We start from the raw sequence: 68,956 nt of genomic DNA on the forward strand, positions 1-68,956 counted from the left end.
CCTCACAGCAGGGGTGGGGCTGGGTGACCCGGGCGTCCCGGCGGGGCCTGGTTTGCGGTGGGCAGGGGCAGGGGCAGGGGCAGGGGCAGGGGCAGGGGCCTGCTTGGGCGCTTCCTCGGTGGGCGTTGGCCGGGCCTGGGCCTGCGCAGTCCTGGGCGCAGGGCGTGGGGAGCATGGGGCGCAGGGAGCGGAGCTGGGGGTCAGGTCAGGCACCGCCCTGGGCAATGGCACGCCCATCTGTGTCCACAGAAGGAAAAGGGAGGGTCCCCGAGTCATTCTCCGCACCCCGTTTCCATCTATGCAGAGGGCGTGGCGGTGCTGACCTGGGGGTGCGAGGGCCGGGGAGACGCAGCTGCCGGCGGAGCTGAGGGTGCAGACCAGCTGCCCTGACCCACGTCGCTCTCGCTGTCACCGTCACCCCCCGGAACATGGGGCCAGGGCTGCCTGCACCGCCTCTGCGGGAAGCCCCGGAGGGCCGTGGGGGCGGCGGCAGCAGCAGCACCCGAACTTGAGGCGTTGTGGGGAGAACCCTGGGGGCTGGGAGTGCGGGTGCCCTCTCCGGGCGGCCACCCCTGGAGGGCAGCGGAGGACCACCCCTGGGTGCCCACAGCCTCCCGCGGCCGGAAGCCAGCTCCGCTGACTCTGCGAGGCCTGGGCGTCCCTCCAGACGGATCCACGCTGAACGACCCCTCTGCTCCCTCCCCCACCGCCCCCACCCCGAGCCCCCTGGGCAGTCCTCATCGCCACAGCCCCTCCAAGCCTCGAGCCAGCACCACGCAGGGGCTGGGAGGAAGTGGACGCTCTGAGTGGTCAGGGGACTTGGCCGAGGCCTCGCAGCGAGGATGGGGGGCTGAGCCTCAGGCCGGAAGGAGTCTCCCCTCTGTTGCAGGGGCACTGGGGCTCCTCACCCCGCCCCCCACCCAGCACCAGGCCTGCACCCCCGCCCGCCAGCCCGGCCGGGACTCGTGCCTTTACAGGAGGGAGGTAGGAAGAGGAGAGAACCCCAATTCTGGCTCTCGCCTCCTGCGCTCTGACCTCTGGGCCCCCGGGGCCTGCACCCAGCCACGTGGTGGGGTGGAGGTTCTGGAAGGTTCTGGCAGTCTCTCCCCCGACTGCCAGCACGCAGTTCTCACCCCTTTTCACCAAACCATGCGGCTCGGGGGGGTCGGCCCCAAGGAGCAGGGGGCCCTGGTCCTGTCTCCCCGCTCCCCTGGAACCCACCCTCCCCGGTGCATGTTCTGGCTCGCGGGCCTGCACCCCATGGAGGCAGGCCGTGCACCCAATGTCCAGAGACCCAGCCAGGAGGGAGCGGGGAGAGAGGCAGGGGCCCCAGGAGAAGCAGTAGGTGGGGGGTGGGGGGCGAGGAGAGGAGGGCAGGGCAGGAGGGAGGTGGGGCCAGAAGGCGAGAGCCCGGAGAGGCAGCGGGCGAGGCCCGGCAGCCGGAGCTGGGCCCAGCCGATTCTCGATTCTCGCTCTCGGGCCAGGGCTCCGGGCCTCCGGCAAGCCCTCTCCTCGTCAGGCCTGGGAACAAAGGCCTCCCGTGTGCGCCTCCGAGGTGTGGGACCCGGTGACTCAGGACCTCACATTCAGACGGTTGTGAAACCCGAATACCTGATGAGGGCCTCTCGGGCGGGAGCGGGTGACAGTGGGATGCCGCGTTCCGAGCCTGAGTCATCGCGCTCTGCCTCGGAAAATACCCAAGTCACCCCAATTACAGCATTATCAATCGCCGCATCGCGCCGTAACCCAACCCAATGAAACTGGAGAAAGTGCCAGCTGGGCCGGGCCGGGTGGAATCAGCCCTTGGCGGAGGCTGCCTTCCTGGCAGCGGCCTCCCGGGTCAGGCCAAGCCACAAGCCCTGTGTGGTCCAGGCGTGCGGAGGTGCGGCCCGTCACAGTCATGGAAACTCGGGCCCACCGGGCCAAGGCGCTCCTGCCCGGGAGGCCGGGCCAGGGCCCGGGCAGGAGGGCTGCCTGGAGGAGGCGGGGGGGCCGGCCGCTGCAGGTCAACACGCACACGACGTCCACCCCGAGGGCGCGTGGCAACGGCTGCCCTCGCCGACCTCACCGCCTCGACTGCGCCGGGGCCACCGTCCCCGTTTCACGGATGACGAAACCCCAGGGCCGGCCCTGTCCGAGGCCTCCTGGCGGGTAAGTGGCCTCCGCGTCCTACCTGGCTCCGCCTCGCCGCTGCACGCGCTCTGCCTCCCGCCGAGCAGACCCACACGCGGAGGGCGGCCCGTGGGGGCTCGGCGCCTGCTCTAAGGCCCAGCCCGGCCCGCCGCGCCCCTGCAGGGAAGCCCACGGTGGGCCGAGCCCCGTCCTGTACCCTGGCGGCCGCCCGGCCTGGAGGGAGGCAGCGCAGCGGCCCACCCACGAGCCGGTAGCTCGCCATGCTCTTAATCAGTAAGATATGTTTCTGGAATAAAAACCGCATCAGCATTTTTATTTTCAAGTTCAGACAAGGTTTTTTTTTTTTTCTTCTCGATTTTCCTTCTTATGGGCGAGGCTAATCTGCCCTGACTGACAGGGCCGGGCCCGCAGCGGCCCCTCCCGCCCGTCAGGTGTCAGCAGGGCCGCGGCCACGATGACCCACCAGAGGGCTTCGACGTGGGCCCGGACCTGAGGCCGGGCCGGTCCCGGCCTGCGTCTGGCGGGTGCGGATGGACGGGCGGAGGGAGGACTTGGTGCGGACACCCCGCCCCGCCGAGGTCCGTCCGGGGGCGCAGGGAGCCAGGGTCTGGGCAGGAAGGGGGAGGCCGGCCGGAGCAGAGGCGAATGGGGAGCAGGAAGGGGGAGCGGGGCGGGGCCAGGTGCGCGGGGAGCCCCAGCACCCGGGAGGGGACAGGGAAACCTCCCTGCAGGGCGGGAGGGCTCTCCATGGCGACAGGGTAAACACTGCTGCTTCCTCTTCCCCTTCTTGGTACTTTTCCGAGCACGTTCAAATTAAAAGTCTCTGTCCCACGGAGAAACGGGGGCCGGGGCCGGCCGGGACAATGGAGCAGCCGCTACCCCGAGCCCGCCGGAGGCCCTGGCCAGCGGGGCCCGCAGGACCGCGAGGCCGGGCCGGGGAGGCCGGGGCGGGGGGGCCAGAGCCAGGGCGGAGGGGGAGACACACCAAGAAAACAAAATGAAAAATACTAAAATTTCGCAAACACCCCAAGATTCAAAGTTCCCGCCCTGGAGCTGGGCTTGTATTTCATATAGGGGGCGCGGGGGAGGGGCGAGTCCCACGCAGGGATCCCCAAGGGGCAGTTCCTCAAGGTGGGGCCTGCCGCACCCAGGAAGCCCAGGGCATTCCGGAGCCCGCCGGCCTCCCGCGCGGCCGCGCGTGCCCCCTGGTGGGCGCCGGGGGTACTGCCACCGCGCCGGGGCAGAAGTGGGGGCATGCGTGTGTGTCCCCATGTCTGCATGTGAGTGTGTGCGTGTGTGTGCATGTGCGTGCGTGTGTGTGTGCATGTGTGTGCGTGTATGTGTGCATGTGCGTGCACACAGGTAAGCTGGCCACTGGGGCCAGCGCTCAGGGGCAACGAGCCCAGGGGTGAGCCGCTTCCATGTCACAGGGGGAGGCCGCGGGGCGGGCAGCTCCGGCTGCGGTCGGCACCGAGACAGGGAGCGGCCGGGGCCGCGGTGGGCAGCGGGGCAGCGGCCCCGGGGACATGAGCCAGGGGCTTCCCCCACTCCCTGTGTCCTTCTCGATCACGCCTGTCTCTTCTCCCAGCCTCAGGGCGCAGGCGTTCCCCGCGCACGCCCTGGCCAGGGGCAGCCGCTGCGTCCAGCGAGCCCGGGGTCTGCTTAGCGGCCTTCCCGGAGTCAGTCGCTTGGTGACCCTGCCAGAGCCAGCTTTGGGGTGCGCCCTGGGGTGCGCTGGGGCCTCTCTCGCTTGCCCACTTTCTATTCCAGCGACTTCAGCTTTTCTTGGCGTGTCCCCCCACCCCCCAGCACCCGGCGCTTGCTCTCCGTCTGCCGCCCCGTCAGGGAGACTCAGATCCTTAAATTTAAATCTCCCTTTTCTACCAAGTTCTAGACTCGCCTTGAGCACGGCTCGAACGGCATTTCAAGCATTATCGCGTACGCGAACATGCCTTACAACTTCTCCTCTGACCCACGAGCTATTTGTAAATTTAAAGACATTTCTAAACAGCTATTTCTCGGGTATTTTGTTACAGATTTTAATTTAATTCTGTTACGGTCAGAGTTAGACGTGTACGTGAAATCACACACATCCCATCTGATTTGAAGCGCAAAAATTTCGCACCAGGATAAAACCCTGGGCGTGGACAGGGGCCGCGAGGCCGAGGAGGAAGCGGGTCACGGGGACGCGGGCGCCCGGCCGCTGCGCCTTGAAGCTACTGAAATTGTCAGGGATGATGTGCTAGCTCCGTTTTGAGGTGCGGGGCCTACTAGCCGCTGCAGTTTAGACTATGTGCAGCTATAAAGAGTTAAGATGAAGAAGGTTAGACCTCAGCTCTGCATGCGGGCAGAGTTTTCCCAAAGTCCTGTTACCGGGAGGCGACGTGGGAGACTGAGCTGGAGGAGGGCTGGGGTGAGCCCCGCAGGCAGCCTCCTCCAGGAAGCCTTCCCTGAGCGCCTCTGCTCCCGGGACAGCCCGCGGAGCCGCTTCTTGGCTTACCGGCCTGCCCTGCCCTCCCGGCGGCCCCACCCCGATCTCACCTGCAGCACGGCCTTGGCTGTGTCCTCCCGCGGCTGGGCCATGCCAGCCAAGACCCACAGGCAGAGGCCCCTCCTTCCCCGGCCTGGAGCCTGAGGTCTGAGCAAGGGGCCGCCTTAGCAGCCCCATGTGTCCTTGTCCCCTCTCCAAGGCGGTCGGTCAGCCCGCGGGCTGGTGCGCCTGGGCGCAGGGTCCCCGGTCACGCTCCGTGAGGAACCTCAAACTCGGAGGCGGCCGCCGTTTCTGCCCCCCTGGCGTGAGGGCCGGCCCAGCCCACACCCTGGCCCCTGGGATCCACTCGCGCGGTGGCCGGGCTGGTCCTGGCTGAGCTGCTTCCTCGGTCCCCCTGTGCGACCTGCCGCCTCCCTGGCCTTCCTGCTGCCGCAGGCGAGCCCTCTGCCGGCTCTCAGGGCCTCCCCAGCAGCCTTTGCAGCCCATCAGGGCGACCTTGTCAAGAAACTTAAGAATCTCGCGCTTAGGCCGGGGCCGCTGTCTCCAAATGCTTTAGCCGTGAGCTTTCCGCGCCCAGACCTGCAGTCCCCGGAACGGACACCTGGGTGGGGGCAGCTACAGCCGTTCCCCGGCCCCCACGGTGTGGCTGATGCCTGCCCTGGCCCTCGCTCCCGCCTGTCTGGGCCCCCAGCGAGGCCCCAGGCCTCGGGGCGCGGCTCTGTCCTCACGCTGTCTTGCTCCCAGCAGTGCTGGCGTGGCTCTGCCCGCGCCTGGGCTCTGCGCTTCCGGATGCCCTGCAGGCACGGGCTGTGCTTCCCGACCCCCGTGGCGGCCGAGCACACGGTCACGGAGCTCTGCAGGCCGCCCGGGCGCGGTGCCGCGCTCGCCCCTCCGTCCGCCCAGACTCGCCATCTGTCCCGCCCAGGGTGGGGGTGACCGGAAGCTGCCCCTCGCCCGCCCCCCTCCCCGGGTCCTGGGGGGCTGCAGAGGCGCTCTCAGCAAGGCGCTCCCTGCTCCTGGCTTGCTGGGTTTTGTCGCCTCCGGATGTTCATCAGCTTTTTTGAGCGTGAGTTTTTGCTTTGCTAATGTGGGGACGCTCCTCAGCTGAGTTTACAAACAGGCCACGCGGACCGTGCGTCTCCGAAATGGCAGTGACGGGAGGTCAGGCCTGCCTGGCCCGTCTCGGTGACACAGCGGCCGAGTCCCTACGAGGCAGGCGGGGGCCGGGGGCGGGGTGGCGAATCTTTCTGCTCTCCCTGGGCTCTCCAGCCTCAGGAGTGCCCACCTGGTGCGCCCACTCCTGCCCCAGATGTCCTGTCCACCCTCGGCCCGGTGCCCGCCTGCGTCAGCACCGTCAGGGCTGCGGGTGACGGCCAAGGAGGCCAGCGGTGCAGAAGCCTGATGAACCCATTTCCCTCCACGAGGTCTGCCGCCCCGGGTTCCTGGGCGAGGGCGTCGGGTGTGGGCTTGGAACGCGCCTCTCCCCGCGGCCCACAGGGTCCGATGACCTCGTCCCCACACAGGGACCACGCGATCATTCCTGCCGGAGCTCTCCCACCTGGGTGCACACGGCCCCCAAGGCCTCAGGCGGAAGCCCTGTGCCCGCGCTCTCCCGGGCCCCGTGGCCGACTCAGCCCCTTCCCGCGGATTCTGCCTCCAGCGAGTTCCTCACACCCAAGCTGTTCTGTGTCCCGCAGCCGCAGGCTTGCCAACCCCGCCCAAGCGCTTCTCCCTTGCTTCTCCCTCTTCAGTCCGTTCCCACGTGGCAGGCGGGCCTGAAGAGCCTCGCGTGGGTGTCCCCTCCTCTGCCCCAGCACGTGCGGCCAGGACACCGCCGGCTCCCCTGCACCCCGGTCAGCGCGCTCTGTCCGTGCTCCTGCTCCGTGCCCCGCGCCAGGCCCCGGGCCTGGGTCCTGGCTGACCCTCCATTGTAAGTGTCCGACTTACCACTCTGTCAGCACCGTGTGCGTCTTCCTCACAGCATCACCCCAGCCGCGGGGCTCTCGTTCCATCTCCTGGCTTGCTGGTGCCTTTTCTGGCATCCTCCTCAGGACACGAGCTCCACGGTAGAACTCGGGGTGCAGTTGCTGTGGGGCCGGGGGGCTGCGGAGGCCGAACTGTCTCAACACAGCCTGGCACACAGAACGCGGCCTGTAGGTGCCGTTTCCACCTGGGGGGCAGGAGACACGTCCGTCAGACGCCCTCGGGGGCCAGAGCTGAACACGGGCCCCACAGGCCCGGTCACGGGACCCCAGCACTCGGAGCGCTCGCTTCCTCTCGTTCGTTGCGCTCCAGGCGGTGGCGGTGTTGGGCCCGTTTCGGAGGAAACTGAGGGCACAGAAGCCGCACGCGGTGGCCCAGGCACGGGCGGCCCGGCGTGGCCGTGGGGCTCGGCTGACGTCAGGAGCGTGAGGGAGGGAGGCAGTCACGTGTCCAGGAAAAAGAAACGCGTTTCGTGTTTCTGATTTAAGCCCGAGGAAACATCAGGCCCTTCGGAGTCCGTTCCGTGGGCACATCCGCCTCCGGTGAAAGTCTGCTGAGCGGGCGGGGACCACCATTCTGTTTACAGGAGAAGTTATTTTTAAAATTCACCTATTTTGTAGGCGGTCAGTCAGACGCACGGCGTCAACCATCACCGAGGTGAGGTGTGACTTGAGAGAGCCGAAGGACACGTAAAGACGCGTGGGGAAGAAGAAAACGCATCCGCATCCCGCAAGCGCGAGGGGCGAGTCTGAGCTCCGGCCCCGGCCCCGGCCCCGGCCCCGGCCCCGGCCCCGGCCCCGGCCCCGGGCGTCAGGACCTTGGACAGCGCCCGCCAGGCGCGCGGAGACCTGGCCCGGCAGGTCCTTGCTGGACTTCTCTGCCTTTTAGAATCCACCTTCACTCTACGCCTCTCCAGACAGGCCGCCTCCTCCGCATGCAGGTGTCAACAATGATGAGATTCGTATGTTTGCAAGTTTCCCTCCTGCAAAGACTGGCGCTTTTGTCCCCGCACCTCTGTTCATTCATTCAAGAATAGAAGTTGAGGGGTAGTAGAAAGTCATTTAAATAATATGGAAGTCTCCGGTGTTACAGGAGAAGCGTATCAACCCCTGCAGAAGAGGGTGGACACCAGACACACTAGATGCTGCCCTGACTGAAAGCTTGCTATCCGATAGCCCCAAATACTTCAATTATTTCTCTATGCCCCATGTTGCAAAGTGAACGTATTTTACTAGTCCCCAAAGCCCTACAGTTAGATCTAGAAGTTACTGCACAAAAAAGTACCTTGTTGGTAGTTTCTGAACCCCGGCGAGGTGCACTGCGTGGTACCTGTGCGTGAGCACGCGCCAGACACATCCCGACAGTGTATCGTCAAGACTGTGCAAGTAAGTATTCTGACTCTTAACGCCCACTGTCAAAGCAACATTCTGCAAATATTTGGATTCAGTGTCAAGCAAGAAAGTGCCTTTCTCTGCTCTTGCAGAATGAAGAGGCTTCAAGATGGAGCTGCTTTGCCCCATTTGCTCTTGAAGGCGACAATAGACTCATAAAACTCGCTGTGATCTGTCTCCACAGAGCCTGCAGGGCCCGGCTTCTTCTGAATGGCTGACTGGGAGGACAAGGAAGCTGTTGTGCCGGAGGGAATCACCCGAAGGCACCGGCAGCCACGACAAGGCCCCCAGCTCTTCTCCCAGGCCAGCCACACCCCTGTTCAGAACGCACAGCCCACCTCCCGCAGGCACAGCCTCCCTCCTGTCAGGGTGTCCGCTGCAGACTCACACCACCCGCTCCTGGGCCCCGGGGTGTGTGCATCCACCAAGGGGAGAGCAGGGTCTGTTGCAGACTTGTTGAAAGGAAGAAAGGGACCCCCCCATGCCCCCCACCCCCCCAGGTCAAGCTTCTATTTAGAGAACCGGGTGTTAACTCTTTGTGCTCTAGGCAGAATGGCTTCTCTGTGTGTTTACAACCCCGCATAGCTCCTCTGCTGGTGGAGTTTCATTGGCAAGAGAAAAATGTTACTCGGTGACGACAGTCCTGAAGTCGAGGGCGCCTCCGTCACAGAGCACACAGGGAGCCAGCGGGGAAACCGCCTCCACTACCAGGCCAGGCCACGCGGGCGTGACCCCAGAGACTCACAGCGCTCTACTGCGGAGCGGCCCGCATTTCTGCAGGACTTCGGCGGTGTCTGTCTGCTTTGTTTAGGAGCTCGAGGTGCCCCATGCAAACCCCTCACTACTGGAGTTCGGTGAGGCGGTGGCCCAGGGCTGGGTGGCTCAGCATTCCCAGCACCCTCCCCACGAGAGGCTCTGCCCGTCCTGAACATCTGGATGCTTCCAAGGCTTCAGGACTCCTGCCACTGGCCCTGCCCCTGATGTGAGTGGGCGTGGAGAGAGAGAGGCGCCCGCAGACACACTGGTCACTCCCGCCCCAGAGCCCCGTGTGGCTCCGGGCCCCTCCAGCCGCACCGCACGCGGGGCCCAGCGCACAGAGCCGACCTCGGGGCACCCCTTCACGTGGCAGGAGGGAGGGGAGATGCGGGTCTGGAAGGAGAAGAGTTAACGGCCAGTCCCTCCCCAGCCCCAGCCGCATTCCAGAGGGAGGGCCCAGCCCCACACAGGCCCCGAAGAGGGAGCTGCTGCTCTCAGCCTCTCTCCAATTAATTAACTGGAAGTGAGTCTTGTCAATGTTTGGGAAAGGCAGAAAGGGTGAAAAGAGACTTAGAATTAATCAGTGAGAAACCACTTCAGCGCCCGCCAGGGCTCAGAAAACCTGCCGAGAGAGGAAAATGAAAGGGCGAGGCAGGAACGGAGCCCGAGGTCTTCCCGAGCCGGGAGGCGCCCTCAGTGAGGCGAGTTTATTATTTGCCGCCACAGGTCAGCACAAGAAACCACTCAGGTGCACACGAGCCCTCAGGGACAAAGGCAAACCCGACGGCTACACTTTTAAAGCAAAAAACAAAAACGAAAAAGCCGGGACGCTCATGTACGGGCACATTTAAGCTTCTACACGCGCGGTCATCTATCATCTAAGAGATTCACATGTTCCCGAATCCGACTGGGGACTCTCCGGACACGGGCGACGTCACGGCCACAGAAGGACAAACTCCGCAGGCAGGAGGCGAAGATCCGGTGTCTGGAGAGCTCACTCCTGAGGAGAAAAGGGAGGCGGGCTGCAGGTCTGACAGTCTCTCCGTGAGACTCGTCCACCAGAGAACAAGGACAGTCCAGGGGCCGGACGCGGGGAGACCTGCTCCCGCTCCCGCTCCCGCCTCGCCCCGCAGCCGCATCTGCTCCCTTTCAGGAGACCCTAACTCCGGCTAGAACCTTCTGGACCATGTGAAAACGGTGGACTTTTTATTCTCTCCCCTAGGAGGAGTTTGAAATTTTAACTCTTCGAAGGAAACGGCAGCGCAGAGGCCGGCCTTCTCCGCAGGCCGGACGGGCCCACCGCGTGTCACGGAAGCCGGCGTGACCGGGGCTGGGGCGCCCTGGGGACACGAGGCTCAGGACTCACCTGCGGAGGCTTGTCGCTGGTGGATCTCAGAATCAGCTTGTCACCCCTCTTCTCCACTTCAAACCCCATCTTTTTAAGCAGGGATGTGTCTGCCAGGCCCTGCTCCTCCATCTTGGCGATCAAGTCCTGGTTGCGGCTGTTGTCTTCCGTCAGGTTCCGGATGGCGTACACCACCCACTGGGTCAGAACTGGGCAGAGTGAAGGAATCTCCCGGCACAGCGTCCGCTCCAGCCCCTCCGCGGGCACCCCACCCAGCACCCGCTTTCTGGGGACTGTGCTCAGGATGGGCACCCAAGTGGGAGGAGCTGGAGATGCAGCACAGGCATGTGCACACATGTCTGTGTGTGAGCGTGGGACACCCACGACAAGCGCACGCAGGCACAGTACCTACTTGTTGAAAGAAGGAACGAGAAGCAGGGACTCAGAACAGCCACCTCTGCTGTTGATGGACACGCACACACACACATGCACATGCACACGCACACGCACACACTCACTTTTCCAGTGAAGGGCCCACCCACCCTCCCTGCCACAAAAGGGATCAGGAAAAACAAAGTCCTCCCCACCAGCAGGTGTTTCCCACTGGGGCATTTCTCACACCAGAAATGGGTGTCTGGCCCCTAAGGTATCAGCCTTTGGGTAGTCAGGACCCCTGAAGCTGACCTAGTCCCCCACCTATGGCGAGGCGGGTTCTCAGACTGTGTGAGCTCCAACCACATGACGGGGGGGGGGCCTCCCACCCAGATGACCCCCCCCCGCCGCAGAGGAAACAGAGTGAGCCCCCCACAGACACCGGCGCTGCGCTGAGCTTCAGAGAGAGCTCACGGGTCCCGTGGCTGCTGACGGGAGGCGCCAGGCTGGCGCCCGGTACTGCCCGGGGACTCCCCGGTGAGGGGAGGACCAGCGGTGTCCTGGCACGGGAGGGCGGCGGCGGGGGAGACTCCAGGTGGGGCGACAGCGCGACCCGGAAAGCCCTTTCACGACAAGGAAGGATCCTGCTAAGGTGACAGGTCACCTCCGAGTCAGGTGAGCTAAGGCCGAACTGAAGGGAAGATGCCCCCGCCAGGAAAGGCGCCCGCGCCCCGAGGCGGGTGGGGCTGGCCCCGGCCATGCTGAGTGGCCCGCTGGGGAGGCCGCTGGCTGAGGCGGTCTTACATTTTCAACAGCTGGGAAAATGCAGAATAGCACCTTGTGACACATGAAGATTATCTGAAATTTAAATTGCGTCTCCATAATAAAACTTGACTGGCGCCCAGCCCGGCCCGTTTGCTTGGACCCCCTGAGGCTGCTTCCAGGCTGAGCCGCGGCAGAGAAAATGCAGCCGCAGAGCCAAAAATATTTACTGGATTTAGATCTTTACACTCCGGGTCTGCCAACCTCGGCCATGGAAGGCACCAGCAAGTATCTGCTGAATGAATACATGAGCTTTTAAACGTTCTGGCACTGAAAACGTGACTTTATTTGAATAAAAACGAGTTAAATATGCTCAAAAGAGCTCACTGCTCTGCGGGGTCGGGGTCTGCACGCCACGCAGCTCGAGCGCGGAGGCGGCCACAGGCGTCTGCAGGGGACGCGGCTCCTGCCGCTCACACCAGCACAGCGCGGGCCGCGCCTGCATCCTGCTCCAGGATATGGCCCTCAGGTTTATTTTTATACAAAAGGCCCACATACGGCCACAAACCCGTGGATGACGCGGCCGACTCCACAGAGCACTGCCCCGGGTGGGGGCAGGAGCACCCCCGAAAGAAGGCGTCTGGGGGCTGTCTGAGAGCAGGGCCGGGCACACCCGCTTCACGGGGTGAAAAGCTACGACAAGGTTCCCCAAAACAAAGGTGCTTAAGGAGCAGCTTTCCCATCTCAAATAGTCTCCTCAGACTATGCAGAAGCACCTGCACAGATTTTTCAGGGTGCAAAGAAGCAGTCCAGCTTCTAGACTGTTCTGGAAGCGCTTCTGGCGCCAAGGCCCGGAACACTGGCAAACGCGCCCTGCCCACCAGGCAGAGCACCGGCCCGGCGCCCTGCTTCCTGCTGAAGGGGCGATTCTCGCCTGGCCCCTAGTCATGGGTCAACCCTGCCAGGGCGCGGGCAGGGGGAGCAAAGCGGGAGGCAATTGCCAAAGCGTTGCCCCAGGACCCCGTGAGGTGCTCGCAGGTGCTCACAGCCGCAGGTGCTGGTGGCAAAGGCCCGACGCACTGGAACTAATTTTGTACGTTGCGTTTTCTGGGATCATTTTACCGACCGCTTAAAAGCGCAGCAGGGGAGACGCAGCCACAGTCGGGCACCCACGTCCAGACGGGTTCCAGGGCCAGCCCCAGCCCCACCACTGCTGACCGAAGCCGCACCGAAGGCCTGTGAGCCGCGGGGCCGCTCCCGGGGCAGCTCCCGGCAGGGACAGGGCAGGGGTGTCTGCTGGACACCTGCTCAGGAGGGGCGCCCGGCGTGGTCTGTCCAGGCTGGCAGGGCCGCTGAGTAGATGCCAGGCAACGTCAGCTTTCACAGCCAGGCAGCGCCCGGGTGAGAGGGAGGGCACCGCAGGCCTGGGGTCCAGGCGGCACTTCCAGCTGCTGACTTAGGAGAGAGACCTCAGGCCGTCCGCTCTCTGTGCAAGCAGCCCAGGCAGCACCCGCCCCCTCCGGCCTCGCGGGACAGCGAGCCAGCGCAGAACAGGCAGAGCAGGGAGGCTGTGAGGGATGGCTGGCCAGTGGGGGCCGGGGCACCTGTCTCCTCTGTGTGAAAATCCTTCTGCTTCCCGTTTCTGCCCTGGGGGGCGGGAGCTGCGGGGCGGGGGAAGGAGAGCACCAGCTGCCAGAGCGCCCTGGGCCCACTCTGGGGAAGCTGAGCCTCCAACTTTCGGGTTCAAGCCCTGGGAAGCCGTTGCCAGGATACCCTAAAAGCTACAGAAAACAGACCCTTCTTCCTCTTTCACTTTTGAATGGGTCTATTTAGATGCTGACTTGATCTGGGTGCAGGGGGTGGGGTGCAGGGGACAGCGTGTTACCTCTCCCTGGCCTAGGAGCACCAGAGCATTCCCCAGCCCCAGCCCCACTCCCAGCTCCAGCCCCCAGCTCCACCCCGAGCCCCAGGCCCAGCCCCAGCCCCCTGTTCATGTGTGGTGGCCCTGCATCCTTCTCAGATGCATCAGGAGGTGCTGCAAGTCCTTCTTGCACAGGGAGCGCTCATCGGTCACGGCCACAAGGTCGTGTTTAAGAAATCGCTGCCTTCCCAAGAAAAAAGCTACAGTCTCCTAAGACTCCTTCTAAAGCCCCGTTTTACCCCTCACTCCGGGGCTGACTCACGGGCGCGAGCGGCTGTGAGTGGGGTGGGCTCGCCCTGCTCACCCTCGTGGGGAGCCCTGCCTGCCCGCCTGCCGCGAGGGCTCCCGGGCTCTCCCCTTGGGGACGCGCCCTCCCGGGCTATCGGTGTGAACAACCAGGCATCGAGTCCCGCTCCCAGCACCTCCCAGACCCCGGCCTGCACCCGCCCCCCCCGCGGGCCCCAGGGCAGACCCGCCCCGCCTCCCGGGCCATGAAGACAGCGCCCGCTTATTCCTATAAACTGGGTTTCTGCTCGCAGGTCACAGGCACCACGGAGGCCACCAGCACCAAGGGGAAAGAGGCGCAGGGGAGGGAGGAGGAAGAGGGGCAGGAAAAGGGGAAAACCAAGCTCGGGGCTGGGCTGGTCCCTGCCCGGCCACTCCAATGAAAACAGCGTTAAAAAGGCCCACATCAAGGACATCGGCAAACACAGATCAAAAAGAGTGAAAGAAAAACATTTCCAATAAAGCTCAGCTGTTTCTGCTTGGAAACACCACCGAGGAGAAACCCGCTCCTGGCGGGCAGCTGGGACGCAGCGCGGCCGGCACCGGTCATCACGCGGCGGCCGTGGCCAGACACCAGCCCTGCGCCTCCAGGCCTCAGGCCGCGCCTGGGTGGAAAGGCCTGCAGGAGACCAGTGCCCAGGGCCGCAGGGGGCCGGGGGAGGCGGGAGCCCACCAGGGACACGCATGTCGGCTTCACGCCCGCCTGACCACCTCGGCCTCTCGTGCAGCGCAAAGCCTCACGGCACGTCTGGCAAACAAGGGCGGCGCCCAACCCCTGGGGTGGCAGCATGGCGAGCCGCTCACCAGCCCTCAGGAGCAGCAGAGACTTTGTGGGAGAAGCTCTCCTGTGCCGAGAGCAGGCACAGCCCCCGCAACTGACACCCCCACGCACCACGCGTCGTGCTCTCAGCGTCTGCGTCCTCAGCCACCGCTCAGCGCAGGCCCGGGCAGCCAGGCCAGGGCTCTCGGCCGCCCCGGCTCACCTGGGGAGGTGACACCTCAGACCCGCGCGGGCATCGAGCAGGCGCCAGCAGACCACCTGCCAAGGGGCCAACCCACGTCAGGGCAAGGCCGCGCCTCAGCTTCAGAATCATTTCTGAAGGACACGAGGCCTCCCTCCCCCACTGAATGTGCCTCCTGCTCCCGGGGTCACGGGCGCCCATGTCCGAGGTGGCGGAACCACTGTCATGTCACAGCGGCCCCGAGAGGCGCGGCCCAGGACCGCCAGGAGTGGTCACGGCCTGGGAAGGCGACGGCGGCACACACCGGGCCGCGGGGAGGTCTCTGCCGGGGCTTCCCCCGAGCCGGCTGGGAGGGTCTGTCAGGGGAGCGCGGGCTGGAGACACGGCTCGGGGCAGCGCCTGCGGCCGCCCCCCACACCTCGCAGGGGAAGGATACAGGGGTTGCTGTCGTCCACGCTGCAGCCGTCCAGGATCAAGGGGATGCCGTCCAGCTCGTTCACCTGGGGAGGAGCAGACAGATTTACGCGCGTGGCAGAGCCCGGTGGGGCGGAGACCGTGGGCGACTTGTTTTCCTTTTCCGCCTTGCTACTCGCCGCTCAACCCAGAAACACTTAAAGACAGTGAAACAAGGAGGGCGCGCTCGCTGGTCACGTGATCGGGAGGGGTGGGGGGCTGCAGTGAGTGGGGGAGTCTCGGGCGACCGACGTGCAGGGCGGGGGCTCGAGGGTGAGTCTTCTGCGACCCTGTGGGGAGGGGCACGTATTTCTTCCATCCCCAAAAGCGGCGAAGGGCCGGCGCGCGACGCAGGGCGCGGGGGGCACAGGGAGGACGCGGCCGGGGCGGTGGGGGGGCGGCCTCTGGCACGCCCGGCTGCGGGGTTCTGGCTTCTGAACCCTGCATACATGTCAGAGGGCTCAAACATTGAATCTGTAAACTGTGTAACGGGAAGACAGACCCGCGTTCATCTGACGACATGAAACGCCAACAAGAAACAGACCGCGGGACAGAGCAGCAGCGGCCTGTGCCTGCGCCCTGGGGGACGCTCGCGGCCAGAGGACCCTCGACGCCCCCCGGCGGGCAGGACACAGGGGCCGGTCCCCGACTCCAGGCTCTGCTCGTGTATTTGGCTGGAAGCAATGGGTGGACAGTGACTGTCACTGGATTCTCAGCACGGAAAAGCACCGAGGCAAAGAAGTGAATTTTACCTTCAAAGCTAAATTAGGAAGACGAGCGTGAAATCAATGACGTCATTTTCTCCTTGCAGAGGCCGTTCTCCCTGGCTGTGCCCTGAGCAGGTGAGGGCGACACAGCTGCGCCCCCAGAACAGCACCAGCTTCTCCAAGGGGGGTGCGGCTCGCCCATGAGGTTTGGGCATGCGAAGGGCCGGCCTGGGCCCTGCACAAGGTGGGGCCCCGGGGTCAGGGCAGCCCCGCAGCAGGACGCGGGCCAACCAAAGCCGCGTTCCCAGCCGGCGATGCCCTACTGGGCTAGGGTCAGCGCTCGTAGTCTCCTGGCGAGCGAGAAACAAAAGCCTTCGAGTGTGTTCGGCGCATGCAAACGCCTCCTCGCAGGGCTGGGAAAGCAGAACCCCCAACGGTCCGAGGGCGCAGTCTCCCGGGGCACAGGAGAGGCCACGGCATGGCACGGGGAGGCACCAAGGGCGGATCCGGAGCCCTGAGTCGGGTCAGGCCGCGCCGTCCCACGGGAGCTCATCCAGCGTGCGCAATGCTCGGTCCAGTGCAGGCGAGGGCAGAGGCGCCACGACCCTTGGGCCAGCCCCGCAGACGAGACCGCGTGGACGCAATAGCTTTGGGAGGGTCAAGGCCAGGTTGGGGGGGGGGGTCACCCGGCGCGTGAACTGGGGGGGACAAGGAGACGACGCGTTTTCTTCTGTTCACACCTCATGAAACAAGGAAGTCGTCTGCTCTTCAGCCCAACACGTGGGGGGTGACCGGAGCCACAGCAAGTGGGTCAGCTGCTGCGAGGGGCCGCCGGCAGCCCCCAGGCACCCCTGCACGGGGACGCGGGCTCCTCCGGGACAGACGCAGCGGACGGGGCTGACAGAGGGGCCTGCGCCCGCCCCAGCCACGGCCACGGGGGCTCTGCAGGCGTGTGGTTCCGCTCGAGCCACAAGGGCACCCCGGGGAACAGGGCCCGCTAGCTGGCCCTCCCCGGCTGGCGCTGACAGCGCCTCCATCCCCGGGGCGCCTGGCGCTAGCGTCCTGCCCGTTTACGAGCCGGGCTGGTCTTTTTCATCGTGTCTTTAACGAACGGTGCTGGGAAGCCGGCGGCGCGGGGCCACCTCCCGGGCCCGTGCTCTGCCGAGGCGCGCTGGGGTCGCGGCTGTCCGCCTGCTTGTGCTTTTCCCCTTCTCCTCTTCTCCTGACTTGAGAGGATATTCTGCTCCTCCTCTGCTCTTCACTAATTACCTACCACCAGTTTTATTTGTAAGTGGTTGCTTTAGGGCACAGCGGGTGCCTAATGACGGTCGTTTCTCAAACAGCCGCAGACCGCGGCACCCGCGCGAGTCCGTTCTCGCTGCGCTCCACGCGGCGTCCGGAGGGTGGTGCGGACACATTTTCTTCTTATGGCTTGTTACAAAGCCCCAAATACAGCACAATTAAGCCTGCTTTTATTTTACATGAATTCAAAAGTGACGATAAAGGTATTTTACTTTTCCCACACACGCACCCTCTCCTCTGATTTCTTGGAGCGAGTCCGGAGCGCCCAACGCCCCCCGCCGGCCATCTCTGCCTCCACCCCTACCCATGCGGCCCCTCGGCCTTCTGACAGCACAGCTACTTCGGCTGACCACAAATTCTCTCTACTTTTGTCTTTTGGGAAATGTCCTTCTCGTGCCCTCAGTGTTGACGGATATTTGGGCTGGATGCGTAACTCTAGGTTGATGGTTTTCCTTTGGCCCTTAAAGATGTCACTCGAGTTTGCAACGCCTCTGATGTCGGCCTCCGCCCGCATCTTTGTTTATCTAGACTGACGGCAAGAGTCGGTCATTTAAATTAACAACGGAGTAGAAAAGATTAACCAAAACCAAAAACTGGTTCTTTGTAAACATTAACAGAATGGAGAAATTCCAAGAAGACCGAGAAAAGCACAATCTACTCTAACAGAATAGAATGAAACAAGAGAAACAGCGTCAGAGAACATTGCTAGAATACTGACTTTGTGGAAAACAAATACAGGCCTATAAGGGGTGGATATTTCTGACAAAAGAAGGACATTTCCAAGTGGTCACAGCAGAAAACCGGAACGGAACAGTAACTGAAAGATGTAAATGCAGAAAACGACCAGGACTCACTGGCAAAAATAGCCAAAGGCCCAAATGGCTCTCGGGCAGGTGCCGCCCCACTCTGAAGGTCCAGATAAGCTGTTGTGAGGCTGTGAGGAGGAGGAGACGCTTCCCAGCTGGCTTGAGAGGCCGCTGTACTTGGCTCCAAGCCAGGAGACAGCCACAGGCCCAGTTAACCCACCAACAGACACCGGCCCCCCAGGCCAAAAAAAAAAAAGAATATTAAATCATCAAACAAGTCACACAAATTCATCGTGCCCTCACTGAACACCGAGCAAGGACGCGAGGACGCACATCACCACGTGGACCGCCCCGGTGTTACAGACGGGGGACAATGTCCAGCCCCACCTTGCTTCTTACTTTTAAAAGAGAGAGAATTAAACTCGCAGTAAGGACAACATACCAGCAGCGATCGTGACCAGAGGCCAGAAACACGTGAGGGCTGCGTCCCCGCCCGATGGCGAGACCTGGCTCAGCCAGACCCCAGGACTCCAGGCTGGGATCAGAGCGCGTGCGCTGGAGGCCCTCGCTCGGGGGACGCAGGGGGCGGGTATGGGAAGCAGGGGGACAGAAGCCACCGGCTGATCCCGGTGAAGGGAGGGTTGTATTGCTGGGGTTGATTTCAGGAGCAAAGGTTGGACCTTCTCGAGGCCAGCCCAGCCAGATAGAGAGGTCACTACCAGGACGTGAAACCCCCCAACCCAGCTGGGTTTGGTGGCCCGGACCAAGAGCAGCTGAGCGAGGACGTGGTGCTGGACTCGGAGAGGCGGGGGCAGGAGGGATGGTGCCCCGGATTCGCTCACACCAGGAGGGGAGAGTGTTTCCGAGAAACGTCACCCGGCAAAGCTGGCCGGGCCCTCGCCTGCCTCCTGGGGCGCCGAGCACTGCGGCAGGGATGGGCTCCGGCTGGGGCGGCTTCCAGAGACCGGCAGTGGCTGGCCACCTCCCTGGGCTCCTGGGGGCCGGGGCTTTGACAGACCTGTGTGCCCATTAATTTAAGCCCCGGGGCATCATGACTTGGCGTTGGGCTTGGTGAACCAGAGATGCCGCCGGCCGGGCAGGCGAGGGTGCCCGGGCCCGCCGTGCTCGGAGTCCTGGAGGAGAGCAGAGCAAGAAGCTGGGAGGACACACCGGACTCCGCTCTCTGCGCCCTAACTCCTGGGGACAGGGAATTTGAGTTTAATGTCTTTGGTTTTAAATTAAAATGAAATGTAATCTTTGGATTTTAAAATCTCCCTGGGAGTTTGATAATGAGATGAATTAACAGCCGGCCACAAGGGCCCGCGGGCGGCGTGTGATTGCGGCGGCGCGGGGCTTTCCCGCAGTCCCTTCACATGGAATGAATTTTCTGCCTTGAGGTCAAAGTGATTTGGGAGCTAATTTGATTCTTGGATTGGTCTGACCCACTTAAGAGTCTTCTGGGGGGCAAACACTCCCCCCAGTATCCTGGGGAAAGAAAGGCGTGTGGCTGGCACAGACAAGGGCGTCTCATCGAGGGGCAAACAGTCCAGACAGACGCAGCTTCGCCCCCAACAAGGGCACCCCTGTCCGCAGAAGAGCCCGATGGGGCTCTTCTCCCCGGGCCGGGAGCGCCGTCCTGACCCTCTGGCCAGCAGGCTGTGGGCTAAGCCGAGCCCTGGCCACGCGGAGCCGAGTGTCTGCCTGATCCTCCCCAGCCTCCGAGCTCCCGCTGCACGGGCGTGGTTCATTCATTCTATGGCCGCGATGCGCCCTTGGGCGTCAGTAACTACTCGCCAAAAAAAACACAAGTGTGTGAAGGAGGCAAAACAGCCCTCATGACTCACCCACCCCCTGGCCCACTGGCACACGGGTAAACACGCCCCAGCCCGAGGTCCAGCAGGGGGGCGGGGGGCCGGGGCGTGGGCGGACCTGAGGCTGCGCTGCGGACTGTGCTGACCGTGAGGGGACCGGTGGCCTGGAGGGGTGGGCCCTTTAGACGCGGTGGCCTCTACAGCGACAACACCTGTACGGAGACCAAGACCACAGAGCGGAGCCCGAAGGTCTGGGCGCCCAGGAGGGAGGGAGGTGCAGAGGCCGCAGCGCAGAGACAGGAAGGGGCTGGGCAGGCAGGGACGGGGGAGGGAGGAGGCGGCAGAGTGTGCGAGCGGAGCCTGGCCCCGGAGGAGGGGGCACAGAGGGACGGGGGCTTCGGAGCCCGGAACCCACTCTTTGGAAATGCCGATCCCTGGGTCTCTCCCGGGCTGCCTGAATCAGGGCGCAGGGGCCTGTAGCCACCTGCTGGTTCAACACAGGCCACACTTCAGAATCATGGCGGGAAGCAGCGGCTCTCCATCCTTGCTGTGAATCGCTGGAGGAGCCTCAAAAACTAGGGCTGCCTGCACTCTCCTGGGCCTCGTGACAACTGTACGTGAATCTTGGGGGCGACGGTGAGTGTGGGGTGTGTGTGTTAGAATATAACCTGGAAGGATCAGGAAAATCACTTCAATATTTTTTTCTATGTGTAAATGAGCCGCTGAAGGTTTTATGCAGGAGAAGGAAAAACCCACTCCAGTTTCCAGGGCGACCCTGGCCGCCTACAGGGCAGTGCGAGGGGCAGGCAGCAGCAGGGAGCCCAGCTGGGGGCCTGCCGGGGCCAGGCCATGGGCACGAGGGCTCACGGGGGTGGGGGTGACTGCTGGAGACCCAGCCCGGGGACCCAGGGACAGTCTGCTGAGCCCCTGCCGAGCTGCCACTGCAGTGGGAAGATCCCACGGCCGACACAGGGCCCCAGGGGCACGGAGGCGCTCAGCTCATGGTCGCCATCAGCAGGAGGCAGTAACCGAAACACGCAGCGAGATTTCCTTACAAGTCACGGCCATCAGTAGAGCAGCGTCCACGGGGCGCCGTCAGGGTCACTCCTTTCAGACGCTATTTCCAGCCCCGATGACCGTGAGCTGTCAAATACGCAGCGTCTGGCTGTGCTGAACTGTGGGGGGCACAGATGTGCACGTGCAAACCCCACTGACCTGGGTAAGACACGGCTTGGTTCCAACCGACTGTCCCAGCCCTGGCGCCAGGAGCACACGGGTGACCGGAGGAGGAGTTCGGCGTCAAGAAGACGGCTGGATGCTGGTGACCAGGCCCGTGCGAGGACGCCAGGCCCAGGAGGGGGGCTCGCCCCCACCCGCCCCGCACACCTGCAGGGGTGGCCCGAGAGGGGCGGCCTCACGGCCAGTGCGGGTCTGTCCAGCCGGAGCATCTCCACTCAAGAGCCCGCAGCCCGCGCTGAGCGCTGGGACCCCGCTGTTATCGCCTCTGTCGAGGAGCCAAGCTGCCTTTACCTTCACGATGGTGCAGCAACACTGTGCAGGTGCTTTCTCAGCAAGCAACACGTGGGTGCGCTCGCTGCCCCAAGACCCCACCCCGCCCCACCGTCCCTACAGGTGTGCGGAGTCTCAGCACTGCCGCCTGCCTCAGGTTTGCAAGCAACTGCTTTAGGAGATAAAGACCTTTAACAGGAAACTTCTGTGGACCAACCGAGCCAGCCCCGGCCCTGAGGCCGCAGGAGCGGCCCGGGATAGAGACACGGAGCAGCCCTCCCCGCGCCCCGCCAGCCCCCGAGGCCGCACTAGGGACGGAGAGCAGAGCACACAGCAGCCAGGAGAGGCTGTTCCCGACGGCGCGGTGGAGGCAGCCCGGCCTGGAAGCGCAGAGAACGGGACGGTGAGAGCAATTTTCATCCCATGCCCAGGTCTGGAACGCGAGCCCCTCCACTTCGCGGGCATTTCTCCTGCTCCCTCACCTGGCGGGTCAGTCTTTGTTCAAACGAGTGGAGTCGGCCGCTGCTCAGCAACAGTCCAGGGGACTTGCTGAGGGCGGCGCCATGTGGCCTGGGCCCGGGAGGACATCCCAAAGGCGTGAGCGCAGCCGAGTGCTCCCGGCGGCCATGCTATCCTCCCGGACCCCTGACTCGGAGTCGCCCTCTCCTCCAATGACACCCAAGGGCGCGAGGACCCGGCGCGGGAGGCTCCAGCCCGAGCGAGGCGTGGCTCTGCTTCACCACCACCACGGTGCGGTCACGACAGCCCCAGCCCCGTGGCCGAGCTCCCGCAGGGCTGGACCCATCGTTCCACCCTGTGCCGGTGGACAGAAGGCGCCCGCTGGGCTGGACGGTCTGTGAGGCAGGGCTCTGCGTGTCTGGTTGCTCCTGTGTTTCGTGAGCCTAGGGCAGAGCCGGACGCGCAGCGAGCATGTGGTGCTCACGGCCGACGCCGACCGAGGCGCAGAGCTGCCGGCCGGGCTGAGGCTCGAGCCACCGCTGTTCACTGCACTGTGAGCTGGGTGGGCAGCCTTTTTCTCTAAAGGGCCAGAAAGCAAATCATGTAGGCTTTGCAAGTCACACAGCTGGCTCTGTCACAGCTGCCCAGCGGTGCTGGTGCGGCCCACGAGTGGCGGACAAAGGGACGGGCGTGTCTCAATAAAACTCTATTTGCAGAAACAGGCTGCAGGCAGGAGTCTGTCTCAATATAATGGAGCAAGGCAGATTCGCCAGGGCCAGAGACCCCGCCGTGCAGGACGCCCCAGCTCACGGCTCATGCTCCCCGCGAAGCCTCCAGGAAAGCAGGCTCCGGGCCTTCGGGGGGATCCGGAGCAGAGTCCCCGCCCTCCTCTGCGCCTCGAAGCTGGAGCCATGACCGAGCCGCCGCTGGGCTGAGAGCACGGGCAGGCGTGGAGGGGCGTGGGTGAGCGCGCCGGCATGGTTAATCCGAAATCTGTTTTCACAAGAAAATCTGACCTTATGTTAAGCAGCATGATCCGGAAACAAAGCAAAACTCCATCTGGAAGACAGGCAGGCCCGGGATTGGCCACTTCTGTGCTCATAAGGAAAACAGCCTAACCGAAACCAAACACTAACCTGGTTAAACATGAGGCTGCGCATAGCTGAGCGCATTACTCATCCCACAGCACAATAAAGGCAGATCTGCAAGTGCCCTCCCAGCTGTTTACCGCTCATATTTTTCTTGGAACAGAAATGCATTTTATATATTATATGAACCCGTGAAAAACACATACCTGGTAAAATATTTGAACACAAACCCTGTACCAAGAGCATTAAGACGTGAAATATTCCATCATCATAAAGGAATTTCGAGTTCACAAAGGTTGGAACACCCACCCAACCCCAGCTATGGTAACGACATAACAAAAACGAAAACGCACTTTATGTTAACTGGATAATCTTGATAATTACAGGCTATTCAACATGGAACAAAGGATGACCAACTTCTCCCGAAAGCCAGGTATCGCTTAGGAGTAACACCTCGTTCAATAGGAAAATCCAAACCAATTACTTTCCAATATTAAAAGCAACTTTTTGGTTTATTTAAGATCACTGTTCATAATCGTGTGTGTGTGTGTGCATATATACACACACACGCACACAATCACTCCAGTTCCACGCTAGCCATTCTTCAACTAATAGAAATATTACTTGGCTCAGAAAGTTCAACTAAGAAGGGGCGCCCTGGTGGCACAGGGGTTAAGTCTCAGGCTATCACAGCTATGGCCTGAGTTCGATCCCCGGGCGGCCAGGGAGCTGACCCACAGGGCGCAGCAGACCCCTCCTGTCCGCCCGCTGCTCCCCTCAGCAGTGGATTTCAGTAGATCCGCCTGTTCTGCTCCCCGCTCTGTCTCTGGTGAGTCCTCTCACCCCCAGCACAAGCCCCGGCCGGAACACACCTGGCTCATCTCCGACTTCTCAGAATTTAAAAAATGCTGCAATGGGTGGTCCCAGCTGGTGTCCAGGCTGGGCCCTGCGAGCAGGGCACTGGGCAGAGGGTGCTGGGCCACAGGGTGGGCCCGGGAGCTGAGCCCGGGCAGGCCACACATGAGGGCTCCGTGGGGAAGTGGCCTGGCTGCCCAGAAGGGCCTGAGGCCGTCTCTCTGGCCCACGAGCTCCTGCTGTGGACTGGACTCTTCTCAGCCTGTCTCCAGGGCTGCTGGTCTCCTTAATTTTTAGACCGTGTGCCACACAGACAAGCTTTCTGTTTGTGGCTTACGTTGCAAATGTCCCCCCATTACGTCATTTATCATTTTACTTGGCTTATCTGTTTTGTGCCAAGCAAAGGTTTCTTGTTTTTTCAGTAGATCTAAATTTCTCAGGGTTCTCCTGGCTGCTGCCAGGCCGAGCTGTACGGGACAGAGTTCCCTGCAATCCCGCACAGAATGCATTCACCTGCCCTTGGGACTTGCAGGCTTCAGGTGTTTTCACAATTATATTTCCGCCACTTGGAGCCCCCAAGCCCGTGTGTGGCGGGCACAGGGCTGCCCCTACACCACCCACCGTCCTCCCTCCCTCTGCGGCCCGGGACGCCGGCTCCAAGACACACTGGCCCTCCGAGAACACGTCTCTATTTCTGGACTTTCCGTCCCGTTCCAGGAGGCCCTCTCTTCACGTGCCAATACCACACTGTTTGTAATTATAGCGGTTTGGAATGTTTTCTTGTCTGGTGGGACCAGTCACTTTTCTTTTTCAAGGACTTTTCTGGCTATTATTGTCCCCTGACTCACCTAAGCAACCCTATAACTTATCCAGAGGAGGCAGAACCTGGGGTGTCACCGGGTCACATGAAGCTGATAGATGAACGGAAGGAGAGACGTCCCCGCAGGAGACGGCCGCAGCCCCTTCCTCTCCCGCCCACAGCCCCATGTCCATGGAGGACCGTCCCCTGCGGGGGGCTTTTCTGAGAACAGTATTTTGACCAGCAAGACCCGCACCTGTGGCTTTCACAGGATGTGCAGGCGCCCGGGGCGTGCGCCGATGAAGGCCACGTGGGATGGATTTGTGCTGCTGGGACCGGCCCCTGGCCGACGGGCAGTGCAGAGCCTGGCCAGGCCAGCGGCGCCCCACAGGGGACGGCTGCCTGCTCCGGGAGCCCAGCCCGGCCACCGAGAACCTGGCAGGAAGGCCTAGGACGGGCCTGCGTCAGCCTCCTCTGGCCTCCGCCATCGGGAGAGCAAGGCCTGAGGGCCGTCCGCCCTGTGGTGCCGCCGGCACGTGGGGCTGGGCCCTCTGGCCCAATGGCGGACTGGGGTGACAGTCACGGGCACAGGTTTGTCAAGACTCACCAACACGTTGGTCAAAATTTACATTTTGTTGCATGTAAATTAGAAGGGGGTGAAAGAAGATCAGGAGAGAAACCAGGGACCAACCATCCTACACCCCTCCAGCCCCCACGCCGAGCCTGCAGAGCGGGCGGGCAGGGCTGAGCCTGGGCCCCGCGTGCAGGAACGTGTGTGGGGCAGTCTCTGGCCGGCCCCGCCTCAGCACATGGCTGCCTGCTTGCCCCATCACAAACCCAGCCCCCCAGACAGCTCCTTACTGCTCCTCAGGTACAATCATCCTCCCGGCGCTGCGCTCTCGGGGCCAAGCCGAGCCCCCTCTCCACCCCCCCTCGACCTGCTGCGGAGATAAGACACGTGCAGGCCGAGATAAGAGTATTCTAAATCACGGGAGACCCTGGGCGCTCTGTGAGGATGTCAGTGTCATCCAGTTGGCTGCGTCTGAGCCAGGCTGTCATGATTTATGGTCCTGCGAGCGGAGATCTGCCGGCAACAGCCGCAGACACAGGAATGCGGAGCTCAGAGCCCTGCGGGAGCGTCACTGGGCCCCGGGCTCCTGGCGGGAGATGCCCGCAAAGCCCCCGTCAGGAGCCACCACCACAGAGACTCCCCATCCCGCCCTGGTGCCGCCCGGGTGGGCACACACGCCGTGGGCACATGGGCCGCACACCCACACACACCGGCTGGCCTCGAGGACCCCACTCACCCCAGGGCCCTCCCAGAGCAAAGAGTGGAGCTGGTCTCTGCTGTGTAAGTCACAAAGCATCACATTCAACTCTGAACCTGTGCATCTCGTCACGAAGCTGAGATGTTCTTCTTCTTCACACTTTTTTTTTTTTAAAAAAGATTTATTTATTTATGCGTAGAAGAGCTGGGGTGCAGGTCAGAGGTGTGGAGGTGAGAGGACTCACCAGAGACAGAGCGGGGAACAGAACAGCAGACTGACTGAAATCCACTGCTGAGGGAGCAGCGGGTGAGGCAGGAGAGGTCTGCTGCGCCATGTGGGGAGCTCCCTGGCCGGGGATGGAATTCGTGCTGCAGAGGCTGTGGCCAGCTTCATAGGCTGCATCTTAACCCCTCACGCCTCCAGGGAGGCCCCTTGTTTACAGATTTAAATAAAGTGAACAAGCAGTGTGCGCAGCTGAACATGCAGAGCGTGCAGCCAGCCTTGATTTCTGGTAAGGACAAGCTGAACTGCGTACGAAGCTGTCCCAAGAGAACAGCACTCACAGGAGATCATAACGCGGCTTCATTTACATAAGGCACCTAACCCACGTGTGACTAAGCTAAGACTTCAGGGCAATTTAACTTATCAGGTCAGTACACGACAAACGCCTTGCAGCCTGAGCGTGTGGGAAGTCACTTTATCCACGTCCACAGCGCTGCGCTAGCGGTCTAGAGCTGTTAGATGTGATTTTCAAGATCAAAACCAAACCTACGAGGACCGACTTCGTGCCCTCCTGGTGCTGGTGCAGACATCCTGACCCTTGGGAAGCCATTCTCCAAACCCCTGCGGGGCCGCGGGGGGTCAACAAAATTCCTAAATGCAGTGGGGGGCCGGTCCTCTACCAGTGCCACCACCTCTACCAGCTGCCACTATGGCTGGGGAAACTGAGGCAGCTCCTGGGCCACAGGGTAGGGAGCACGCCGCAGCTCACCGAGTTTTCAAACTCAGCCGGGACCTCCCTACCGGGCACACCCTCCCCTGCCAGCCCCCAGAGGCCTGCCAGCACCCCCGCCCATGCCCATGTGGCTCCTGCAGCCACCTCCTCTCACCACGTGCCTGGGTCACCCCATCTACTCGCCACCCCCTCGTCTACAGGGACCCCCTGGACCCCCGCGGCAGCTGAGTGAACGGCGTCACAGCTAGGGAGAGCAACTTGCTCTGATGGCGGGTGGGGGTGGGGAGGCCCGGATTCAGCCCAGTCTCCCCAGGCTGAATTCCGGGTGACCCAACTGTCCTGGGTGCCGACTCGCCAGCCCGGGAGGGGCAGGGCTGACCCGGGGGGCAGCTTCCAGGTGCCCCCCGGCTCAGGAAGGAGGGGTCGGAGAAGGTGCAGGAGGCCAGGCCCAGGCCCAGGCCCCGGAAAGGGCCCCAGGACAGCAGGGCCTCACTGCGCGCCGGGTGTGGTCTGCCTTTAGATGACGGCACACCTCGGCTGCGAGGTGATCCTCCTGGGCCAGACAGAGGGGGTTCTGGGCCTCTAAGAAAGGTCTGCAGTGCAACACACCGACCCAGGCCGCGTCCTCCAGATAGGAATTCAAATTTCATTACTGCAGCAGGAACTGTAAGTTCAGGAAACTAACGGTGGCAGCTTGATTTATGAATTTGACATATTTCTTGAACTGGGATTACATTACAAAGGGGAGGGATTCCGAGCAAGCCAGACCTTGCCCACATCTGCAACCATCACGTCTGAGGGGCTCTGTGCCCCCTGCTCTGGCCGGCCCGGCTGGGGTCAGAGCCCACCCTGCTCCCGGGACGGAGCCGGAGCAGACTCGGAGTCCACAGGAACAGCTCGCAGCTACCCACCATCGCAGAAGAGAACCTGAGCTCAGAAGCATTTATGGTCAAGCTGGCAAGAAAAAAATGATTCTCGCGCAAGAAAGTGCTCATGTTGCTGTCACCTGACTTCCTCTCAGGAACCCCGCCCGCCGCAGTGTGCACCCCAGGGGTCTGCGCTTGGGGCAACCAGGGGCGTGGCCTGCAGGTCTCTCCCTGAGCGCATACGAGGGGGACCCTGAGCCAGACCCAGGTCGGGGCAGGCTAGGGGTCGGAGAGGAGGCGGGTGAGACAGCCCAGGCCCTTGTGCCGGGAGCAGGGAGCCAATCGCCCCCGCCACACCAGCAGCAGTGAGGATCAGAGAGGCGCAGCCAGGTGTCTCCTCAACACAGATGGAAACGGGGTGCTGAGAGGCCAGTCCGGGCGGTTCTGACCCACAGGCTCCGCCTGGGTTCTTCCTGCGGGCCACAGCTTTCTCTGTGCTGCAAGATTCCACCAGGAGCACCGACGCCCATGGACCCAACATCACAGCCGAGGCACGCCAGGAGCTGGGCAGATGCACCCGCTGCCTCACAGTCCCAGCGGCCTGCCTGCACCCCAACTAGCTAGAGTCAGGCTGCGAAGCCTCCCACAGAAACAGAAAATGTGCCGGGAGGACAGATCGGGCTGTCCTCCTCCAGGAGGCCCAGGGAAAGGGGTTCTTGAGGCTGAGGAGACGAGGAAACGGTGGGCGGGGCTGGTGGGGTGACCAGGGCAGAAGCGGGGTGACCTGCTGAAGCAAGGGAAGGGCCCTGGGGCCAAGCACGTGTCCCCCTGTGCCAGGTGCCTGTGCACGCGCGTGGCGGTCACACGAAAGCCTCAAGGTGAAACAAGGGCAGATACAGAAGGAACCCCCGACAGGCGGCGTGGTTACAGACAGAGCCGGGCGCGGGCAGCGCTGGCTGCGGAGCAGAGTGGGCGACGGTGTGGCAGGGCGCGAGGAGAAAGCCTCCGAAACCTGAGAAGGGGTCACAGAGAAGTCACCCGTGACCTTGAGTTCTAAAGGCCGGGCCAGGCTCACCGGGCAGGAAGGGGCTGGGAGGCCAGGCCGTGGCCCTCGGCCGACGCTGCAGGGCCGGCCCGCGAGAACACAGCCCGCAGGCCCTGGTGCCTGCCTGGGGTAACGCCCAAGCACACAACAGCACCCGCCGCTGCATCCTGGGCCCCCTCAGTGCCAGGGGCGGTGGTGCCCCAAGCTGTCCTGGCACTCTCAGCTTCTGGCCGGGGCGTCTGTCTGCGGCGGCCCCCCACACGGCTGCTCCTCTCACCTGTCTCGGCTCTGGATGCCCCCGCAGACCTGGCTGTGGTCCGAGGGGTCAGCCGACAGGCCAGCCTCACTGATAGACAGCGAGCACAGACCCACACCGATTGTTTGCTTCCCAGGCTGTCATCTTCCCCACACTGCCGTGGGTCCTGGATCCCGAAAGGGCTGGCCGGGCCGGCCTGACTCTCGGGTGCGAGCTGTGTGAGGAAGGGCCCAAGCTGGGCCCCCCTCGCGAGCCTGACGGCGCCCTCCCCACCAGCTCCACCTCCAGGGCCTCTCCGTGCGGACCCAGCAGCTCTCGGCCCGGGGCGTTCAGGGGTCGGACCCCTTCCCCGGTGACCAGCCACTCCCCGGCCAGCATGGAGTCTGCGAGCAACAGGGCTATCCCAGAAATCGCGTGGGCTGCTCCAGCTTCTGTCATTGCTCCCAGCAGCACGGGCCAGCCTGACCGGGAGGTGTGTCTACAGCCATCCTGGCCACACTCGTCACTTGGTGCCACCAAACCAAGTCCAAACACATGGAGGAAGACACAAGCAGGCGGCCCCTCCGAAGCAGCCAGTCCTCCCACCTCCCATGCTAGCCCGTGTCTTCCAGAGAATCTCCGCTAAGCTGTTCAGCACACGGGCTGGAAGCTGGTGCCTGGCTTTCCAGCCGGAACGCTCGAGTTACGTCCAGGTCAGAACGTTGAGACACCGACAAGGTGGCCCTCCGTCACTGTGTGCCCTCACGCAAGTTAAGGTTTGTTTTCTTTTAAGAAAATGGTCAGGGCCTCCCCTGGTGGCGCAGCGGTTGAGCGCTGGGCTGCGAAGCTGCCCGCAGCCTCTGCAGCGCCGGTTCAATCCCCAGCCGCCGGGTGAGGGTCCCACATGGCGCGCAGACCTCTCCTGCCGCCCGCTGCTCCCCTCAGCAGAGTATTTTGTCAGTCTGCCTGCTCTGCTCCCGGCTCTGGCGAATTCTCTCACCCTCCTGCACTTCTGACTGTACCCAGTGCTTGTATAAATAAATAAATAAATAAAATCTTAAAAAAAAAAAAAAGGAAAGAAAGAAAATGGTCAAAAGGAACTGCTGATTATTGATGTTTTTGTGTTTGGAAACATCTCGGCCTTTCCAACACCCGTTCTCATGGACTGTCCTTGTGACACAGTGTTTAAATGCACCGTCTCTGGACAGCACAGAGAGTGTCTAAACAGGGCTGCTCAACACACCAAGGACAAACACGACACGCGACAACCAAGACCCAGGGCCTCCCTGGAGGCCTAGGGGTTCAGTCTCAGGCTACCACCACAAATGCCTGAATGCGATCCCCAGACAGGGAGCTACCCACACGGCACAGCAGACCTCTCCTGTCTCGCCCGCTGCTCCCCTCAGCAGTGCATTTCAGTAGATCTGCCTGTTCTGCTCCCCACTCTGTTTTTGGGGAATCTTCTCCCCCGCCCCACCTCTGGTTTCCACCCCAGTTCTTCTATGCAAAAATAAATAAATAAAATCTTGTAAAAAATAACAAAGCTGACATGCCATGCATCGCTAGCATCTCTGTCATGTGTCTCTCTGTCCATCGTGTACACACACATCTCAAACCACTTTCTCAGGACCCCAAACCTTCACTCTGAAAAGGTGAGTGTGTTCCAAATTCGAAACACTCGTGCTGACACAGCCTGTGTGTCCTGCACACGCCAGGGAGCCGCCCTACCTTGTCTTGGTTTTCTTTATTCTTGTAACACAGATTTCCAATCAGACGAATGAGATGAGACTTGAACCCCTCGACCATGTTGGACACGTTGCCGTCCCCCGTGACGCAGCCCGCGGTGCTGAAGATGTTCGTGGTGTCGTGGCCAGCGACGTGGATCAGCCGCAGAAGATCTGCGCCCAAGAGAGTAAGCGCCATTTTCCACGGGAAATACTCGTTGTTTTGATACTACTTTTCCATAAAGAAATCTCATTTCTTTAATAGACTAAAATACAATAAAGGGAGAGTCCTGAAAGCTTGCTTTAAATAACTGTCACTTGTCCACCATGAAAAGGGAGCTAAACCTTTTCCACCGCCGCCCTCAGAGAGAGGTTTCCAGCCTCACGGCAGCCGCGTCTGAAACACAACACCTGGCTGCGGAGCACAGGACAGGGTCCGCGGACTTTTTTCTCATTGGCCGGATAATCAGAAATAACATGTTATACTCTCTGAGGTGCCTCTAGGCAGTCTACGAAAGCAGAGAATCTTCCAGAAGCTGTATTTAAGTATTTCCACGTTATCTCCTGGAACCCCACGCTAAGCCTATTAAGGGCAGATGTTATCTCCCCAACTTATAATGACAAAAGCAGGCTCAGATAAGTGACTTGGCAGCGCAGGACAACAGCCCACATCTGCCGGCTCCAAAGGCAGGCTGTGCAGCTTCCCAGGCTCACGGTAGTTTAGTCTAATCATCACCACGAAAGCACTATATTTAAAACAGAGCGCTGATGGGAGATTCCACAGCTCCTCGCTAACTCCTCTATGCCCATCTAGCTCCAAACTCAGCTGTGGGGCTGCAGAATAAGTATAATCTTTTTAAAGGAAAAAAACCCAGCAAACAGTGAACAGAAACCCCATTAGCTTGGCTAACCGCAAGGAGCAGGTTCCAGCAAAGCTTGCAGCGAGCAGCTTTTTAGCAAAGATGGTGGTATTTAAACAACGGCTTCTTGTTTAAAGTAGTTTTGTTATAAGAATCAAAAACGTAGTTACTAAAGTATAAGGCATTATTCTTTGTGGTCCATAAACGCAATTGGGAAAAATCTGCTAACAAATCTGGTAAAACTACAGTTGTCAGACATCAGCCCATGCCCTCCAGCCCCAGCGCCGGGGCAGGGGGCGGCACCACCACGGCCTCGCGGCAGGGACAACTGCTAAGTGCGCCGGGGGAACAGCCACCAGACTCTCATCTACTGTCTAGGCACCCCGACTTACTGACAGATAAACAGATAGGTAGAGAGGCACACAGGCAGGCTGATAGACAGACAGACAGACAGCAGGTATGTGGCAAACACTGAGCTGTATAAATCCATTAGGTTCCTCTCAAGAAGAAATATTCTTAAAAAAAATCTCAGTACCCCAAAAATTAAGGGTCTGTGCTTGGGCTCCTATGACAGCATGACAAGTCAGGTTTTTTCCTTTGCAACGGCCATACGTGAGGGTCACTCACCGATCACTCTTTCCAGCAGGCCGGGGAAGGCCTGTAGGCCGCTGAGCAGGTCTGCGTGGGCCGTCATTTCGCAAAGGACGTCCAGAAGCCTGATGGTGGCCAGAGCCTCCTGGGCAACAGAGACATGGGGCTTTGAAGTCAAGCGCAAAGGAATTTATAGAAATTGCTAAGGGAATGACTACTACGATCCCCATGCCTTGACACAGCCACAGAGAAGTAAAATCATCGAGAGCCAAACCAGCGCATTAAACAAGGGTGGGAAAGACCCTCTGCACTGGCAGCCCAGCCGCCAAGGCCCGCAGACGTGTCAGGACGGGTCTTCCTGGAGCAAAGAGTCAGGAAAGTTCTTATTCAAGCAAAATACCTTCCAACAGTGGCTAGCAAATGTTCAAAATTGCTAGCTACGTACATAACATTTATGCAAATACTTTCTTTTTAAAGCATTTCCAGCAAGCAAGTTCTGCTTTAAAGATACAAATACCCCATGAAATACATTAATTTCTCGTCCACAGGAATTCTGTAAAGTGTTGTGGTTGAGAGAACTCTGGTTGCAGGAACTTGCATTATTTCTGGGTAAATATAAACCCACATGCAATATCCTGGAAGGCTGGGAAACGTGACTCGCAAACGCACACATCTACCAAATAATTTATCATTGCGCAGACGCCGCGGCCGAGAAGCTTCCAGCCAACGGCAGCAGAGCACTGTCAGGCGTGAAAATGCTCGGTTGCAGTTTCTGCACAGGTTTTGAGCCGCCTTTTATTTAAAGTACACATTATTTGACAAACTGTGGTCATAGTATTAATTTAGATCATAAAGCTAGTATCCTTCAAAAAAAATTACTTTCTGCTTTTAATTCTATATGCATATTTACTGTCCTGTAATTGGGAGATTTAAAGGTAAGATTTTAATACTCGATACTGGAATCTCAAAATAAATAACAAGAACACACACACATTTTAATGCCCTGCTTTGTTCATTTTACTTAATAGCTTTCATTTTCTAGCTAAAATGTTGGGAGGAATATTAGTCTGATCTTAGTACCAAGTTGGAGGGCAAAGGAGTGAAATCCTGCCCCCTGCGCCCTCCCCCCGGAGCCGCCATGGCCGGCACCTGTGGCCTTGCGGCCTCCCTGACTGTGGATGTCTGGTCTAGAGAGCCGGGCGTGGGTGTGTGTAAGTGGGGACACCGTGTGTGGGGTGTAGGGTGTCATCCTGAGGCCGCAGGGGGAGGCTGCCAGGAATGTGGGAGAGGAAGCCGTCTGTCCCTCCTCGACAGTAAAGCCCAGGGCTTCAGAGTCACCGTTTCATCTGCGAGAAGCGACACCGACCTGCCCTCCTGGGTGGCGCATGACACGCGTGTAGGAGACGCTGGAGCAAACCATGGCTGCGTACGGCTCTTGTTTAAGAGGGGTTGCTCAGCTGCCACCTCCAGACAGCCTTTCTCCTCCAAAAAATGGCCAAGATTGGTCTGGGGCAGAGCACAGGCAGGAGGCTCGCAGACACCTGGCGCGCAGCAGCCAGCAAGCCTGAGACCACTGGGACGGAGTCCGGAGAAATCAGGAGCCACCGGACAGGCCCCGCTGCAGCGAGGCACCTTCGGGCGTCAGCGAGGACAGCTGCAGCGACGGGCAACATCATAAGGCCCGAAGGCCACGACTTCATGCCAAGGACTCAAAGGGGATCACCTGCCCGTGTTTTCTCGGACAGTGGCCAAGCCAGCTCATCCCCTGGGGACTGGCCACCGAGAGGAGGAATGGGAGGCTGTGCTCGGAGCTGGGAGAACGGAGCCAACAGCCTGACCAGACTCAAGCAGCCGCCGAGACCACTGAAGGCCGCAAAGAATGTACAGTGTCACCCTGGGGAAAAGCTTCCCCTGTATAAGGCAGCAAGATTCTTTTTGCACATGCTCGTGAAAAAGTGTGTCCTAAATGGTGACCTAATATGAAAAACGAATGAGTTTGGTCACTGAAAAAAAAACAAAAAGCAAGAGAAGTGGTAATGACACCAGCGTCATGAGGCTGTAGGTTATGCCAGCCTGGTGCTCTGTGGGCTCCCATTTTAAAATGTCTCAAATTTTTATGTACAAATACTCCCTGAATCAGCAACTCAACTTCCAGGAATGGATAATCCCAAACAGAATTTATAATTTGACTCGTCTAAAATTGCAAAGATATTCGCACAGAGATGTTCACCGCAGCGGTACGTGTGAAGGTCGTGGGAAAAACAAACCCGAAAGCAACTGACAAGTCTATGGAAGAAGCCAAGGGCGACATCCATACCGCGTCTCCGCAGCGCAGGCTACACGACTGCCACCAGCGCGGCCAGAACACGGGCGTGTGAGCCAGTGGGAAGAAGCACGCGGCAGCCGGTGAAGAAGCAAGCTGGACAGCGGGACAGGGAGATTGTTAGGAAAAAAGAAAATAAAAAATGCCTGTGGCTGTCTCAAAAAAAACCCCACCAGCGGGGAAAGAAAACGGAGATGCTGATACCGCTGCAGAAAACAGCAGGGCTGGGCCATTTTTAACTTTTTATTTCACTGACCTCAGTTTGAAATACTTGTTTTTACAGCAAAGCAAATACTACTGGCTTAATATAAAAATTTAATCCCTGAAAGAATTAACTTTATTTTTTTTTTTTAATTTTATTTATTTATTATTCATGCAAGCACTGGGTACAGTCAGAAGCACTGGAAGGTGAACGAATTCACCAGAGCCAGAGCGGGGAGCAGAGCAGACAGAAGGACCGAAGGACACTGCTGAGGGGAGCAGCGGGCGGCAGGAGAGGTCTGCGCACCGAAAGAATTAACTTTAACGGGCCTCCCCGGTGGTGCAGCGGTTGAGCGCTAGGCTGCGAAGCTGCCCGCAGCCTCTGCAGCGCAGGTTCGATCCCCGGCTGCCAGCAAGGGTCCCACATGGCGGGCAGACCTCTGCTTCCCTCAGCATTGTATTTCGTCGGTCTGCCTGTTCTGTTCCCCGCTCTGGCTCTGGTGAATCCTCTCACCCTCCCGCGCTTCTGACTGTACCCAGTGCTTGTATAAATAAATAAATCTTAAAAAAAATAAATAAATCTTTTAAAAAAAATTAACTTTAACTCACTCCATATACAAGCATTAAGTATATATGTATATATGTAACTCATTCCCGTGTAACTTAAGCAGGGGTGCAGGAGTGAGACAAGGAAAACCCACCACCAGAAGGTAATTTTCACAGCGTCTGGATACAGGAAAATATGAAGCTCAGATTTTTTTCAGCTTTCTGGAGGAAGGTGGGCTGGCTGCAAGAGGTAACAAGCGTGAGACTCAAGACGGGGCTGGCCCTGTAGGCTGGGCACATGGGCCTGGCAGAGATCGAAGATGGAAAACAAATACACGAAACTAGCCGGAGGAGAGTGGGGCCCTGCCAGGTGCTGTGGGCAGCTCCTGAGCAGACAGACCAGCAAGCTCCCAGGCGCCACGCAGTGGGTGCCTGAAGCTCTCAGCTCGGATGGGCCCCTCCACCCAGCCCACCGCTCCCGGTCACGTCCACGAGAGATGTCGACAGAGTAACAAAGACGTCACCCCAAAGACCTGTGTTGCCACACCGGCCACAGCACAAGGAAGTGTGTCCCCCCCATGGGGAGGGGCAGGGAGACAGTCACAAAGCACCCTGTTTCTTCTTCGTCTGCTGAGCGCCTACTGCACACACAACACTCGGAGCGCAACAGCCAAAACGCCTGTGCTGTGGAGCTGAAGTTCAGGACAGGCAAGGACGACAGGCAGGGTGTGCAGAGCCACTCCATTTCTGCCATGCCGTGTGCACGCGTGTGTGCTGTGTGTACACACAAACATCTGTGTTCATGAGCTGTGTGTATGCACGAACGTGTGTGCATTGCTGTGTGAACATGTGACCGAGTGCAACACTGTGTATACACATGAACGTGTGTGCAATGCCGTGTATACACACAAGCACATGGTGTATGTCCATGTGAGCACTATGTGTGCTACGTGTACATGTGAGCATGTGTGTCCTGCACTGTGCACATGCGAACACTATCCATGTGCCCGTGTGACTGCACTGATGCATGTGCTGTGTGTGCATGTGAATGTGTCCCATGCGTACAAGGAACATGTGTGCACATGTGTGAATACATTGTTGCTGTGCACATGTGTGGTGCTGTGGGTGCATGTGAGTGCACGTGTGTGTGCGTTTTCAATGCCACCTGCCAGGAAAGTCAGCTAGCCAGCAAGTGTTTGAGGCCCTCCCCGGCTGGCAGGAATCCGGCACCATTTTCCCTCATCAGCATTTTCTTAAATTTCCAAAAACAAGGACCAAAAAGAGTGCAAACTGGGCGGTGACCGAACAGCAAACATTTCTGCAGGGAGACCCAGACTCGGGGCCAGCAGGCGAGGCTCTGATGGGGCGTCTTCTGGGTGCAGCCTGCCCGCATCTCACCATGTTTCCACACGGAGGAGGGAGCGGGGGCTTTCGGGGGCGTCTCTGACAAGGCCACCAACCACTCGGAGGGCTCACGGGTCCCAGCGCCCCACGCCCTGCCCTGGGCATCTGGACTGGGGGGTGGGCACACCCGTTGCAGAGCATGCACTGCGCGTGCTGCGAGCCAAGCTTTCCCTGGGGCCCCCGGGAGGGCAGGAGAGGCAGGGGCCCGAGAGCGCCCTACGGTGTGGCACCTCACCTCGTCCTCCGTGTGCTGCTCAGAGGTCAGCTTCAGCACAACCCTGCACTGGTCCACGAATGTGCTCGCGATCAGCTGCGCGTGGCTCAGGAAGGCAGGGACGTCGTCCTTGGTCAGCGGCTCGTCACCCGCCATCCTGGAGATGGTGAGGTCCAGCAGTGCCACCCTGCAGACACAGGAGGCCCCACGTGAATGCGGACGGGGCCACAGGGCTCCAAGCTCCCCCGGGTTTCGGGGGAGTTTTATGGCCCTGTGTGTAGTGTCCAGACAGGGACAACACTTGTGAGTGAAACCATCTCATCAGTGCTGATGTGACCTGGCTGCAGAGACGGACCTGCTTGTCACGTCCCCAGCAGGGCGCCAGAATGGCCGGCATTTGGGCATGACAGTGCCCCCCGGGATTTCCCCATAGTGCGCTTCGCCGCACTGCCCAGACCACCTGCTCTCACGACGGGAAGGTCTGCGGCTCCAAGAACCAGCAAGTCCACGCACCAGGGCCCGACCGCGAGTCCGGCATGTCTGGGGCAAGATTCTGCCACCATCCTCGCGACATCGCAGACCGTCCCATCACCTGCCAGTTGTGGTGACCGTCTGGGGTGCTGGGACCATGTCCACGGGACAGCAAGCCTCAGGTGGCTCCACCACCAGCTAGTCTGCACCCCATCCTCGGCCCCCGGGGCCCTGAGGCGCCCTGACCTTGACGTCGGGCATCTCTGGGTGTTCAGGAAAGGTCCCCACATCTTATTCTCAACCAAAGCTATAAACGATGGGGCTGGAGAGAAAAGCACTGTCCCGGGCCTTAGCACCCGTGAGCTGTGCCAGGGAGATGCCCCTAGGAGATGAAGGCCGCTTGGCGGACTCTGGACTGGACAGCACGGCGGACAGGGAAGCGGCCAGCCCCGTCAGAGCACGGCCTCACTCTCCTCAACCCTGCGGGGCCGGGGGGGGCGAGAAGCAGCGGGTGAGGCTGGAAGGCGGCACAGGGCAGGGGGTGAGACCCAAGGGCGCAGCCACCCCAAGAGCCCTGACGTGAAGGGAGACGCCAGGAGACCTGGCTGGGCCCTGCGGAGGCGCCACAGCACGCCCCAGGCTCCCCGCGGAGATGAGCATGGGAGATGCTGGGGGAGGCCCAGGCCTCACACCCGCTGGGGGGTCCAGGTCCTCTAAGCCGGAGTGGCCACGGCAGCAGCCAGCACTGAGCATGAGGACGGGCCTCGTGTGTCCTCGGGAGGGAGAGTCGGGCAGGGCCGGCCAGCAGACACCCAGGTCAAGCAGGGAGGCGGCGGCCACAGCACGGTCATCACGGCGGGGCCGGGAGGGCAGACACGCCCGAGCCCGGGGCATCCCGCACTGCCAAGGGATCGGCCTGTCCCTCGAGCTAGTTACTTCAGTTATTTACTTCTCTGCTGCAGACAGGCCGCGGCTGGGACGACTCCACGGGCGGGAACTTCCCTCCCCCTTGAGGACACCAAGGAAGAAAAGCCCGGGACCCGTCAGGGCCGCAGGGGCCAGAAAGCTTAAGTGCTGGGCCCAGCCTGCGGTGAGAGTCGCGAGGCCCCGCAGTTAGAAAAGATCGTGACTTCAATCAAAAGATTAACGTTTCGTAAAGTTTCTCATTGCCAGAGCTGTGCCGTCTGGATACTTCTGCTCCCCTAAGGCTACTGTCCGACGAGGCTGGGGGACCTCAGGCTGCGGGCTGGGCAGAGCGGGGCTGCTTCGTCCCACCCCACCGCGCAGGCGGGGGCCGGAGCCCGCGGGCGAGGGACCCGGCCAGGGCGCAGCAGCGAGCGGCGGAGGGGGGCGCCGCAGGGGGCCGGGAGCGCCGGGCACCAGGGCCACCGGGCGTGTCTCCGCAGGCCGCTCCCCGCAGCTCCAGCACGAGCCGTCCGCCGGGGCACGTGCGCACGCACAGGCACCCGCACCCACACGGCCACCGGCCAGTCACGCACACCCGCGGGCCTGGCCGCCCACCGGGCCCCCCCGCCGGGCGCACCGCCGTGGCTGGGCTGTAACGTTAACCAGCCAATTTAAAACCATTACTGACACAGAAACATGCACTTAGAGGGCCGGTGCCAGCGAGGAAACCACAGCCTCTCGGTCACGTGCGCAGGGTTTCCACGGAATGCTGAGCGCTCCCGCCACACTGGCTTCGGGGGTTACCTTTCTTGATTGCTCATTTTGGCGTACATGGCTTTCACCAGCTCCGGGCTTTTCAGAAAATGGTCGGTGATGATCAAGAACCTGGAAAAGAGGGGAGACCGTCGGGTGAGGAGCTGCCGCTGCTCTGGAAGACGGTCTCTCGTGGACGCCGCGCAGCGCGGGCCGCCACCGGGCACAGGGTCGAGACACGGCGTTTCCCCCGAGACCTCTCAAATACCCAGGGCACAGCGCCACGTAAGTCTCTCCAGCAGCAGCAGGTGAGAGCGGACGCCTGCAGGTCCACGCCGGCTCAGGCGGGTCTTCCAACCGCAGTGACAAAAAGCGGCGCCTTTCACGCCAGGGACACAGGCCCGCGGGTCACGCCGTAGAACACGAAATGCTTTCCCACAAGCCCGCTCGCTGGCAGCACCCCAGGCCACTGGGTGCACCCCTACACCACGCGGGGCACACCGCGCAGGTGCTCAGCAGGGCAGGCCGCCGGGTGCCCCCCACGCACGGACACAGGAGCAGTGGGACGACCAGCACGGGGCGGGAGGGGCCGGGCAGCAGAGGGCACACGGGACAGCGGGGGCCCCGAGCCCAAGGGGAAGCAGAGAGCACTCGAGCTGGGGGTGGACTCCGCGGGGGAAGCTCTCCTCAGCTGCCCGCCGGGCTGGCCGGGCTGGGGGCACGTGAGCAAGCACCGGGCGGGAACCGTGCAGTGTTCTCTGGCACCGCGCTTGAGCCGGGACGCCGTGCTGACGCCAGCCAGAAAGAGCCAAAGACCTGGAGCTGGCACAGCTAAAGAGACGACTCGTCACGGACAGCCCCAGGCCAATCGAAAACCCTGAGCTGAGGGACGAACCCACACCCAGATCTCTGGGAGGAGGAGGACATGGGGCTTCCAGGCACTTCTATCGAGAGTCCCCTTGCACCGATCTCTGGGGCGTACCCATCCCTGCTGGCTGCGCCTTGGCCCCGGGGCACGTGTCTATCAGGCAGAGGAAGGCCTGGGACCCACGCCCAGCATGAGTGCCGGCGGCCCCCTGGGCGTGGAGGGGCTCGTGCCACCAGCCTGTGTGGGGGCACCCTGTGTGCTGGCCCAGCACCTCTGGGTGCGGAGCCCAGAGTCCGAGCAGCACCTTACTACTGTGGCCTGGAGCGCATTCCTGCCTCTACGCTACTGGTCTGGTCCTTCTCATCACCCCAGTTCGAGCGCTCTCTGCTCCCCCCCAGACTTGGGGTCACCTACACCCCCTTTACCCCTGGACCCCTTGCTCTTCCCTGGCCCTCCAGCGCTCTGGCCACATGGCCTTGCTGCTCCTCACGGCGCCAGCAGAGAGGGCGGCCGGACACACGGTGGCGGCACCCGCCAGCCAGCCCGAGCGCGTGTCCACACGCCCTGGTCCTGCTCCAGCCGCGGCCGCGAGTGCGCAGCGGCATCTTCAGCTACCACCTCCGGGCAGGAGTCAGCTCCCCTCCCCCCTTAATCGCAGCCACCCTCGTGCCCCAGGTCCTCCCAGTGCAGTCCCTGTGGGTGGACTCAGAACCCCGTCGGGGCCTGGCTCAAAGCAAGCAGCGGGGAGAGCGCTCACTCGGCCCGGCAGCGAGCGCCGAGGGCGGCCGTCTGAGCCTTTCTAGAACAGGGACGGCTGCGACGATCCATCTGCAAACACACAAGATGGCGCCGTGCGTGGGCAGCACACGGGGGGGGGGGGGGCCCTGCTATCAGCGAGGCTGCTGCTGCTGACGGTGCCCCCGCCCCGGGACACCCACTGGGGACACCCCCTGCCCGGGGATGCGGCTGCAGCGCCACAGGAAGGGGGTTTTGTTTCTAGCAACTTGAAAATGGTAATTTAAATGGTTGTCAATTTTCGTGCCCGAGTTTAATGTGCCGTTCTGGTCTGTTTAGCTGAGAGTGATCGACTCCCCACTCCTGGGTGCCGCAAATTCTCAACTTTCACCCGGAATTCACTGCATCTGCTCTCTCGCCGAGCAGCCATCACGGGAGAAGACGGGGCCCCTCACGAGGAGAGACCCGCTCCTCTTCCACGTTCTCCAGGCTGCAGGCTCCTGAGACTTGTGATTAGGTTCTGCTGCAGAACTATTATTTCTGTAAAAGCAGAAATTCTGTGGTAACACGATACGAGGGAGGTGGGGTCCCCCAATCTGAAACCCAAATGCCACAAGGACAGCTAGAGACTGAAAGTTAGACCCCAGGAACGCCCCGACTGGATGGGGAGCGGGTAGCCGTCCTAGGGCGGGGAGAAACGCACCCCACCCGGGCAGCCAGGCAGCAGAGGGGCGTCAGGACGGACGTGGCCAGCAGAGTCGTGGCGCTCTCCTCCCCTGAGCCTCGCACGGATGACCCCGAGAGGCGGGTTCTTCACCTCCCTCTCCGCGCCGGCACCAGGGCTCCCGCCAGCCCCAGCACCACAGTCAGCGGGGAGCCGAGCCCAGGCTCCCCGTCCATCGGTCCACTGAGTCCAGACAAGTCCCGCCCACAGGGCACGTGTCTGCTGCCAACGCCCGCCCCACCCTCCGCCTGTCCGCAGCGGCTACACGGAAAACCATCACGCACAATCCCACTCCTTCCGTTTGTAAGGGGTGTTCAGTCTCCAGCCCGGGCGGAGGGGGCGCCCACGGCACTAGTACGCCGGCCCTAGGGCGCAGGAGCCTGTCAGGCAACGGGGCTGGGGCCAAGGGGCGGCCCGTGGGGATGGGTACGCCCCAGAGTTAGGGTGCAAGGAGGCTCTTGAGTGACAGCCTTTGTCTGCGCCCTGCGCCAGAGTCACACTCACAGGAAAACGGGCCTCGCAGGCTCCTTGCCCTTCGCTGCCGAAATGCAACCTCTGCCTCGTGCTGCGCTCCCCGGCGCCCCAGGGCGTCCGGCCCAGCCCAGTGCGTGGGGACTGGCGAGCTGCTGGAGAAGACGCTCCTCTGGCTCAGGGGATGCGTGGGTCCTCCCGTGGGGTGCCGGCGAGCAACAGTGAGGCAGGAGAGCACCCCTTCATGCGCCGGACGGCCCTGCTAGACAGCAGCAAGCGGGGGCCGGAGGCATCCCGAGGCCCGGAACAGTGGAGCCACCAGGCACGTGCGTCAGAGCCATGTGCCCGGCATGCCAAGAAGGCACTGGCCCGGGAGCCCGGTTCTGGACGGAGAGAAATGGGGGCCGGCAGGCTTCTCCACAAAGGGCCAAGCAGTGAGCACCCGGGACTCTGCAAGCCGAGGCCTCTGCCAGCCACTCAGCCGCCACTGGGCACGGGCCACCGACGCGGGGACCAGGGGGATGGCCAAGCCCCAGCAAGACTGTATTTATAAAATGAGCATGGGGGGGGCCTGGTGTGGGGCCACGTTTGCCTGTTTGTGTTCATGACCAGTCGCAGGGCCGGTGAGGTGGGCGCCACCTTCCAGCAACAAAGAGCGAACCAAAAAATAAATGGAATGAGCACTTTTCAGGGCGATGAGCGACGTGCGTGCACTAAACCAGCCAGCAAACGGGGCGCGGAAAGAGACGGGCCTGGGGGAATGGGAAGCTCGCTCCGGGGCGTCTGGGCAGAGGCTGGGGGAGGAGGCCGCGGACGCGGACGGGAGCCCCAGCAGGAGGGCGGGCGCGGACCCGGAGGAAGGCGCTCAGAAGAGCAGAGACAGAGGAAGTGGCGTCAGGACCTGCGAGACAGTGGCCGCCCCTGCGTGTCCGTGGGTCAGTCAGTGGCCTGGAAGCTGCCCCGGGGAGGCGTCCCAGCAAGGAACGCCGCCGCCACGGGGCTCTCGCGCCTCTGCGTGAGCAGCCACTGTTGCTGCTCTTGCTCTGTGCAAAATAAATGAGTGAGACAACCCAAACAGGAAGAAAATAATGCTTTGCTCACAGTTACAAATTTGCTTTCGTAGTGAAACCGCATACAAATTCACCAGGACAGTAAATTCATGCTGAGCGCGTCCTTAACAGAAGTGCGGGTCTCCCCCCTGAAAAGTGGCAGTTCCTGTGACCAGGGACATCGTCAAAAGTGCCAACCTTAGAGTTCAGCCCGACCCCGTCCATCCCTGCCGGACACGGGTCCTGGGCCCTTGGCCACGGCCACGAGTCTGACGTCACTCCCAGGGCCCTCTTCTGAACACGGTGGAAATGAACAGGCGGACGGCTGGCTCCCCAGAACCCACTCGGGCCATCAGAGCAGGGAGAACTCAGGGGCCAAACGCCAAGCCCGGCTGCGCCCAGGGTTAGCTCAGAGCACGAAAACATCTTCACACCCACAGACAAAAGGAACAAACATTTTTAGAAGGACATTATCCCAATAATTCAAACCAAGTGTTGCCAAAGACACTCTGGCCCACTCTTTCCTGTGCTGCTGGCCCCTGAGCAGAAAGGCCCCGCCCCCGAGACCCAGTCACATCTGTCCCCGTCCGAGAAAAGCTCCTGAGCCGAGAATTCCCGAACCCCACGTAGGTGTGTCCTGTGTCAACGATCCCGCAGTGCTGGCAGGCGGGAGGGCAAGGAGGGGGTGTTATTTCGTTCAGAGACGGCTTGTACTTAAGAAGGAAAAGTAGCAATTTTGTCGGAAGTCTGGATGTTTTGGGATCCCACTTTTGTCAGCCAGCGAGAGAGTCCTCACCCACAGCACTCCGCGTCCAGCCCGCGGGGGCATCGGCCCGGCCGCCTCTCTCCTGCCCAACAGCTAACGACCTTGCGGGCTCCAGCCTACACCGTCCTGATGCTCTTTGGCCCTTTATGACCTTTCACCCCTTATTCCATGTGGCGGGAAAGCCGAGGACGGTTCAAGTTTCTACCGAAAATATTTCACAAATGAAACAGAATCACCCACAGATCACGAGGCTGGCCCGGGAGGAGGCTTGCTGATTTTCCTGTGACAACCACTCTTGGTGCGAATGGCAAAGTCCAGGGCAGAAACCTCAAAGGGGCAGAAAAGCATCTTTTATGACAAAAACATTCAACAAACTAATTAGGAAGAGAAGGGAAGTTTCTCATCCAGCAAGGTCTCCGCAGGAAACCCGCGGCTAACAGGAGGCGGGTGGCGGAGCCCCGAGGCCAGGCCGGAAGGAGGGGGAGACGCAGCTGCCTGCTCCCCTGCTCTGCTCGGCACCATCCCGAGCTCCTGGCCAGAGCAACTAGGTGGCAGGAAGAAACAAAAGACAACTGGGCTGGAAAGATAAGTGCAAACCGTCATCTTTTTGCAGGTTACTTGATCCCAAACACAGAAAATCCTTTAAGTCACAAAAAAATCCATTGAACTAATAAATGAGTTCAGCAAGGTGGCAGGATAAAGGAATATTTTAAAAATTGTCCCACGTGGTCTTTCCATATGGGAGCAATCAAAGATCTATAAATAATTTTTTTAAATTGTATTTTTAGGGCCTCCCTGGTGGTACAGGGGTAAAGTCTAGTGCTCTCAAACTACTGCCAGCCTCTGCCGCACGAGTCGACCCCCGGCCAGGAAGCTACCCACACAGCGCAGCAGACCATTCCTGTCTCCCTGCTGGTCCCCTCAGCAGTGTGTCTCAGAGGCTCCGCCTGCTCTGCTCCCCCACTCTGTCTCTGGTGAGTCCCCTCAGCCGCCACACCTCCAGCCTACACCCTAGTTCTTGTGTGCAGAAATAAATAAATCTTTAAAAAAATTAAAAAATAAAATTTCATTTATAATAAAATTCCATTTATAATAGCATCAAAAAGTAATAAAATATTTGGAATAAATTTTAATTAAAGACATGTTTTACAAAAAGTTATAAAACATCGTTGAAGAAATTAAAAACCTAAATAGATGGGGGAAAAAAAAAAACCCTATTCACAGGTTGGAAAACCGTATCTTTACAAAATGGCAACAATCCCTGTTGAGATTCCAGAGGCTTTTGGGAACAAATGGGAGCCCTGAGCTGAATTTACATGGAGTGCAGGGGACACAGACACCCACAGTATCTTGAAAAGGGAGAACAAAGCAGACCCGGAGTCCCCAGCTCCGTGCTCTCGCATCCTGACTGCGCAGCTGTGGCGTCCCCGACGGCGGTAGCAGGGGCAGCCCGACCAGGGAGGAGCCAGGACAGGCACCTGCGAGCAGCGGCGAGACACCAGCGCAGCCCTGGGGGCTGCTCTACACGCACCCCACAGGCCACGCAGGTGGAGCCAGAGCCCCTCCTTTGTGCCCCGGAGGCTTCCGCGAGCCGTCTGACAATCCTTCGGATCACAGGGCCACGGTGGCCGACAAGAAGAGGCCCAGCCCAGGGTGTCTCGGGTCAAGGCCAGCCACCTGACCCACAAGGTGCCTGCCCAAGAACCAGGGCTGCAGGGCACCAGTGTTCCCTGCCACTTCCTGGCCCCCACGAGTAACAAACTGGACCTAAAGGAGGTCTGCTGTGTGCCCCCTGGTCGCCCAGCAGCCCCGGCCTGGCACGGCTACGCTGGGGCGTGCCTGGGGCAGCCCCCGGACGCAGTGGAACTCCCAGCTGACCACATGCCCAAGACCTGCGCCCCCTCACTTAAGTCTTGGTGGTCCCCTGTGGCAGCCAGGTGGTCTCCTCTGCGCCTCCGCAGGTGTCTAGAGTCCTCCCACCCGCAACCCAGCCGCCCTCCCCCACCTCCCACAAGGCCTCAGGACCCAGGCGCTCAGGGAGCCCAGTCTCCGGGACACTTACGGCCACTCGGACTCGGGCTGCCTTTGGTGGGCGGCTACGACGTCGATCGCGATGTTGAGGTTTTCTTCCAGGTCTTTCATCCGCTCAGAATTCAGGGTGGTGAACAGCACCATCGAGGAGTAGGCCACGATCTTTTTGTCGGGATGATTCAAGCACGACCTTCCGGGTAGAGAAACGGGAGAGGGGCGGCTTAGCAAGGCGGTAACGTACGATCACAGCACGGCTACAGTCCCCGCCCCGTTCCTAAACCCAGTGCGTGCTGGTGTTTTTCAAGAATTTAATAAAGAATCACGACACTGGGCACAGGACAGCAGGTGCCCGGCCTCGTCCTGCACCGGGCGGCCCCACACCCGCCTTCCCCGCACGCCGTCTCGCTCGACCTCACGGTCCCTGGACTCACCAAGACTTAGGTGAGGCCTTGAGTGTGTTAAACTACCGCAAAAGTAGCGAATTCAAAATGAGTCACAACACAAAGTCTCCAACATTAATGACCCCAAAGTGAAACAGGCAAATACCATCTGATCGGAGAACATAAAATCATTAACTTCGTCAAGCCTCAAAATGCTCGTCCTTGTTAGAAAGAAAAACCAAAGGAAAAAAGGATGCTTCAGGGACACAGGCATCGCCGGCGTCGGCGAGGAACAGCCATTGCGGGAGGGACGGGCCGGGGGGCACGCTTGAGCCCGTCCAGGTCGCCACCCGCCGTCTGCATGACCTCAGGGCCCGGCCCACGGCTGTCACCGGGCTACAGTCAGAGGCCGAAGTCGAGATTTTTATTCTCATTTAAACCTCACGACCCTCTTCTGGAGGAGGCACCCCCCTCTGAGCACACGTCAACCCCCACCTGGCCTCGCGCACAAAGCCAGCACCGCCAGCGCCGGGATTCCAATCGCCCACGTCTGCCTCACGGGCACACGGGAGGGCCGCCACGCAGCCTTGTCCAGAGCGGCTCCCGGTGCCAACATGGGCTCAGCCTCGCAGGACTTCCAGCCAGGCTGAGGTAACCAGCATCAGCACCGAGCCAGTCCCGGCCTCGCTGCTCGCAGGCGACCACGCCTCTCTCTCCTGAGTCTCTTCATTCCCGCTCACCTGCTCTAGCAGCACGGGCGCTCGGGGGGATCGAACACACCCAAGTTACCTGTGTTCCACCCGGCAAGCTCCGCCACGCCCGCAGGCGTTAGGGGTTCAAGTTGTGAAGGAATGATTTCCCCAGACTGGCCATTTCTCTTTCTACGGCTTGAACTCTGTTCTCTCCTCTCGCCTAAGTTCAATTAATATTCCTCATGAAGATGCTCTGCCTCCAGCTCTCCCTGGAGGGAGAGTGCACCGCCAGGGTGACCAACCTCTCCGCAAGTCCAGGACACTGACACAGCCAGAGCCGGGGCCGCGAAGGGTGCTGGGGGCCGAGCCACCCGTCCGCAGGCCAGGGCCGCCACAAACAAGGCCCAGTGTGGGCCGTGCATGCAGAGCTGCTGCCTGCTGCCCCGCTGCTGCCGCTGCCCAAGCACCCCTGAGTGGCCGCGCCTGGAATGGCCTCCGGGACAGCGGGCACCTCCTATCCTCTCCCGCCTCCGGGCCCTGCTCCCCTCCCCTGGACGCTCAGTTCTCCATGCACAGGATGAGCTGAAACCCTGACAAGGGTGTCACACCAGGGGCGCCCACACCCAAGTGGGCAGGGCCCAGGAACACACATGCCGCCTGAGCCTGGGCCAGGAGCTCCTCGGAGAGCCCGCCGCCCCGGGCCCAGTGTCTGCGCCCTGCACCTTCTTCCTCTAGTTTCCTCAGCGATTCTTATTTTAAACCAGATGTTTCTTTTCTGAAAGCACAGGTGACGTGCAGTTGAGGGCACACATCCTCGGGGCAGCTCAGCCAAGCCTCGGAGCAGGAGCACCCGGGCCAGGCGCCCACACCCCGCCGCTGGCCAGGAACACGCTGCGCAGAGGCCCCCACTGAAGGCCTGTGGCACCGGCCTCCGAACCTGACGTAAAGCGAACGATAAACCACACTCTTCCGCGGTTGGGAAACCCGACGAGGCACTCACAGGAAGAGCTCCGGGAAGGCGTGCATCCAGACGACAGCCTGGGACTCGGCATTCCGGGAGGCCGCGTTGCCCAGGAACTGCAGGCCGCAGCGGAAGGCTGGGAGGGAGATGGACAGAGACGGGGTTAGGGCCGCGCGGCGCGGTGGGGGACGAGACCTGCTCAGAAACATTTCACGTCACTGAACAAAGCCGCGCGCCTCTCCCTGGCGGCGGCCTCTCGCCCCAGCAGACCAGGACACGCGCCAGGAGCCCTCCCAGGACTCGGCGCCCACGCCGTTAAGCCCGCAAACCCGAACAACGTCTTGGGCTGTAAATGGGGCACATGCAGGCACCCGCGGGGACACCGAGGTTGATTGCCCGAAGCGCCTGCATCGCACGTTGTTAGTCCTGGGGGGGTTGAAACTCTAACAACGTGCCACTTACAGCGTTCGTGAAGTGGGAGGCCATCGAGGCAGTGGAAGTTAAAGAACGGTGGAAGGGGCCTCCCCGGTGGTGCAGCGGGTTGAGCGCAACGCTGTGGAGCTGTCCGCAGCCTCTGCAGCACCAGTTGGATCCCCGGCCGGCCAGGGAGATACCCACATGGCGCAGCAGACCTCTCCTGCCTCACCCGCTGCTCCCTCAGCAGTGAATTTCAGTCAGTCTGCCTGTTCTGTTCCCCGCTCTGTCTCTGGTGAATCCTCTCACCCTCCCGTGCCTCTGGCCTGACCCCAGCTCTTGTATAAATAAATCAATCCTTAAAAAAAAAAGGACAGGACAAATTATCAAACACCAGTGGGGAAGAGAAGACAAACGCCACTGACGGCCTGGGTGGGGGGCGGCTGTGCTGCAGCGTGAGCCCCACCCCCTGCCTCGCCACATAGGGGCCACTGCAGGGGTGGGACGGTCCCAACAAAGCAGCAGCCCCCACCACCCGGGACCCACCGGCGCGGTCCAGGCTGGCGGACCCAGAGCAGGGTCCAGAGACAGCGCGAGTTTCCTGCCACCCACCAGGAGCCTCCAGCCTCCAGGAAACACGTCCCTCTGCTGCCCAGCAACGTGGCGTCTTCATCTGCGAGTCCTCAGCTGAACACAGCAGAATCACGGCTCGTGAAGCAGGCCGGCACTCCCCCGAGACTGGTTCCCACTCCCTGGCCAGAGGCCAGGAAGCCTGAGTGGCAGGGACCGGGGAGCAGCCATGGCCGGGCCAGCAGGTCGGTATTTGGAGGACAAGCCCATCCCCCAAGGGCAGGTGCAGACTGTGGCCCCAAATCAAAACATGAAAAAACATAATCGAAAGGAACGAGGAGGCAGGAGCCTCGAGACGGGACTAGGTGGTGCCACCGTCTGAACAAAGGGGTGACACGGCGGCCCTCAGGCAGCGCCCGGACTGACCCCTCCTCCTCCCTGGGCCAGCGCCCCAGACTGCCCCCTCCCCCACTCTCCTGGGTCTGCAGGAAAGGACGAAATCACACAGCGTGCTTAAATGGAAAACTCCTTTACTCCCCACCGCACGGCGAGCGAGGCCTAAAGGGCCTGTTTCCACCAGACGGCGGGAACATGGCGCAGACCCTGCAGAACCGAAGACCCCAGAGGGCCAGGCTGCGAGTCAGTGTGGAAACCGGCTGACCTGATGGTGCCGCGGGCGCCTGGGAAGTCCACGTTCCTCAGGGCCTGGCCGAGGGCAGCCGACGGCCGCCCGGGAGACTAGGAGAGAGGCCCCCAGCCCAGCCCGCCGGCGCCGCCTCACCCCACCGCTCACCAGCGATCTCCACAAATCGCAAACGTCACAAAGCCCCTCAAAATCCCAAGAGCATCTTTACAGATTTGAAAGGAATGAAAGCCAAAACCAACACCAATACTCAATTAAAATAACCGAAGCCTGTGTTTACATAAAATTTGATGAGCACAATATATTCGTCACACCACTGTAATTATTCTCTGAAAATAATACTCTAAATATTATTTTGACAGTGTAATTACAGCTCTCACCTCAAGAGCAGTAACACAGGCCTGGCACGGACGCCCGCGTCCTCCCGGCTCTCGGGACCTGCCGGGGTGAGGGCGCGGAGGCCGCGGATGCAGCACAGTGGTCGGGAGCCCCGCACCCCGTGACAGGTCAGTGCTGGGCCTGAACTGACGCCCTGCAAGCTAGTTTCATTCTGAACGCAGACTTCGCTGAACCCAAAGCTCAAGACCATGGTTCACCTTTCTCCCGAGGCGGTAGCAAGTCGCTGCGCTCCATGGCCCCTCCCGGGCAGCCTGCCCACTGCCCTCAGCCCTGCCAGCCCAGCCCCAAGAGCCAAGCCCCGTCCCCTGTGCAGGGAGCCCTGGTGGTGCCAGCCCCCTGGCAGGGCCTGCAGCCGAGGCTCGCCCACCACGACAGCCACGCACATCCCACGTACAGCACAAAGCTGTGATTCAAGACGAACCACGGACGTTTCCCGAGGTCTGTGGACCGTCAGCAAGCCGCCGTCACAGACCATTGGGGGGCAGATCAAAACCAGAGTCAGCAGGGGGGAGAGTCAGCAGGAAGGGGCGACGGAACCAGCCCTGCCAGGGCAGGCAGGTGACTCAGCTGCCTTGGCGCTGCCTCGGGCTTTCCAGCATAAACTGGCCCCGGGGCCTCTAGCCCTTGGATACACCCCGGAGACCTGGAGTCGGGGCCACGGCGGGACGGGGCGAGGGACCCTGGTGAAGGAAGGGGGCGCGGGCCCAGCTGGAGTGGGTGAGAGCTGGAGATAAGGCTCAGCGGGGTGGACACTCCGAGGGCAGACTCAGCTGAACAGGCCAGACCCCGCGGACCCCATCAGACCCCCCGGCACCAGACCCTGCCACCCGCTAAACCAGCACCCCCGGCCAACGGCCTCACATCCACCCACCCCTGTGTAGAGGCTGCGTCCAGGCGGTGGGTGCCCTGGGTTGTGCCTGGCCGGCTCCTCCCCGTGGCCTCCCAGGGTGGCCCTGGCGCTATCCTCATCGCGTCCCCAAGCCGTCCAGTCGGGCACAGCGCTTGTCAGGGAAGTCAGAGGGGCATGCGGGTGAGAGACGCCACCCCAAGCGCTAGCCTTGACGCCACTCCAGGGACACCGCGAGTCCGTCGCCAGCACACACCTGTCAGGAGGGAGTCCTGCTCCACGCGCAGCTCGCGGAAGAGGAGAACCAGGTCCACGGCCACGGAGATGGTGTCCAGGCTCCTGTCAGGGTCGGACAAGACACAAGTCAGGCGTGTCCTCTCCAGCCTGTGCCTCGGATGGAGGCCCGAAGGCCGACGCTTAGCCCTTCCTGCAGGACGGCCCTCCCAAGGCACCCATGCCACTGTCCCCAGCCTGGGGCTGTCACCCGGGGTGGGAGGAGGCTCTGGGGACCTCGTGGGTCCTGAGCAGAGGGCAGGAGTGTCAGGGGGAGCAGGCAGCCAGCCGTGTGGTGGCCTCTAGAAGCTGGAAGGGGCTGGAGCAGGACTCTCTCTGGAGTCTCGGAACAAGAACGCGGCCGCATGACCCGTCCTGGACTTCTGACTCTGGAGCTTCAGCGGGGAGCGGGTGGGGGAAGCGCCCACGTGGGTACGATTCAGGTCCTTAAAGACGGCCTCGGGGGGCAGCCAGTGGGGAAGGGGCAACTGCCTTTGCTGCCAGCAGTGAAAGGCAAGCGCAGAGAGGCAAACAAAGGGATTAAAAGGAAACCAGGGTCTCGATCTGGGGATTCTTTGTCCATTGGACGGTGAACGATGCTACACCCGGACGACGCCCCAGTGGGCCCTGGACCCTAGAGAGCAGGCCAAGGCGTGGCCAGACAACCTGAGCTCACAGCCGTCATCCTGGGGGTCCAAAGCCCAGGAGGTGCCTGGAACCACAGACGGCGGCGAGCCCAGAGACAGCTGGCCCCCGGCAGCCACACCTGCGACGAGGCTGACCCTGCGAGGGGCCCATGAGCAGCAAACAACACGCAGCGGCAGCGGCAGGCCGGGACGAGCCGCTTCTGATGTGCCATCGCGTTTATGTTTGTGATATTTGGATGTTATAGTTCACGTGCTACTTTTGCATAGAAAAGAAAAGAAAAAATTGCTTTCTGAGGCAGTGAAATTTTGCTTGAACTGGACTGTGGTTCAGGAGGCGGCAGATACAGCAGCACACCCCGGCGTGTCACCTCGTGCTCACAGCCCAGCGGCAGGGACGCCAGTGGTTTGCAGAGGAGAGAGCTGGGACTCAGCCAGCCCGGGGCCCTGTCCAGCCGCGTGGCGGTCACAAGGTGGCACCACGGGAGCCTCGCTCTGGAGGCCAGAGGATGGTGCCGGCTCCCGTTCGCTCGGGCGTGAGTCGGACGAGCCCTTGAACCACTGAGTCACTTTCTTCTTTCGTGAAAGTGGGAAAAGAGCAGCACGGCACCAGCGGGTGCAAGGGAGGCAGGTGGCCAAGGCCTGGGGCTGAGGGTCGGCCGCGGCTGCCCAGGGCTGCAAGGTGGACACCTGGACGTCTGCAGGCGCAGCCCGCCTGGCCCACCAGGCCCACAGTTGGGAAGTTCTGATGCATCATCACCCTGCGACCGCTCTCTCTGGTTCTCTGCAGAGGAGGGTAGCCTGGGCTAGATGTGAACCAAAGCACATCCCTTGCTTTGATCTTAGAGATCCTGCTCCCCCGTCCCAGCCCTAGACTGCGGCTGTCTGGGCAGTGGAGGGGGTGCTCGCAGGGCTCCAGGACCAGCCCATCCGCCCGCAGGAGGGCACAGAGCTGGGGGATCCGCCTGCAGCAAGGCCTGGGAAGAAAGGGCGCCTGTGTGCGGCTCCTGGCTCCATCCCAGTGCAAAGCTGAGTCCTAAGCGGACGCTGTGATATCAAAGGGGAGAGGTCCTGGGCGCTGGGAGAGCCGTTGAGAGGCAGGACCCGCTTGTCCACACACCGGCTTTTAAAACTGGGCCCAGCGGGGGTGGGGGGGGCCGAGAGGGGAGGGGACCTGACACCGCGCACCATCTCAGGAAGCCTTAAGAGGGGCTCCCGGGCCAAAGTAAGCAAAAGGGTAATGAATGAAAACACTAAGGCGAAATAAGACGTTTACACTAAGCAAAGGGAGCCGGGCCCACCTAGCGCCCAGGCACTTGGGCCCAGGGTCAAGGGACCAAACCAAGGTTGCGTCCACGGGCCACGCGAGACACACAGGGACGCTGAGGCTGCCCAGGCCGCGCCCAGCAGGTGCCACGGAGCCACAGCCCTCAGGGGGCCTTTGGGGGCCCACCGACACGAGGCGACACAAGGCCCCACGCGGGTGGCCCACCTGATGGCGTTCTGGTTCACCGCGCACTCGATGCAGGCGTTGCGCAGACAGCGGAAGCTCTCGGTGATGAGCTGCAGGCTGGAGGCCAGGTGCTCCGCCTGGGCCGGGTCCCGGCAGGCCAGCTCCACGGCGTGGGAGGACCGTTTCAGGATGTCCAGGACCCGCTGGAAGATCGTCCTGGGCGCCGTCTCTCTGGAAAAGGGTAAGAGGGTCACGACCAGGGGAAAGCACCCCCTCTCCAGCGTCTGGCTTCTGTCTGCGGGGAGCTGAGCGCCCTGTCCCAGCTCAGCCCTGGCACGGAGACAGCTGTGCCTATAGGAGACCTGCGGCCGGGTTCCTGGCAGACGACGGCGCTCACGGTCACGGCTCCCGTGCGCAAGGCCCCTCTCCCTCCTCCTCATGACACTGTCCACCCAAAGAGCAAGGCCACGGGGCAGTGAAGCCACCCAAAGCCCGAGATGCCAGTGCCCAGGGAGCCGCCATCCATCGGGAGGCGGAAGGAGAGGCTGGTGTGAGAGGGCTCCCCCCGGCTCCTGGGGTCCCCCGATGACCCGCCGTCCCCTTGCAGTCACTCCTCGCCTCACAGGCAGTAGCAGGCGCCCCAGGACGGCCCCCCCACCCCGAATCTCTCCCTGCAACAGTCCTGCAATTCTTTATGGCCTGAAAATCCACGGCCCGGAAGAAAACTCCTCCTTTACCAAGAAGAACCAGTCCCCGTTCCTCTGCTCCCCGGGCGCTGGGTCCCCGAGGGCGGAAGGGCCTCCCCACACCCGATGCGCTCCCCCACCGGACATAAATCCCAGAAACAGTGCGGACTCTTCTCCCTGTATCTCAGGGGCCGGGGACCGGCACTGGGGCTGGGGCTGGGGCTGCTCAAGCTGAAGGCAGCCGTGCGCGGGCGGGGAGGAACCGCGCTCCGACGGGAGAAGGGGCCATCGAGGCGTCGGCCGAGTCTTCCATTCCCGGGAAGATGCTCACGGGCCCTGGGCGCAGGCACTCGCAGAAATGACGCTACCGAGCAAACACCCCACTTGTCCTTCCCCACTGGGGACACAATGAGAGGCGGGGGCCGGGAGAGCCCTAGCGGCCAGAGCCTGAGTCTCTTGAGAACAGGGATGACGCCCCGGGAGTCCAGGCCCCTGGATAAAGGGCGGAGCCGCGTGACAACAGGAAGCTGCGGGTTTCAGCTGCCGTGTTTTCCTACATTAACACCAGATGGAGACGCGCTGACAGCAAAGGCCATGCAGACACTGAGCGCTCTGGCCTCTGCGCCTCCTGAGAGAGCCTGGGGGGAGCTGCCTGGCCTTGCAGGTTCAGAGTGGCCCTACTGTGTGCGGGTCCCAGGGAGAGGCCCTGTGCTCGCCAGCCCCGCCCCCACCACAGCAGAGGAAAGCGGAGGACACACAGGCCGGGTGGAGCGTGACCTCTGCGTGCACCAGAGCAACCAGGCTCCGGGACTGCAGGTGCCACGCGGGGCTGGTGAGGGCGGCTGAGCAGCGCCTTCTGTCACCAGCACAAGCGCCAGTCCTGGGGTGAGGGCTGAGGAGGACCAGGGAGCCAGGCCCGCGGGGGTGGTGAGCACGGAGCAGAGCCACACAGGGAGAGCAGTGAAGGGCTCTGGCTGAGACGCAGCAGACGGGGGAGAGCTGGGCAGCCTGAGGTCTGCCGGCTTCCTCGAGGACACACGGGAGGGTCTGAAGACGGAGGGAAAGGCCGAGGGTGCCCAGGGGAAGGGGAACCGAGGAGGCCTGTCCCCTCCGGATCGGAACATCATCTTCCCAACTTCTAGCAAAAACCTGGCTGAGACCGAGTGGCGCTGACGCCACAGGTCTGTGGCAAGCCACGGGCCCCAGGGCGACGGGCCGCCAACCCTCCGACCCTCCGACCCCCCCACGGTCGCTGGTGCGGCTTTCCCGTACTCCCTGGGCACCCAGCGCTTCGCCCCAAAGGCCATCGCCCGTGTCCCGCTGGCAGGCGCCTCTTCACCCTGACACCACGGCCCGCCTGCAGCCGCCAGCGCTGACTCAGCTGGGAGCCCGGCCTGCGCTGTGGTGAGCGTCCTGCCCACAGCCCGACCTCACTGGCCCGGCCACTACAAAAGGCTGGAGGATCACAGGCTCAGCAGCTGCCTCGCGGCCACACCGCCCCGGCCCTGCCTGTTTAGATTTGCCGGCTCAAGCGCTTTCCCGTCTGCTGTCCAGTGGGGGAAACTGAGTGTGAGAGAGGCGCACGCCGACCACATCTGTGTTTCAAGGCTGAGTCAGAACACCTGACCAGATGCCTCCAGGCCGCGTCCGGCTCGCGGCATAGGTGAAAATAGTGGACGCTGTCATCAGCCTCCAGAAGGTTCTGTTTATAGTGTTGCTTAACTCACGCTGTCCCCAGCAAAGTCCATCTGAATCACAGTTGAGTCAGGACCCCGAGTGAAGAGAGCTGGCAGCCCTGCGGGCTTTCCGGGAGATGGGGTTTGGTTTGGTTGGGTGCAGCCAAACACTTGCGGGCGGGGCTGTTACGCTTGCTGAAACCCCCTGGGCACGGACAAACGGGCGGTCGTCGGTCCCTGCGGCTGCCCTCACGGCCCCACCAGCCTCTCCTGGGGAGGGAGCCGCTTACTCTCAGCAGCGGTCGGGGGCCAGGGCGTTTTCACCCCGGACATCGCCGTCCTGCAGTCCCGTGATTTCTCGACACCCACCTCCCTCAAGCCTCGCAGCTGTGCTCCCACCTCAGTCCGCTGACTCACAAGATCACCTATTCTGGAAATAAGGAAAGTACCCGGCGCTCATTACACGGGGCCCCCGGGAGGTGCCGAGGCACAGAGTTCGGCAGAGGGACCCACCGCTGCTCCCACCCCAGAGGCCTGGTGGGCAACGCGGCCATTGCACGTGTCGGCCTGGAGCTCGCCGGGAGCCCACGGGCACCCAAGGTGGGGGCACCCGGAGGTCAGAAGAGGCTGGGGGTGGGTGGGGAAGTGGTGACCAGATCTGGCAGGGGAGCGAGGAGCATGTGCGTGAGCAAAGGAACGAAGGAAGCCTCAGACATCTGCCTTCACGCTGTAGCTAAGTCGGTGGTGAGACGTGAGCAGGTCAGCCCTGGCCGTGCGCCACGGCAGAGCCGGTACAGCGCAGGCGAGGGGACGAAATGCGCGGACGAGGGAGGATGTGGGTGAACCAAAGTCACAGCTTCGGAGCGATCAGAGCCACCCGGCCTCACGCTGAGACGCCCTGTCTCACGGCCGCTGGGCCTGGGTGCTGCCTCCGGCTGTGGACACGCCTCGAGGACCAGGCTGGGCTAGGAAAGGCCACAAAGGAGACATCCTGTCCCCTTCAGCCCCAACACAGGAGAGCTGGACAGTTTTTAAAGGGTCCATATACAGCCGACTCCAGGCCCAGGCCAGCGCCTCTAGCTGCCCTCAGCTGAGCGGAACCTCCGCTCTCTCTGGTCTGACCCAGGGGAGGACCCACTCCAAAGGGCCCCCAGCTTGGTGGGGGTCAGAGCCCTCGGGGCTCCCCGGCCAGGACTCCCTGCAGGAGGAGGGGAGAGCAGGATGCAGCATCCATGCAGTGGCGCCCAGGCCCGGAGGAGGCCGGGAGCTACCGGGAGGACCGCCCAGCAGCCGGACTGCGTCACCACGACTGGCGCCACGGCCTGCAGCACCCCCGTCTTCCTAGCCGGGTCAGCCCAAGCCGGGGTCCAGCAGCAGACCCGCGCAGTCTAGCCCCCAGCACACTGGAGAAAGGGCCCACTGCAGCGCTCGGCACCCTCAGCCCCGACAAGGGACCTGCCGGCGGGGCTGCCCCACGCGCAGCGGGTCACCCGACGGTGACTTGATTGGAGGACGCTGGGTGACCCGCACCGCCCCCGAGAGCCGCCTCTACCGGCCCATCCGCTGAAGGCCCAGAGCCCGCCGGCCGCCAGCGGGAAGGCTCAGACTGGGCGCAGTTTCACACCCAGAAGACGTCCAGGGGTCACAGGGCCACCCATGTCCAGCCGGTCCTGCCGTCCCCCTCCCTGGACTCTGCACACCACGCGCCCCTCCCAATTGTGAAGTCTCCTGGCTTCCCGGGGAGGGGCCCCAGGGAGGGACGTGTCAGCTTCCACGCCATTGCTTAGCATCAAACCAGGCAAAGGGGGTTCACTGGCCCCGCGAGCGCGAGGAGGGGCGCTCCTCCAGCAGGGTCTCCACGGAAAGGGGCGCGCCAGGCGGCGGCACCCCCAGGCGGGCAGCCGGGAACAAAAACAAGCACCGACGCCACACTCGTTGCAGCTTCACCCGCTTTATTTCGGGGACCCCTCAGGACGGCGCCCTAGTGAAGTTGGGGACCACACGCTATTTTTAGGCAAAAAATCTGGGTTTCGGGGAAGGCGCCCAAGCCCGCACAGCCCGTGAGGCCAGGAAGGAAATCGAGGCCGCCGGCACCTTCTCCCCGGCCGCCCCCCCAGGCCGACCGGCCCCCCCGCGCCCGCGCCCTCCGCGGGGCCGGCCCCCCGCGCCCAGGGCACCCCGGACGGCTCCGCCGGCTGCCCGCGCGCCCGGGCCGGGGACACACCGAGGCCGGCCCGGCCGGGGCGCCCGGGAGCAGGCGGCGGGGAGCAGGCGGCGGGGAGCAGGCGGCGGGGGCGCAGCCCGCGCCTCGGGCGCCTCAGGGCGCGTCCCCCCTTCGGGCACGCGCCGGCCGAGGGCGTCGGTCGGGGCCTCTCCGGGGGCCGCGCGGCCGCCAGAGCCCGGCCCGGGGCAGGGCCGGGGGGCGGGCCGCTCCCTCCGGGCCCCGGGGGCGGGCGCCCCCCGCGCCCCCGCGCCCCCCGCGCCCCCGCGCCCCCCGCGCCGTTACCGGTTGCGCGGCTCCTTGAAGAGCGCCGTCAGCGCGCGCAGGGCCTCCAGGTCCGGGATGGGCGCGGGCAGCGCGACGCCCGACAGGCGCGCGGGCGGAGGCCTGGGCGCCGCCATCTTGCCGCTCCGGCTCGCGAGCGGCGGGGCGGGCGGGGCGGGCGGGGCGGGCGCGGCGGGGCGGGGCGGGGCGGGGCGCGGGGGGCCGCGGCGGCGGGAGGGGGCGGCGCGGGGCCCGCGGCCCGCCGGGGGGAGGCGCGAGGGCGCGGCGGGAGTCCCGGGGGCTGGGGCCCGCCTGGAGGAGGTTGGGCCTGCAGGGGGAGCCGCGGGGAGGCCCACCCCGGGGGGCTAGGACGGGTTCTCCCCGGGGCCGGTGGGGGGCGGGGCTGCCCCCACCCCCACCCCGGGCAGGTGCGGGTGGGGGGTGCCACAGGGCGCGCCGGGGGTGGTCCTCCCTGCGGGCAGGTGTGAGCAGGGCCATCCCCCTGCGAGGGGTCCAGGCACAGGTCCTGCTGGGGGGGCAGGGCGGGGCGGGGGTGCCCCATGGAGGGGGGCCACCCTGAGAGAGGGAAGCCCTGACTCTCCCTGGAGAAGACTGGCCCCTGGCCCCGCCCGGAGGTGCTTGGGTGAGTGGCTGGCGCCTGCGGGAGCCCAGGCCGCTGCCCCTCGGCCTGCGGTCTCAGGGCCCAGAGCCCGCATCATTTGCTGAGTTTAAGGGAAGTGAACCGGCTTCTGGGGATCAGACAAGACCCTGGCTGGCGTGGGTGAGGCCCAGGGGAGATTGCGGGATCAGTAAGGTGGTCCCAGGCCGTGGAGGACTAGTGGGCAGCTGCAGGCGCAGGGATCCTGGGGCACCGCTGAAGCGTGAACACGCCTGGCAGTCCTATGGGAAGATGGGGGGGTGTTTGTGAGCTGGCCCTTGTGATGCTCTTTTCTGAGATGGAAGACAGCCAACACCCTGAGGTGGGGAGAGTGTGGACCCCGCCATGCAGGCCCTGAGCCTGCCGTGGGCCTGGCCGCCTCACTGTGCACGGGGCGTCACCCCTCGCGGGCTCCGTGGGCAGGGCGGCGGGTCACCTGGCTGCACCCCATGCGTCCACGTGTGCGGCCCCTGCATGGCAGGCGCAACCTCCAGAGCTCGGGAAGGGGCAGGGGCAGCAACCCTGGTTGGACAGCCTTGGCGCCTCAGCGCGGCAACCAGAAGTAACGGCCGATCTTCCCGGACACGCTTCCCGCCTTAGCCAAGGCTGTTGCCCGGGACGCGGCGACACTGTCCAGTGCCCGAGCTGCGTTCTCGGCCTGGAGCACCACTCAGCATGTCCCTTTGCCCCAAGTGCTCTAAGGGTTTCGAGTTAATGTGCGTTAAAAACCGAAGTTCCCCGTAGGAGAGTCACTGAGTAGTCATCTCCCCGCCCAGGGTCTCCTCGTGCCCAGCAGGGGCCTCCTGTCGGTCGTGGACAGGCTCCTCTGCCGTCCTGGTTGCCCTGGTCAGGCTTCCCTTACCACACTCGGATGCCTGCCCCTGGGGTTCTCCGCAGCTCGGGCACTCACTGCAGCTGCGTCTGTGTCTGTTAATTGCTCAGTTTTCTTCCAGAATGCACACTCCGGGCAACTGCTCAGTTGTTCGTTCAAGTAGGAAAGAATATTGTGAGAGCACTCCAGAAAGAAGAAGGCGCACCAGGCCTCCAGAAGAAAACATGCAACATTCCTGAAAGCATGGGGAAGAGCAGGGGCGGGAGGGGGAGGGGAAAACGCGGGATTAAGAGACTCACAGGGGGCCTCCCCTGGTGGTGCGGCGTTGAGCGCTGGATTGCGGGGCAGCCCGCAGCCTCTGCAGCACCAGTTCGATCCCCGGCGTCCGGCGAGGGTCCCACCAAAAAAAAAAAAAGAGAGAGACTCACAGGCCGGGCCAGCGGGAGGATGGGAGGTACCTGCAGGACGTCAGCCTTGGCTGAACTGACAGAGTCAGTATTCCATGTGGGCCGCGGGCGCGTTTAAACAGTTCGTGCCTGGCTGGCACGCCCGCGTGTGTGAACTAAACTTCAGACGCAACTGGTGGTCGGTAGTGGTGCGTCAAGGCCACCGTCAAGGCCACCCGTCAACGATTCAGCAATCGGGAAGTAACAGGCAGTAGGAAGGAAGGGAGTGGAAGGCCGGGGCAGCCGGGCGGGAAGGTGAGGGCCGAGCAGACCAGGAGTGTGGCGGCTGCGAGCGGGGACGGTGGGCCACAGCCGACCTGCCTTCCCCGCACCCACCTTCGTGGTTTACCGGGAATTGTCACAGTCGCTGTCCCTGCATGACTGTGGCTCCTTCGATGCTCCAGTGGCCTCCAGAGTGGGGGGCGGGTATTAGTTTGAGGTCTATGAAGCCTAAAATGTTACCTCTCTGGACCTTCTTAGCAAAGGCCTTCTCGATCTCTGGTACAGCATGTATTCTGGACTCAGACAAACCTGGCCGACGTGAACCCCGCTTTTGCCTCTTTGCACCTGACCTTGGACAAGTGACATCTCTTTGAACCTGTTATTTTTATCATTAGTATTTTTATTTTTTTATTTAAAGATTATTTATTTATACAAGCACTGGGCACAGTCAGAAGCACGGGAGGGTGAGAGGATTCACCAGAGCCAGAGCGGGGAGCAGAGCAGGCAGAAGGACCGAAGGACACTGCTGAGGGGAGCAGCGGGCGGCAGGAGAGGTCTGCGCGCCGTGTGGGACCCTCACCTGGCAGCCAGGGATCGAACTGGTGCTGCAGAGGCTGCGGGCAGCTTTGCAGCCCAGCGCTCAACTGCTGCGCCACCGGGGAGGCCCATCATTAGTATTTTAAAATAGAATAGTGATAGTTCTGTACCTACTTACTGAGTGGCTGGCAGGATTTGGTGAAATCACTGTCCTAGATGCAACTCCGCGAGGGGAAGGCGCATTGAACACAGGAATGGGTGCCTTTTTCTGCACCCTCTTGCAGGCAGCCTCCTGGGACTGCACTCCCAGCTGGCCATGTGCCAGACTTCCTGAATTTGGGGGGGGGGGCAGCTGCAGAGGAGCAATGTATAAACTGAGATGGACAGAGGAGGAAAGAGAGACAGCTGAGACCCTTGGAGGAGAGACAGGTGGGCGAGAGACAGTGAAAGCCGCTCCTGCTCCTTGGCCGAGACAGTGGCAGCCATTTTCTTGACCTTGAAGTGGATCCAATGGTGCATTTTGAGCTCAGGCCTCTCTGTCATCCCAGCTCTCTGGGCCCTGCCTCGACCTTTCTTCTCGCTCCCACTGGAGGGAGTCTTCGACGTGTGGCAGCTCCCAGCCCTTCATCAGTGTCGGATGAAACAGCTCCCAAAGCCACGTTTACCGGCAGTAAAGTGAGCCCAGGGACGACGTGGCATCCGCGGGTGCCTGCCGGCAAGAAGCTGCAAGCGCACAAGCAGAAATCCACAGACCTTAAGGGGCCCGGGTCCACCACCGTGATGGGGAATGCTGACTCTTCTGTCTTAGCAGCGACTGCAACAAGGCGGACATCAGACCCAGGACGTCTGGAGACGCCCTGGCCACGTTCACTCATGATTCTGTGGAGCAGGCAGCACCCCAGGCAGGTGTCCACTCAGGCCAGGTGGCCGCTTGCACTCAGCGCAGGAAATAAGTCTGGATGCATCGGGAAGGATGGGACCATGGCGTGTTATCTGACTGCTGTGCCATTGGGCCGGGAGTGATGATCAGTAACAATGCAGTGACCTGGAAAAACCCCAAATGTTAGAAAAACTCAAAACCAAACTTCTAATCATCATGGGCAACACGCCTGTGGCCCTGGCACACAGCCCAGGCCCTCAGCACTGGCCACTGGCTGGAGCCCCTGGGGCCGGCCCAGCAGGCGGGCAGCTGTGCCACTGCAGGCACCTGAGCGGCCTCCACGAGCTGGGGCTGGAAACAGCGAGGTTTGGCCCCTTGTGCTCTGGGGCCCAGGAGACCAGCACGACCTCGCTGGGCTAGATGGGTGCCGGGTGAGCCCTAACATCCTCCGGGGGCTCCGGGGGCCAGTCTGCTTCCGGCCTGGTCCAGTTTAGAAGCCGCCCACCTGCTCTGGCTCGGGGCTGCTTCCTGTACCTTCGGGCCAGCACAGATGGAAGGCGGGGTTGGCCTCGGCCTGCCACCCTCTGCCTCAGCCCCTGCCAGCCAGGCTCCTTCTCCTACCCCTGCTCGGGCCCTGCGACCCCGTGAGTACATGGGCCACCGCACAACTCGGGGACACCACCGCAAGGGCAGCTGAGAGCAGCCACATCCCTGTGAAGTGACCCCAGAGAGCAGACAGTGGGGCACCCGGGATGACAGCGGCCCCACCCCTCAGCGTCAGTGCTGCGCCTGGCCCGAGCCTCTGCTCCCGCCTGCCAGGTGAGGATGAAGGGGCTTTGGCCAGGGTCAGTGAGAGACCCCCATCCCACGCAGAGACGGGAGTGTGGACGAGGGGGCACAGAGTCCCTGGCGGGCAGGCCCGAGCTCCTCTCTTTCCCTGGGGAGGCAGAAGTCAGGGCTGCCCGCTGGGGGAGGTGCTGGCTGGGGTATGGGGTGAAGGCAGAGGCGGGCTGTGCGGGGAGCCGCTGACCTCGGTGCAGGCCCTGTGGGTCCTGGCCTCCTGGCAGGGACTTGCTGGTGGGCTGGAGGGCGGAGGGCAGGTGCCTGTGCAAATCCCCGGCCCACATGTGGCCGGATGAGCGGGCGGAAGGACAAGGGGACACGGCAGCAGGGGCTGACCGCAGCGATGTGCCCAGTGGTGGGAGGTGGGAGCGGGAGGCCTTGTCCACGTGAGCAAGTCCAGGGTGAGGCCGGGAGGAGGGCGGGACGGAGGCGGAGGCCAAGGGGCTGGCACGGAAGCCGCGGGCAGGCGGGATCCGAGGGCTGGGCCCGTGAACACCGTGCCCCTGACCAGCTGGGCAACTGCCCCACAACCGCCCATCCCTCACAACTGCCCGTCCCTCTGAAAATCGGGGCTTCGGAGCTCTGCCCGGCACCGGTGCTGGCAGAATCACACGTGGCTTCAAATACGTGAAGAGACTTCGTAAATGAAGAGGCTGGCGGGAGTGAGTTGGCAAGTTATTAGCCCGGACTCTGAATACTGACCACGGCCAACCCTACCCCATCTGGACCAAAGGGAGGCTTGTTGAGAGGCGCACACGGCCCCACAGCTGAGAACTGGGGTGCACGGGGGCTGTAGGGCCACCTCGCTGGGTCACTGGAGCATCCAACGAGAGGGCAGGGAGCTTAGAGAACTATCTGGAAGGTCGTCAGTGATCAGTGAATGCTGTTATGACCAGACTTAGAGGTGTTCCCCCGCTCTGTGGTGTCCCCAGCCCCCCATGCGTGGAGAGCTCTGCCCTCTGCTCTCAGGCGGCTGGGCCCACATTCACAGGATGCCCTTCCTGCTCCCCAAGTTTGTTCACTGTTCTTTTCATGCCATATCCAGTCCCACCGCCACGGGCAGCGCCCCCAGGAGGAAGCCCAGTCATGGGGGGTTGGCCTTGGCACCACCTGGCCTCCTAGGCGCGAGGCCCTGACCTCCCCAGGCGGAGGGGAGACGGCCCCCCGCGCATGGAGTGCCTGGCTGGCCCGCGGCAGCCAAAGGCTCTGTCTGCTCCGTGCAGGCAGCCCTGTCCCGGTGCTCCCACCCCGCATCCTGCCGCTGGGGGCGGCCACCCCCGAGGGTCCCAGGCCTGCTCTAGCCCCCAGCCCCGCCGTGGCCCCTCCAAACATGCCTCCCTCCCTGCGCTCCTCGCTGACGCCGCTTGCTGTGTTCTTTGTTAACTTTATTTCACATGTTCCTTTTCTTTCCTCCAGGAACAGCTGCCCCGAACCCTCCCTCTGCCTGCGCCTCCCGGTGTTCGGGCTCCACAGAGGGGGAGCCAGCCGGGGGGCATGCGGAGGAGAGTGGGGGAGCGCAGAGGAGGGGTGGGGCATGTGGAGAGGACTAGAGCCAAGCCATGTGGGGGGCGGGGGCCGGCCCCTGCAGGGTGAGCAGGGCGCCGGGTGCTGCCCGGGAGGGGTCCAGCACTGGGACCGGGCAGGGAGAAAGTGCGCAGCCGCTCCGGCAACGCCTGGCAGAGCCACCTGCCTCGAGGATCCTGCAGCGTCTGTGCCAGAGGCTGGGGAGGCTGCGATGGTCTGCGGAGAGCATCATCCGGGGCCCCACAGTGACCCCTAGTGGACACCCAGGGACTGGCCTCCTCACCCCGCACTGGGATGCCTTCCTAGACCTGGGGGCGCTGAGGCAAGGAGCCCCCCAGGGGCCTGGCCTCTGGCCTCAGCCGTTCTGGGGGCGGTGCGAGGACTCTGGAACCCCCCCACCCCGGTGCTGACTCAGAACCCACCTGGGAGGCCTCAGACCAGAAGCTCCACGTCTCATGCTCGTCTCAAGGGGTTCCCATCCCTGCCAGCCCCGTCTCACCCGCCTGCCCTGCTGGCAACCCCAACAGTGGGTGGGCTGGGGACGACGAGGGCCCCTTCACACACCTGTGTGCCCCTGGCGGAGGGCCATCGTGGTGCCCAGCCTGGGGCCGAGAAGGCCCCCTGAAGGAGAGGGGTGCGGAGTGGGGCTGGAGCCCTGGGGCCGAGCCGGCTCCCGGAGGATCTCCGTGTTCTTAGACGAAAGCCGCCTCCCTACATCCGGACCCCCTTTGTCTGCCTTCTGGAGCCATTCACAATGCTGAGTGCCTGCGGGCAGCTGTCCATATCCCCGAGACATCCGTCCTCGCTTGGGGGCTGCCTGAATATCCTTCCTTCTCCGCAGGGGCAGATCCGAACCCGGCCCGGCTCGGCCTGGGGTCATCTGGCTGGGCCTGCAGACCCTGGGCCGGGCACCCAGAGCGAGGCTGCTACCGCCACCTAGTGGGCAGGGGCGGAGATGCGCCAGGCCTGCAGCGCGGGCCCCGCCAGACCCCTCTGCCCCGACTCAGGCGGGTGCAGGCGGGTGCGCGGTCGCAGGCCCTGCTGGCCGGTGCTGGGGTCTCTCTAGGTCCCGGAGTCCAGTGCACGCTCTTCCCACCTCCGAGTCCCGGGGCCACAGTGCAGGGCCCCAGACGGGCTCAGCTGGGCACCACAGCCCCCACGGGCGTCTCTCCGGGCAGCTGGAGCACCCAGCAGCCCTGGGCACCCTCCACCTCCGGGGTCAGCATGTCCTTGGTCAGCGCTTCTGGACGTTGGAGCTCAAACATGCTCACGATTAAGTGAAAGACAGCCGTCACCTAGGAAGACAGTACTCTTCTCACACACTCGTTGGGGAAAACGAGCATGCCATCACATGGGTTGAATTGAAATGATTTCGATGACACAAATATATATTTTTAAAACCACTCTTCTCAGCAAAGCGGCGTCGGGGCCTTCGGAACCCCTCCAGAGCAGGCGGGACAAAGACAATGGCGCTTGTGAAGTGGACTATGAAGGGGGCTCAGCTCCCCTAATTACATCTTGGAAAGGAAGCTTTGTCCTATTGACATTCGGGATCATTTTTCACAAGCTCAGGTTACCCCCTTGAAGACGTTTAGGAAGTTTCGTGATAGGGACACCTTGTTGAAAACTCGGCCGCTTGACTTCTGTAAGCAGTCGGGGAGATCAAATGCAGCTGCGCCCACTCGCTTCAAACGGGCCTGGTTATCTCGCAAGAGGGGCTGAGGCTAGCGCCGACTTCTAAGAAGCCGGGTGACCTCGTGTGTGTGTGTGTGTGTGTGTGTGTGTGTGTGTACACGTGTGTGGCTTTTACCAAGGCCTCCAGGCAGCCTGGCTGCAGGCGCGGGTGGACCAGACACAGCCCCGTCTGTCCTCACCAACGTCGCCGCCATGAAGGCACGGCAGCCGCTGCTCTCGAATGAACTGGAAGCAGAGGTGCCAGGGATGAGAGTCCTTCCACCAGGCCCCTAGGTCTTTCCTTTAGAATATAAAAGTCTAAGTAAATTGTGGGTTGCTCTTGCCCTGTCCTGAATTTGAAGTGCTTGGCTGCCTGAACTATCATTAAAGGCGTGACGAGAAGCCACGCGGCTTGGCGGCCCGTCCACACACAGCCGTCCTCCGCACGGGAGGCCTGGCCGAGGGGCCCTCACGGGCGCGCCGGCGTGTAGCCCTGATCCTGTGCGGAGCCTCATTCCTGGGAACAGGAGTGTCTGGCAAATAGGAATAGATTATAAATCACATTTTTAGCGAGAATGACAAAGCTTAGTAACCCTCGCCTTAGGGAACCTGTCCAATTTGTCAGTTAAAATTCAGCCTTCTGAGAGAAGACGAGCCTGTTCTTGTCCCGCGCGGAGAGGAGAGGATCCCCCGGGGAGCGGCGGTCACGGCTCAGGAATGTGGGGACCCTGCAGAAGGTTCGGAGGAGCTTCCTCAGTTTCCCGCCCCCATCCCCCCCACCCCACCCCCTCCCCCCCCGTGGCTCAGTTGCAGCGGCCGCCGAAGGCGGAGTCCATCCAGGGGTGGCAGCACAGAAGCAGGACGCCAGGGACCTGTCGCCTTCATGACCAGGACGGGAACGTCCAGTAGAAACAGGCGCCCGAGGGCCTTCCCAGGCTGGATGAGACAGGCCTCTCTGCGATGGGGGCGGAGTGGGGTTTGATTTGGAACCCTATTATGTGACGGTGACTTGATTTTCTGAAAGGCCTGGAGCCCCAGCTGGGGGCCCAGGACAAGGTCACCAGGGGTCAGCCATGGGGGAAGGGGCTTCATTCTTCCTGGTGACCCTGCTTCGGGGAGCAGAGCGGGTCGGTCGCTAGGCTCACAACCCCAAACACTCCTGCTCCCTTGGTGCCCCAGACATGTAGGTTCCACACCCAAACTGGGGAAACCCAGCCCCACCCCAGGGCCTGCCAGGGCCCAGCAGCTGGCAGCCAGCCCCGCCCAGGACTGAGGCCTCGAGTGTGGCCCCCAGCTGCAGGCGGGCAGGCTGGGGGCTGAAATTCTCAGGCCCTGACCTTCTGCGCGGGGCTGTCCATGCCCTGGGTGCTGGGAAGTGTCCCTAGAGCAGACTCTGGTCTCCAGCTGCCTGTGCCTTGTCCGGGGCAGACACCACGCGGCCATCCTTACATGGAGAGGCAGCACCGCTAGCATGCCTTCCACCCTGGCCCCCACTGCTGAGGGGGTCGAACTCCAGGCCGTGAAAACCCCACAGACACCCCCCATGAGGCCGGCAGCACTGCTTAACGACCGCCCCAGGCTGAAGCTCGAGTCACAGCTCAAACTTGTTGGAGCCAGGTTCTGGGGCACATCTGGGTGTTTCTGGAATGCCACCAGCCCCACTTTTTGCAGCTGGGAGAGGAAGCACCAGTGCTGCATGTGAGCTGGCTAGGGGCCCCCGAAGGTGCAGCCTGGGCTTTGGAGGTGCTTCTAGGCCCATGCTCCTGCGGCTGGGTTTCTTGGGGTTTTGTTACTCTGAGACTCGGGTGCGGCCCAGGGGAGGGACAGGCCCTCCTTGCCTCTTCTGGTGCTGGTGCTGAGGGCACCCGGGCCGTGGGCAGGGGAGGGGGCACTGCCCATCCCGGCCCATTTTAGTGTGGGTCGGGCATGGGTGGTGCCCTCGGAGCCTCGCAGGCACCACTTAGTTCTGGTCCCCACATCTGGGCAGATGTGAGTGCCAGGGTTCCCTGCACACCCAACAGGTACCAAGCACCCATCGACCCGCCAGTCACACGTGGCACAGTCTGCGGCCCCCCCCATGAGACCCCCTCCCCACTTCAAAGGGGTAGCTCCATGTGTGCGTTTTAGTGCGGGAGATGGTGCCCTGGGGAGAGAAAGCCAGGCCCCGCTTCCAACCAGGCCTGCAGAGGCCCTGCCCCTGGACTTGGGCTCCTCCCCAAGCCCACCCTCCTGCCCTGGCCTCTGCGACCCCCACGAGGCTGACCAGCAGCTTGGGTCAGTCTCCCCGCTGCCAGGACCCCGACCTCCTGTCCAGGGGCCGCAGGCCTGGCTGACCCTAAGGAGCTGGGTGCATTGTCCCCGCAGGGCTTCCCAGCCCCTCCCGCCCCTGGGTTTAAGGAGGGTCAGGCTTTGCCCTCAGCGACCTTGGGCTCTGACAGTGAAGCTTCCTCCTCACTGGCGAGATGGCCAAGGCCAGGGAGAGTGGCTGGAGACCTCCCCTCGCCCTCCCCATGACCACGCTGCCTGCCAGCCTGACGGACAGCGCCTGCACCTCCACGCGTTTGCTCCCTTTGTTCTTCAAGCCCCACCTCAAAGGCCACCTCCTCCAGGAAGGGACCCCTGGTCCGGCTCCTCAAACGCAGCCCCCTGGGCCGGAGGAATGGCCCTGAGGCTGCCCCCGGGGTGAGCGACACCCCATTTACCCTCGGGGTCGAAAGTGAAGCATGAACAGGAGGCCTAGCCCTCCACATCTAAAGTTCCACGGAGGCTGCAGGCGTCCAGGGTCCGGCAGGTGTGTGGGCGCCAACCAGGTGGGCTCCTGGGCCTCTGCTTCCTGGCTGTGGTGGCAGCGGGGCCCGCAGGTGCACCTGGCCATGTCCCTGACAGCCGCTGCGGTGGGTGGCCTGGCTCCACGGGGGCGCTGGGCGCAGAGCGGCTGAGTGGCCTGCTGCGGTCACACGCGTGGAGGTGGGTCGCGCTTCTGGCTGGCACCCCGGCTTGGCCACCCTCGGGGTCGTCTCCCGCCTCTGCTCCCTGGTGGTTCGGGACCCGCTGCCCTCTGGACCTTTGCAGCCCGAGGGAAGGAGGGTGCAGTCGTGGAGGAGGGTCTCTCTGTGAGGGTGGTCTCAGGGCGCCAGGGGGCTAGAGGCAAAGGCCAGCTGGGACAATCCACCCCCACTGACCTCTGCAGCGACCCCCAGACCTGGGGGCCCCCAAGGAGGAAACACCGACTCCCTGGGGCTGCCCTGGAACAACAGGGGGCCGGGACAGTCCCACATGTCGCAACCCCAGCCTCAGCCCCGAGGGGTTCTGGCCTGGCCCGGCCTCCCAGGGGCGCGAACCCCCATGGTGCCCCACAGCTGCCCCCCTCCGCACCCCAGCCATGCCACGAGGCCCGACCGGCCCGAGGGCACCCTCCGAAGGCCATGGCTCTCCCCCCAGACCTGTTTGTCCAACCCAGAGGTGCTTTGTGTTGAAGTCGGGCTCCCCTTAATGCATTTTCCATTCTCCACAAAAACCACAGCCGCCAATTAAGAAAGAAAAACACACACACTTCTCCCACCCCAAGGGCCGTCTCCTTTGATCCCTTAAAATCCGCGAGGGAGTCCTCCTTGGTCTCCAGAGTGAGGAGAGAGGGATAATTACCCCCCGAGTGGCCATCCGAGTGTTTGCTCGGCGATGAAAGGGAACTTTCAGGACCGGGCATAAAGCGGCCCGGGCTCTCCAGATCCCGTCCGTACGAATATTAATGAATTAATGATTTACTCGCGCCGCGGATGTCTATTTGCCTTGCTATTCACGAGCACGCACCGTTTCCTTAGCAACCTCGACATCAGACCAGGCCTCAGCGCCGGGAACCAAAGGGCAGCTCTCGAGTCGGGCAGACGGCTTCTCCAGCTTCTCTCCGTGTTTGCCGAGGGGAGATGATGGATTGCCCCGCTCTAAAGGAGCCGTTTTTCTCTGCCCCTTCCTTGCCATTACCGCGCAATCTGACATTTGAAACACCTGCTGAGTCAACACC

General features: G+C 62.3%; 1 protein-coding gene across 3 annotated transcripts; it reads right to left on the bottom strand.

Moving 5' to 3' along the window:
* Window positions 1-6,491: 6,491 nt before the first annotated feature.
* ATXN10 (ataxin 10) lies at window positions 6,492-57,456 on the bottom strand. 3 transcript variants are annotated; one of them, XM_037513383.2, is made up of 12 exons: window positions 57,341-57,456; window positions 52,512-52,703; window positions 50,359-50,441; window positions 47,269-47,365; window positions 45,228-45,386; window positions 38,604-38,684; window positions 36,444-36,609; window positions 31,771-31,879; window positions 30,288-30,457; window positions 14,838-14,901; window positions 10,121-10,308; window positions 9,376-9,754 (listed from the first exon to the last, which is right to left on the bottom strand). In XM_037513383.2, the coding sequence occupies exons 1-12, from the start codon at window positions 57,454-57,456 to the stop codon at window positions 9,749-9,751; spliced, it is 1,431 nt and encodes a 476-aa protein (XP_037369280.1). In that variant the 3' UTR covers window positions 9,376-9,748. The 3 variants fall into 3 exon arrangements, with proteins under 3 accessions (XP_054551949.1, XP_037369281.1, XP_037369280.1); XM_054695974.1 differs by lacking the exons at window positions 9,376-9,754; window positions 10,121-10,308; window positions 14,838-14,901 and adding an exon at window positions 6,492-6,794; XM_037513384.2 differs by lacking the exons at window positions 30,288-30,457; window positions 31,771-31,879 and having other exon boundaries at window positions 9,302-9,754.
* Window positions 57,457-68,956: the final 11,500 nt, after the last annotated feature.

Source organism: Talpa occidentalis, unplaced genomic scaffold, assembly GCF_014898055.3.
Source record: "Talpa occidentalis isolate TD23 unplaced genomic scaffold, MPIMG_talOcc4v2.1 talOcc4.16, whole genome shotgun sequence".
NCBI classification, from domain to species: domain Eukaryota; kingdom Metazoa; phylum Chordata; class Mammalia; order Eulipotyphla; family Talpidae; genus Talpa; species Talpa occidentalis.

Excerpts from the sequence above, each read along its gene's own strand:
- ATXN10 (XM_037513383.2), bottom strand. The coding sequence starts at position 57,456 with ATGGCGGCGCCCAGGCCTCCGCCCGCGCGCCTGTCGGGCGTCGCGCTG. Across the intron at positions 52,704-57,340 it reads TTCAAGGAGCCGCGCAACCG|AGAGACGGCGCCCAGGACGA; the intron begins GTAACGGCGCGG and ends ACCCTTTTCCAG. Across the intron at positions 31,880-36,443 it reads AGCAGCACACGGAGGACGAG|GAGGCTCTGGCCACCATCAG; the intron begins GTGAGGTGCCAC and ends TCTGTTGCCCAG.